The sequence below is a fragment of the Gymnodraco acuticeps genome, unplaced genomic scaffold (assembly GCF_902827175.1).
Source record: "Gymnodraco acuticeps unplaced genomic scaffold, fGymAcu1.1, whole genome shotgun sequence".
NCBI lineage: Eukaryota > Metazoa > Chordata > Actinopteri > Perciformes > Bathydraconidae > Gymnodraco > Gymnodraco acuticeps.
Genome location: NW_022990238.1, coordinates 8,938,743 through 8,999,690, shown reverse-complemented (window position 1 = coordinate 8,999,690; position 60,948 = coordinate 8,938,743). Strand labels below are relative to the sequence as shown.

The 60,948-nt window shown below is 41.4% G+C and overlaps 1 protein-coding gene across 3 annotated transcripts; it reads left to right on the top strand.

Annotated features, from left to right (window-relative positions):
- The first annotated feature begins 740 nt into the window (after nt 1–740).
- On the top strand, nt 741–50,921 carry LOC117548270 (gap junction gamma-1 protein). Of its 3 annotated transcripts, none has more exons than XM_034219426.1 (2): nt 741–1,435; nt 46,074–50,921. In XM_034219426.1, the coding sequence occupies exon 2, from the start codon at nt 46,128–46,130 to the stop codon at nt 47,577–47,579; it is 1,452 nt and encodes a 483-aa protein (XP_034075317.1). In that variant the 5' UTR covers nt 741–1,435; nt 46,074–46,127; the 3' UTR covers nt 47,580–50,921. The 3 variants fall into 3 exon arrangements, with proteins under 3 accessions (XP_034075317.1, XP_034075318.1, XP_034075319.1); XM_034219427.1 differs by lacking the exon at nt 741–1,435 and adding an exon at nt 40,023–40,157; XM_034219428.1 differs by lacking the exon at nt 741–1,435 and adding an exon at nt 44,968–44,980.
- The last annotated feature ends 10,027 nt before the right edge of the window (nt 50,922–60,948 follow it).

Here is a 60,948-nt window from a genome sequence, read left to right as displayed (position 1 = left end):
CCCTAATTTCTCAGCAAGAAGCCCTTTTGACTGTGTGGAAGCGCCGACATCATTCATTGAAGGATCCTTTGTGCGTCAGTCATTTCCTTGGAATATGGTTTGCGGCCATGGTGGTTGGTCATGAAATTGTGTTGCTTTGTTTTCCATATAATGGGAAGACTACTCGAGGCCCAGTGCTGCGGTGCTCTGCGATCCACCGCAAAGAGAAGAGTCTTTTCTGCTTTACATTTCGCCTCTATTTTACTGCACTGTAAGGGTTACTATCTATAAAGATGACTATCTTTATCTATTTTATTGAATTATATTTTTATATTTTTGTTCCATTGTTAGTCAATAACCATGATAACTGAGAAAAATCCTATTAAAAATGAAAGTAATTACAAACAAAACACAAACAAAACATGACATCGGAATGAGAAAAATAATTAGTTAATTAATTATTACAAAAACATAGTAATCCTAAATGTTTTCATTTAGTTTTAAATATGATTATAATATTAAAGGAATCAATATACACTGACTAACACATATGGATTCAACAAACACACTCTAGGAATGTAAATTGTACAATATAAGCTACAAACACAAAGGGAAGGTTTTATTCAAATTGTCCTAATTCCCCTGTTTTATTGGCAGGCAGATGTTTGTGGACCCAATATGTGTGACCTGACGGGAGCGCGCACTGTCAAAGATGTGTACGCGCAACATCCTGCTTTACTGCTCTCCTGCAAAGACGGGTCGCCTCGCCAGGCAAGCTTTCAGTCAGAGGATCCGTCACTCAACGAGACCCCCATCTAGCCCGTGTCAGACTGTGTGTGCCTCACGGCGGAAAGCTCGGTCCCGATAAATACGACATCAAGACCCCGCTGGATGTAGGTGGACCTCCAGCGTTCAACAGATCGGCAATTCGACTGTCCACTACCCCTGCGAAGAAGAAAAGATGAGGCGCCCGAAAGACAATAGCGGAGCCAACTGGCACATGTGAGCGACATTTACCAAATTCCCGAGCCAATAATATGGACAGACTAGCTCTCAAGATCTGGTTGTAATTAGCCGACGCAACTGCTCTTGGCATTGGAGTAGGCTGAGCCCATGCCAACATGACCAGACTATTGTTTAGCATCGTTGTAACGGAATGGGCCCGCAGGAATTTTGGCACCGGTTTTACGCAGCAGACCACATAGTTCAATCGACGTACCTCAACTAGGAGACAGAATACTGAGGCTGGCATGGACAAAGAATGCTAACACATCTCGTAGTATTGCTATGAGATAAAAAGACACCAGTGAAGCACCCTGCTGGTTCCTCCCGACAAGTGGACCAGACTATCATCGTCAGGATTCAAGTTTGGACCTCAGCAAGTCCAAAACGACCTTCCCCTCCTGCAAAAAGAATTATCTTACATCTTAAAGCATATTCACAGACTCGCATAGCGGTAAGAATTGTTCGTTACATTCCCAATATTGCAATGATTTCCTTCTTTGTTCTTGATGTGGCTCATATCTTACCCAATGGCAGCCGTGGTTAGTGTGGGTGTTGGGGGTCATGGACGCACCATTTGGCACCATAACGCACAGACGACGGTGGAATCTTTGTGCTTAATTTCAGTTACAATTTGTGCTGGATCTTTTTCTGGATTTCCTCTGTTTTCTGCAAGTGTTAGGGCCAAGTGGTGAGCAACAAGAGAGCAACTTCTCTGTCCAACGTGCTTCTGTGAAGCGGATTCAACCAGCGCATCTAATTGACTCAATAAGCGTCTCATTTGAAGTCCGTCTACGCCTGCTTATTAGTTTCAAATCAAATACAATTGTATCCTTAAAAAGCGATGCTTACCAATTTTATATCATAGTGTCTCTTAGTATTTGGTTCTCAAATCATTTCAGCAGAAACATGATGTATGGGCGGTGCAGAGATTTTCTTCTATTAAATCCTGAAGGAGCGGTTCAAATAATGGAGGAACATGCAGACTCTATAATTATGTTATTGGCAAAGTCTTGAGATTCATTAAGAATTAACATATTTTACAAATGTGGAGAATTGCAATGCATGTTGACTTTTGTAGGGATTTGTAATTAACAGTGTTGTAATTTGGCATGCAGGCTCACATACAAAACATAGCAGAATTATTTAAAATACATCGAACATTTGCTGAATGTAACAATGGTTCTTATTTTAATAAGACATATTTAAGAAAAATAATAGTTTGATTAACATTTTTTCCTTAACTTGGTAGTTGCCAAAAGAACATAAAACCACATTTCTATAATAACCATTTAAGGTTGATCAATACTTGCACAATCGTAAAATTATTTGGAACTCAGGATATCATTAATCCACGAAGGTGCTGTAACACATGGTGCTTTAGCTCTGAGAGCATTGTACCTCCCTTACAACAGATTGTGCTTACAATTGCTTTGACAGCACCTCGATACTTATATCCCCTGATTTAGTGATTATCTCATCATTTTTGAAGTCAATATATCAAACGAAACACTCCCCAGCACTCGGGAGGTTAACCTGGAGAACAGTCAGCACCGGGCATTATTCACCATGATGAAAAACCGCTCCATTGTGCTGGATGCCTTTGAAATATGCCACATTGGTTTCTGGGTGGAGCATTTGTCAACGCCACAGCAGCGGTGGCTCAAATATGAGCCACAGCCAATGGCTCATATCCTCCCTGTATGTAAAGTCATTGTGATGGAGTTGGGATATTGCCCACAGAAAGAGCTTAGTGCTAGTGAAAAAGGCTTGCTTTCTACGTGACATATGGATGCCATGCATTTATTCAGATTTTCTTTTTGGTAAGCTGCCAGGAGACGCACATCTACCTCTATTTGCTCTCCATACATTCTTCCTTCATTTCCATGTAGCAATACTGATGTTGGCCTTTTACAGCCTTGCATATACATTTAATTAACATTTTCTGAATGTGAAATAACATGACAGTGACATCTCTGTCACACGATACCCCTTCCAACATGTTACCCCTGCATCCTCCCAAAAGAACATTATTGTACTCCCTGTGGATTGGAGGAGGAAGCTGTAGCGATTTGAGAGAAGGGGAAGTCGACCCCTGTGCACTCCAGTACCGAGATAGAGATGAGCAGCAGATTCTGTGTGGCAGCAAGGAAATGCCCCATCACTTCAGTTAGTATCATGACCATGCGCTACTGTCCTCTTTTCATTTAAAATACACAGCATTTCTCTCTCTTATTATACTCTTGGAAAGAAACAAACCTGCTTCCCATAAAAACATGGCTTAGAAATAGGTATAGATTGTGCATGGATGTTTATGAAATGATCAGAAGACGTTTTAGAAAGTCCGACCAATGTGTTGATTTATACCATATCCAGTAGTATATAACAACTGAAAATGTTGCAGCTGTGTTCTTCAGAAAAGAGTTAATCCAAGAAAAGGCTTCCAAAAATGACTTTTTAGTAAGTGGAGAATAGAAACACTGAAAAAGCTGGCTATCCACTATACAGCTAAGGACTGTCTTAAATAACAAATTGCATGATTAACGTATTACATTAGAGCTCATGTTACACAATGTTACATGCATTGAAGTCCAAGAAGCGTGAGGAAATCATCAATACAATTCATTGAAATACTGCACAATAAAACAGTTTTATCAGCAAAATGTTTCTAAAGTATGAAAAGAAAATGTATATTGTTCTCTATAACCTTTTATAATCATGGCATTATTACTACTGATGCATTTATGTGTAAATAGCATTTGGCTGTTGTTCAAATGGAGCTACTTTTATATACCATTAGGTAGCTTAATATTTACGGGCACAATATATGTTTTAATTTATCATATGTTTTGTTTGTAAAATATTTTAAATGTATTTTTGAAAAATGATTGCAGATATTTTCATCACAAGTTTTTATTTTCACCGCTTGATGTATTTAACCTGAAACTTATACGTTTAAAACAATTTAAAAAAAAATTAAATTGTAAAAAATGAACTCAACTATAAAGTGGTGATAATAGAAATAAAGAAAAACATGGGGGAGGGGTTTGGGATTGTAGGTGTTTCCGGAAGTACATTCTTATCTTGTAAAATATTGATCTAAGGAGTAAATGTAGCCAATTATATTCCTTCTGAATTGCAGCATGAAATAAGGACCTTAATGTTTGTTTAGGTACATTTCTTGAGTAAATGCAAGAAGCTACAGCAACAAATCTGAACACTGTTATTTTCATCAGTCTCATGCTTGATGCAGAGCTCAATTAGAGCTTTATTTTACCTTGGCATACTGAACTCAAAATGACTTACGATGAGATTAAAATCAATATTGCCAATTACTGTAGAATGTATTATTCTCTCCCCCTTTAAATTACCCAGTTAAAAGCAACAATAATGCTCCTGGGGGCTGTTATTGATAATGGGAATAAATTAAAAGCACAATGGATTTTATATTTCAGTTTTTTTCTCTTAGCATATAGAGCAAGATGGTTTCATATGATACATTAACTTTACACATTCAAATGGGAATGAAAGGGCTTCTTGTTTTGTATGTGGTTTTTTATTTGCCACACAATATGTTATGCTTAATGTCATATTTAACTGCAGTTGTTTCCTGACCAGTCAAGATACGCTTGACATGAAAGTTTCCCTCATATCAGCCTCATAATAATACAGTAACTTACTGTGTTCACCAGGACAGCTTGAATACTAAAAGGCCTCATTGCTACCATTAAAATCCCTTTAATCTCTAAATACCACTGGCAAAATATGTGTATCAATGTTTTACTTCCATGCTTTTATTATGTTTCTTTGTTTAATGTTAATCACTTGCAATTTAATCAGGCATTAACCATTATCATAACTGTCGAGTGAAATGTCTGCGGGATGTGTTTAAGTCAATTACATGATTTACAGGCAGCTATTTTGAATAATTGGAGAAATCCACTTCCTGTTTTCCCCAATTCTTCCCTTGAGAATATGTGATGTGGAGCCAGTACAGTAAGAGGTACATCTTATGCTTTTAGCCACTACATCAAAAACACTTGAATAGCGAGAGTACTTTTTTTGCAGCACAAACAGTCAACATGTTAAAATACAGGGGAAAAAAAGTATATGTGAGAAAATATGCAGAGATGAGATCCATCACTGCTGCAGCCTTCCCTAACTGGCTTAGTGCAACATGAAATATCAAGGTGTTATGGCTATATCTTGTTTAACAGACGTGAGCACGGTGCCAGCTTTAATCCTCAGAGTGCAGCACACAGAGGGAAAACTCTGTCTTTATGCCTGCCAACTAGTCTGGATTCCCTCAGCTTGACACTTTGTACTGTGCTCTGCATTTTCTGGTTGCCAGTTCCTGTAAATGACATTAAAGGAAAAGCAGAGGGAAGGTGCTTCACTCTGTTTGTAATTACTGGGTGATTAGAATTATTAGAGGTCATCGAATGCACTCAGTTATACTCCTTAAGTGTGGATTTCCCTCTTATATAGAGTTGTAACTTTGCTTCAGCTGTGCTAATGGGGCCATTTAAAAGTACAGTATGGCTGTAATTAATGGATTTGGATGACATGATGGGACTATTTCTGGAATGAGCAAATTATCATTTTCTGGGACAATAGTTTTATTTTTGATTGAGTGAATGTAGTGACATTTGTTCCGTAACATTAGTATGAAAATAATTGGTGAGGCTACCGAGATGTGCCCGAGTGGCTTTAGATAATTGTGAAGATTAAAACTCAAATGATATTGTCAATTAAACTTAGAAATGATGAGCTTCACTGTGTGAGCCGTTAATGATAAAGATTGTTATGTTTCCCCCAAATGTAGTCAGCTGATGTAGATGAAGATGTTAGTCTTAAGTACAGCTGAGCGTGCTTTGTGTTCAAGGTGCTTGATATTTTAGGGGAGAATCCAAGTAGTAGACAACGATGGCCCTGGGAGAGTTGTGTCGTGACTCACGATGACTCCTCCAGAAAATGTCGGCTATGACCCTTTGCTAAACAGTCGTATTTCTGTGTCGATGCACGTGTTGCCATACGCAGATCTCTGAGTCTTTAATCTTCCAAAACTGGAAGAGCCTGATCTGATTTTGAACAAAAGAACTCTGGACCGCCGTGATTCATGTCACCCATGTAGTACTGATACAGCATGTTAATGGTGGTACAACACAGTGTGTTCTCATTACAAAAGCATAGAGCTTCTTACTTCAATGCTCTATTATTTTCAATAGAAATATGAGCACGCACATCAATTACATATTTACCATTGAGCAAACATATTTAATTAGTTGATTTGCTGGTCGACAGGAAATTATTTGGGGCTATGGACTGTTGGTCAAAAAATAAAGGTGATTTTAGGACATCATGCCATTTTTTAGACTAAACAATGAATAGATTAACTGAAGAAACATTTTTATATTTTACATTTTTGTCATATTATGTAAAATATTCCAACAAATGTCATTATTGTCTGATAACTTCTTTACAACCACGAATAACAGAAATGTTCGTTTCGTGTTCCCATGAACCCAAAAGGAAGTTGGAATTTATGTCCGACCAACAGCCCGAAAACTAACACTTATAAATAATGTACTATTACATTTAACAGAGAAAAGCGGTAAATCCTCCCTTGGAGAAGGTGTAAGCAGCAGAGACATGTGTAGTAAGAGAGGAAGATAGAGACGGACAGAGAGAACCCCACTGAGTGTGGATGAAATCAGATGTCACTTTGACCCAGCCTGTCCTCATGAAGAGATATGGGCAGTCTAGCAAATGAAAACAGTCATGAGGCTCCTTCCCACTGGGAATGTCACTATAACATACCGGGATCAGCTCAGACATACATACCGTGTGCCTGGAAACACACACACACACACACACACACACACACACACACACACACACACACACACACACACACACACACCACACACACACACACACACACACACACACACACACACACACACACACACCACACACACACACACACACACACACACACACACACACACACACACACACACACACACACACACACACACACCACACACACACACACACACACACCACACACACACACACACACACACACACACGTACACACGCACACGCACAAATGCACTGAGCCCTGCATGTACAGGGATGTTTACGCTCCAGTCAGTGTTGAACATGCATATTCAAACTGATATGTCATACTCGTGAATCTGCGCATGCTGACACATTTACATATGAGCTCGGCTGTCGCGGGCCGGGCTGTGATTCGGGGTGACAGGTCTTATGCCACTTCCCTCGGGTCACAGGCGGGGCGGAGTCAAAACGTGACAGGAATGAAGGCCAAGAGATGCCTTTCACTCACTGTCAGCCTCCAATGACACAACCTTCCTCTCTGTTGCAGTCACGTTCGTGGGTTCAGTACGGGTTACATTTGGGCTTTTACTGACTGTGTGCTCGTGATCATACCTGTTGTTTCACTTTTATCTTTTGTTGTCAGAGTAGGTTAAGTGTATTCCTAACGTGGATTTACTCAGAATATCAGTTTGCCAGTGACAGTGTTGATCCTGTCATGTGGTTTAAGGCCTTATCTGTACAAATATGTGAGTTACAGGTGTATTTAAAGATACAACTCCTACAGTTAACTAATACATGGAATAAGCACGTTTCTCTTTTGTTTCTCTACTGAACATGATTGATAATTTACACTGCAATGGACCATTTTAATTACCAGATAAAGGCATTTGGAGAGTGCAGCCAATGCATTCACCCTGTAATGGGGATCCGCTCCAAAATGTAATGGGTTCCTCCTTGATCGATGCAGCAAGTTTTCCAACAAGTCTTATGCAAATCTGGCTGGTAGTATAAGTTCAATCAGGAGAGACATGATGTATGAAATACATGTTTATTACCGGGACACATGATATAAGAGAATGGTGATTGACAGATTACAACAAATGAATGAACTGATGTTTGGCGATTAGGCCCCGGTTTGTAGGATGATCATTCGGGAGGGGAAAACCGCTCCGATGAACCCCCCGGGGTCTAGACACTGGTGGTGGTGATAAGTAGTTCGGTCCGGTTCTGAAGGGAGAAGGTTTTAGCTTGGCCCTGTATTAGGAGACGGAGGCGAAGGGGTGGAGGAGGGTTGTGCGTTGACGCCTGAAATGACAACTGACAGAGAGGGAAGAGCAGATTTAAAGGGGTTAGCGGGTGCGATGATTGGCTAGCTGGGGAGTAACGCCCCTGATCACTTATTGGGAGAGGAGAGGGTATTGAAATTACGTGTAACACCAGGGGGTATTGGTCTTCCTAATTGAACTTGCGCTAAGCTTCATTATTAATCATGCTGACGGATGATCAAAACAATTCTTTAAAATGTTGACAACTTATCATCAGAATATCGTATAGGCAAAGACATCAGATATCTTGTCTATTTGACAGTCTAAAACCCAAAGTCTTCTGACTATAAGGCATGACTTATTGGGCAGAACTTCCAAAAACTGTTTTGGGGTTTTTAGTTAAATATTTCCTAACATCATCCAGGAATCAATCACAACATTGATAAAACTAAAAACAAATCGATATTTGAACATTAAAAAGTCATCATAGAAAGGTAATCTTTCGTATAATGGAAGTGTATTACATATGAGTTTAAAAAGGAAGCAAGACCACAGAGCAAAGAAAACCTAAATTAGTTAAAGACAAAAAGAAGGATTTCATGAATTCCTACATTTTATTTTGGAAAGAAGACATTTTTTCTAGTTTGATTCACCGTTGACAATAACCACATTCTCACATTACTCAAATGTAGTTAGTGGTGTGTCAGCTGTTGCAGGCCCTCCACACTATTTCTCCATTCCTGCCACTACTTGCCAAACAAAAGGTCACAACCTTCATTGGGTCACATAGCACATTATTAGGATGATTAATTATACATGCATATGAGTGTGAGTTTTTTTCCTAGAACAAAAAGTAATGTGTTTGTTTTTATTTATAAATACATATTGAGTCATGTTAGCATGTGAACCCCTGCAGCTCAGTCTCTGTTTTGAATGTACTGTGTTTCCATTTTTGTTTTCATGTAAACCAACAGAGTGGTGGCTCTTTAAATGTTGTGAGAATGATTTCCCTCAATTGTACAAACCCAAGTGGGGACACTAATAAAAGCTAAAAAGAGACATGCTAGCACAGGGTTATTTTTAGCCTCTGTTCCATATACAACATGTTCCTCCAGACACTAAGATGCTCTGGGGTCATGTTCAATGTTTATACAGTCTCTTATGGAAACGTCATACCTTAGACTAGATGTAACTGGAGCTTTACTGGAGCCTTGGGAATGAAAGAGTTTTTGAGGTTGTGTTGCAGGCAATCTGGATTAGGTTTGGATACAGGTTTTAAAGAATCCACAAATACCTATAAATATATTCATGGACTCAAACTATCAAAATTATCTCTGTGACAGGGGTTATCGCTCTAATAAGAGATTATTGTATGACATATTACTGAAAAAATTGTTTAAGAGACTGTGTGGCTCAGATAGCAGACGGTCTCTCTGTCTTTGAATATCCAGTCATTTTGGTTTTTAAAAAGTAAAAAAAAGCTTTTATTATAGTAACTTAATAAATCCCTTATTCCTAATATGCTTTTTTTTACCGGTTTTCCCTTACCTGTAGTATGTAATATGGGTTTTTGTGCATGTAAATGGTTTGCAAGGGCTACAATTTCAAAGTTCACACCAGAAGGAGTTTTTGTGAGCATGAGCATAATAGGGCTCCTTCAAACTGAAATAATGAATGAACCGTCAATCGGTTAATTTTCACAAATGAATGAATTATTTTCAAGCAAAATACACTGACTTCAAGAATGTGAAGATATCTTGTTTCACTTCGAACATTGAACAAGACATTTAATGAAAAAATCAACAACTACTAGATCAGTAGTATTCATACTGTTTCAATCACATTAGTATGCATGAAAAGTGACAGGTGGTGTGACAGGTCACACCTCTCCCTACTTATGCAAATGAGCTAAGTCCCGCCTCCCATTGTTCGAGATCCTTTGATGTGAGGGGGGTACAATTAAGTTAATGAGCTAAGTCCCGCCTCCCTTTGTTCGAGATCCTTTGATGTGTGTTATAACAGGTAGGTGTGAAAAGCCCCCTGGGTAGCGCCTTTGTTGTCTAATTCTTTGATGTGTTGATTAAGGTAGTCTCTTTGAAGTTGTGTTGTCTGGCCCCGGTCCCCTCACACCCCTTTGTAGTCTAGTCCTTTGATGTGAGGTGTTATAGCAGGTAGGTGTGATATAAGCCTTTGATGTTAATCTAGGTGTTGATTAAGGCAGACTCTTTGAAGTTATGCTGTCTGGCCCCTGCCCCTCAGAGCCCTTTGTTGTCTAATCTAATTAGCCTTTGGTGTTTGCCCTTTGATGTGAGGTGTTATAGCAGGTAGGTGTGATATAAGCCTTTGATGTTAATCTAGGTGTTGATTAAGGCAGACTCTTTGAAGTTATGCTGTCTGGCCCCTGCCCCTCAGAGCCCTTTGTTGTCTAATCTAATTAGCCTTTGGTGTTTGCCCTTTGATGTGAGGTGTTATAACAGGCAGGTGTGATTTTCACACTGGTGTGCTATAAGCCTTGGATGTTAATCTAGGTGTCTCTTTGAAGTTATGCGTGAGACTGTCTACCTGCCCCCTCCCAGCCCAGGCCTCTCCCCCTTTTCTCCACCCCTTCCTTTTGGCTATGATGCCAGCAGATAGTGGGGGTGGAATTAGATGAAGATAGAAATATGCTCAAACTAAATCAAAAGACAGTCATTTCCACTTACCAAGTCACCTTTTAAAAAAGAAAAATGGCAAGAGACGCCTCGAATTGGGTTTAATCAGCCTGTGACAACTTACCGCCATCCGTCCGGAGCGCCAGTCAATAAACGAATGCAGCAGCAGTGCGGGATTCAGACGCATACAGCCGAAGATCTGTGCACAAACTTATCTCGTGCCCTCTTTTGGTCATGTGCGCGTTCATGTGTGTTGGAGGAGGGGCTCTGTGAGGAAGTGGCAGATTTCCCCCCCGGTTGTGTACTTTTCAAATACGTAAAGAGGGAAATAATAAAACAATTGAAAAAAAAACATGATCTTTGTTTTTTTTTTAATAATTACTTTACACCACTATAAGGAAACCCAATATGAAGCTGTGTGAGGTTGTGTGGGTGTAATATTAGATTTTGTTGTAGGCAACAAAGAGAAGTATCTTTTAAAAATGTGTTTCTGCTCCATTCACTCCAAGGCGGCTCCAGTGGGGCTGATCAGAACAAAGAAAAGCTGTAAACACTTAAAATACTTAATCAGCAGTCTGAGGGGAAATTAAAATAGTCATTTACAAAAACATACAAGGCTTTTTTCTGTCTACTGGAGATCAATGCAGGCTCAGAGTCTCACTCTGTGGGGGGGCAAAAGACGCATAGCTAATCACCTGGATAAAGGACTCATCGTGTCCGAAGGAATCGAACTCGTCCTTATTGGGACTTTGGGAGGGTCTTTTTTTTAATTTTTTTTAAGGGGTGATCTGTCAAAGGGTATGCTGTCAATCATTCTTAAATCTCTTGAACTAAGAATCTTAGAAATGCGTCTTAATCCTCCCAATCCTAGCTCTTCCTCCTCCTCCTCCTCCTCCTCCTCCTCCTCCTCCTCCTCCTCCTCCTCCTCCTCCTCCTCCTCCTCCTCCTCCTCCTCCTCCTCCTCCTCCTCCTCCTCCTCCTCCTCCTCCTCCTCCTCCTCCTCCTCCTCCTCCTCCTCCTCCTCATCGTCATCATCCCACTCAGTATGACTCCGCCTCCCACTCAACATAACAAGTCCCCGCCTTCCTCACCAGATCATTTAAAAGTAAGGACCCCTCAAGGACATTTGTTGAACACTAACCATGGATCTGAGAAAAAACAAGTCTTTCCCCGCGAGTTGCAGCCTGGAGAAAACGCCTGGAGGACCCCCATCCTCTCCAACAATATGGACACCCGATCTCGACAGCGCTATGGCTGACATTGATATGGCTGACATTGATATGTATCAACCTCCATCTACTCCATCCGAGTCTCCAGGGGAATCAACAACTTGGCGTTCATTCGGTTCAATACGGCCATTCGGGACGCTCTACAACCGGGCCACATACGTCACATACGGTGACACAAGATATTTGGTGGGGGAGGACCCCTCTGATGATTTTGTTTTGGAGTATTTCAACTCTACATGCAGGGTTTTTTCAGACATCCTTGCGGGTGCCTCTGACTGCTTGGCTGAAATGATTGATGGAAAAGCTACAAAGCTTAAAGAACTTTTTTAAACAGAGTCAGACATCGATCGACATTATACTGGTGAAAAAGACTCTCACTTTTGCAGAGGACTCCGCCTCCCAATCAACATAACAAGTCACAGCCTCCTCACCAGATCATTTAAAACTAAGGGCCCCTCAAAGAAAAGCAATGTGTTTTCTACCTATGTAAAAAGAGCGTCAGGGTTGTCTTACGAAAATGTGTTATCTCTGTATCAAGATGATGTGTTTAAAAATGAATTTTGTGAAAAATACCAACTGTGTGAGAGACGTCATAAAGACACTCATTTTAACCACAGTGTTTGTTCTCTACAAATGTTTTAAGATTGTTACAAAATGTAAAAATAAAAATAAAAGGTCTGGAGACAAAATTAATTCAGGTGACTCTGTCTTTATTAGGAAAACTAAAATATAATACAAATGGTTTAGGGGGTAAATGTAACCATCTTGGACTTAATAGTCTAACAAAATACTTTATCTGAATACATTTTTTCTTTTTAAGCGCACTTTTTGAAATTATGTATTTGTTATTTCAGTGGAACAATCCAGTTTTTGTTAACATCAATGCTTTTTTCTCTTTTCTTGTGTTACTAAGATACTTTTAGACACACTTTGGCGTATGCAACACTTGTTCAGTTAAACAAGGTTTTTTCTTTTCTGATAACCTTACATATTTTAGTTATTTTCTGCTACCAAGATACTTTAAGATACACCTTGATGTACGCAACACTTAACAAAAGGGTATAATATGAAGTACTTGGTAAGGAATGGGTTTTACTTTAAGGGGTGCAAAACTTTAGAACAGGGTAAAATATTCATTAATTTGTAATGAATTGAGTTTTCTTTCTTTTTGATTTTCAACATACTATTTGTACACAATGACTTTTCCATATTTCTGACAAACTATACTTTTTTGACTTTTTCCGTAAAATCTTGACAAACTATTACTTATTCTTAAATGTTGACCTATTGCTGCTTGGTTGGAGATGATAGATAAAAAGCCACAACGCTTAAAGAACTTCTTTTTTTTAAAACTCCTCTCAATTCTATAAATGACTCCCCCCATTCAACGCAATAAGCCCCACCCTCCACTCAGCAAATCATCTAAAACGAAGGACCCCACTAAGACGACCGTTGTAAACTAGCCATGGAGCTGAGAAAAACCAAGACTCCCCCCGCGAGTTGCAGCCAGAAACAGACTCCTGGACTACCACCATCATCACCACCATTTTGGACACCCGAATCTTGCAATACTACTGCTGCTGATTTTGCTCCTTGGGCCAAAACGTCTCTGTTTATGGACACAGTGAAATCGGTGTTGGTTGATATTGTGGAGAGGGTGATACATCGGTACAGAGAAGAAATATGCAACGGGTGCCGAGTCAGTCACCCCGGCCAGAGGCAACACGATTTTGTGAATGACATGTCCGATTTTTACTTCAGAAACAATTACAACGCGTTAATGAAAAGACTCTGGCTCACCGACTTCATTACTGAGATCGACCAGACTCTTATTGATAAAGACATTTTCACGGATGATTGGAGGATCCAAGGCGCTTCGGAGGCTTTTCTTCACAATCTCAAAAATTGCAGACGCCTCAAGGAGAGACTTGAAAAGATCCATGCCGAGTTGGATGGAGAAGAAGAAGCCTAATAACCAGCAGTTGACTGAAGCCAGGGACTTGTTCGATACATTGACTTTTTTTTCTTTAAAGTAAAATAAAAATGGGAAACTACTATGCAAAACGCTCTGTATATATTGATCAGAATGTAGTCAATACCCTTTTAATAAGTGTGGTGATGAGGACGATTGAAAACATAACGAGTAGTGACCCCTGTGTAAACAGAATGGCTGAAGTTTGTAAACTGGAAGACATTTTGTATATCGTTCGTTCTGGCAGTACTATTCCGGGTCATTGGGAAACGATTGTAAACGAAACATTTAAAGTGGTCCTCGAATCTTAATTTTCCGAAACATTCTGTAACATTATCTCAGAAATGAAACAAACATCAAAAGTGTATCATGTGCTCTCATTGTATGCTCTGTTTGTAGATGTAATGCATCTTTGTGTAGAAAGCAGCATAGGCCTACACATGAATATTCTGACTGAAGTGAAAAAACTCCATCACGATATCTCCAGTAATATGGGGAATTCTAAGCTGGAGACGGTCCTGCGGATGTTACAATCAGTATAACTATTTGATTTTTGTGTGTGAACAAATAAAAAAGTGTTTTTTTACATTTAAAAACTGTTGTCTTCATTCTAGCAAGGGGAGCGTGTCTGATACATGTGTATTACAGTCCTTCTTTTTGTGTTTTTCAGTGTTTTTCTGTGTGTCTGTACACACAAAGCACAAATCATTTAAAACAAACCCTGAATCAAATTTAGAGAGGACCATTAAGAGTCAGAATCTTAACGAAATCTACTAATACAAAGTACTTCATTATCTACTTTTCAGCTTTTATACACAAAAGTGTATCTTTCAATAACTTTCTCAGAGAATTTAAGCATAAATCTGTCAAATGTTCAAAACAGCCTTGCTTCACTGAAATAGCACTACACTTTGTGTATAAAAAAGTTGACCACTACCATGAAGTACTCTGTTTGAGTAGATTTCGTTAGGATTCTGACTCTTAATGGCAGTTTGTGATTTTGAGGCTATTTCAGTGAAACAAGGCTGTTTTGAACATTTGACAGATTTATGCTTAAATTCTCTGAGAAAGTTACTGAAAGATACACTTTTGTGTTTAAAAGCTGAAAAGTAGATAATTAAGTACTTTGTATTGGTAGATTTCGTCAAGCCTCATCGCGGAGCAAACAGAAGCATCAATCTCATTACGCCAATCCTGATTGGCTGGTGATCTTGACGTCAGCGTCAGGGAATTCACCCCCTATAAGTAGCTTGCGCCACGACGCATGCGTCATTCAAAAATAAGCACCTCTTCTCGCTTCACCATAGCAAGGAGGGCCGTCTGGTGAGACATCTCACTTCATGTTACTCTGAGGACTGGGGTTACGTAAGTAACCTATAGTTCTCATTCATAACACTCCGTTCGATGTCTCACTATGGGAAATTGTAGCTCCCGTATTGTCAGACGAGCTTATCTCGAAAATCACCAAACCAACCAGAACTTAACAGGTAGAGCTCTGACTCAACCAGGTGCCCAGCACTGCTTGAGTCACACTGGGAGCAGAACGTCCAGCCTGTTAAGAGGCGGACAAAAGTGAGCGGCGAGGACCAGCTCGCCGCTGCACCAATGTCTTGGATGGGAGACATCCTGGACAGAGCCCAGGATGCAGCCAGACCCTGAGTCGAAAGAGCTCGCGGACCCGAGGGTGCCTGCGAACTCTGACTCGTATGAGCCCCAAAGCAATTGCTTCCACAAACCAGTGGGAGAGCCGTTGCTTAGTAACAGGCTTGCCCTTATAAGGGTTAGCCCAGGACACAAGGGGTTGGTCATTATGACGAAGCACCCTTGATCTGTCCCTGTACGTGCGTAAAGCACGAGCTGGACACGGCAAATCCGGCCGCTGTTCCCCGGAGGAATACAGTGGCGGGAAGGATGCCTCAATGTCAAATGTGGTACCTGAACCAACCGCCTTAAGATAAAGGCAGGGTTGGGCTTCAACCACACTCTGTTTGCCCTGGGGCGAACTGAGTGCATGAAGACTGTACAGATAGTGCATGAGTGCCACTGGCTCGCTTGGCAGCTGCCAGGGTCAGCTTCATGTCACACTGTATTCAGATTGTACCACTCACGGGCCAGGCCCATCGTGCCAAGCGCTCTGGGTGTGGGTGAAAGATTGCCCCCCCCGCTTGGGACAGTATGTCCCTGCGTAGTGGGAGCTGCCATGGCTGCCCGCACAGCAGCTGATATATCTCCGCTAGCCAGTACATAGCTGGCCCGTGCGGAGCTATCAGGATAAGTGTGTGGCGTTGCTCTCTCACTCTGGCCAGAGTTGGGGGTATCAGAGCCAGGGGTGGGAACGCGTACAGAAGGCCCGGGGGCCAATCGTGCGCGAGTGCATCCACGCCTAACGGTGCATTTAGATCGCGCATCGAAAAGAACAGCTGACACTGAGCATTGTCTTTCGATGCGAACAGATCCACCGCGGCTCTGCCGTAACGCACCCACAGCTGGCTCACAATCCTTGGATGTAGAGTCCAGTCTGCATAAAGTGGTATACCTCTGGACAGATCTGCCCCGAGGTTCATCACTCCCGGTACGTGCGTCACTCTCAGAGAGAGTCTACCGCTCCATAGGATCAGTTTGCGCGCCAGTGTGTGTAACTGGAGAGAACGCAAACCCCCTTGGCGGTTAATATACGATATTGTGGTCGTATTGTCTGTCCTCACGAGGACGTGATGTCCCCTGAGGAAAGGCAGGAAAGCGTTTTAGGGTGAGAAAACACCGCTAAAAGCTCCAGGTAATTTATGTGCGCCCGCTGGAGGTCTCTGCTCCAGAGACCCCTCACCGGGCGACCTTCATAAATACCTCCCCAACCTGTCAGACATGCGTCCGTGGTGACCACTTTCCGTGAAAGGACAGCACCCATAGGCACACCTCGTACTAGAAAAGTCGGGTGCAGCCAGTGGCGCAGTGCCATTACGCATTTCACAGTAACCATCACTCATGTGCGGGTAATATACTGGGATGTGAAAATACGCATCTTTCAGGTCGACTGATGTAAACCAGTCGTCTTGTCACACGAGCCGCAGCAGAGATGTGTGAGTGAGCATTCTGAATTTATATCTTCTTAGATATTTGTTCAGAGCCCTCAAATCAAGTATTGGCCGAATTCCGTTCCCTCCCCGTTTGGGAACGAGGAAGTACTTGGAATAGAAGCCGCCCTGACTCTGCTCGGCGGGTACAATAGATATTGCCCTCTTTTCTAGGAGTGAGAGAATCTCTCTCTCCAGAATATGGGCTGACTCTCCTCGGGCCTGCGAATGCAGAATGCCTGAGAAGCGAGGGGGGGTGACGGTGACTTGGAGTCTGTAGCTCCGTGTAACTGTCTTGAGAAACCCAAGCAGATGTCGTGAGCATCTCCCGCTGTATGCTCCTAAGAGCCAGCTGAGATGTCACGTCTCTTCCCCTCTGAGTCTCTATTTGTTGTGTTATGGGGCCCTCCAGTGTCTGAGCACTGTGGTGCCCCATTTCGACAATCCCCACCGACACAGCGCATGCGTGTGGCGGTGGTGCCCTTACGGCTCCAGCCGGCACTGCGCATGCGCGTGACGGTGGTGCCTTCACGACCCCAGCCGGCACTGCGCATGCGCGTGACGGTGGTGCCTTTACAGCTCCAGCCGGCACTGCGCATGTGCGTGACGGTGGTGCCTTCACGACCCCAGCCGGCACTGCGCATGCGCGTGACGGTGGTGCCTTCACAGACCCGTCAATTGTCCACCCTTTGAGAGAGGCCGTAGCTGCTCTCAGAAGGGGAACAGTTGACGGACTGTTTATTGTTTTTATTGTTTTTCTTTTCATTTTTTCGAGCTGCGCCCTTGGCTCGAAGCCTGGATGCGTCAGCGGAAAATGTTTTATGACAGAAAAATCAATAAGTGTGTGACATGTGTTTATGCGGACTTGAGGATGGTGTTGAGGCATCTCTCGAGGCGGCGGGAACACATTTAGAGCTGGGGAACCGTAGACTTCCAGCTCTGTCACAGAGGGGAGAAGGAGGGGCTGTCACGCCGCTCGCTTCTTCTTCCTCAACTGCTGGCCGAAATTCTGGGTTGGCTGCGCCTGGGCTGCAGCTGGAACCGGAGAATTTCTAGGCCAGCTCGCCCTCGTCCCCTGCCTGGGCTGGGGACTCGGGGCGGACTGCGACCTCTGCGTTTTCGGTATTTTGAACCGAACAGGGTTCGGGGCAGCTTAGACGAAGGGCCTTCGCAGCGGCAGGGCCCTTCGAGGGAGGCAGAGGTGGAGGGCCTCGTCCTCCTTCTTTTTCGACTCGCATCTCCTCTGCATGGAGGCAAGAGCGGAGCCGAAAATCCCCTCGGGAACGATGGGCATGTCAAGCACATCCTCCTTTTCCCAGTCTGGGAGGTTGGTGAGGTTGAGCCATCTAGCTCTTTCCTGCACCACCATGATCCCCATTGTTTTGCCCGTGGCCTGGACGGCGCAGCGTTGGACACGGAGACAAATGTCTGTGACCGCGGCCAACTCAACCAGAACGGCCGGTCCAGGATTACTCAACATATCCTCACAGAGCTCCGCTTGGTATGCGGTTAGCAGTGAGGAAACGTTCAGAGCCCTGGCGGACAACGCTGCGGCTCTGTAGGACCGTTCAGTCATGGTCGACTGGAAACGGTCCACCTTCGCTGGCAGCATGGGGTTCCTGCTTGGTGACGGGCCCATCCTCGGTAGGAGGTGGGCTGCCACCAGCAGTTCCATCTGCGGTATGCGGAGCAGGCCGAGCCTCTGCGGGCGAGACCATGGTGAGGTCTTGCCGGGAGCTCCCGCCTGGGGAGGCGTGGGGCTCCGTTCCCGCGTCTCTTGCCGCCACCGGGTCCCGGCCTGACACAGCGTGGGATCCCGGTTCCGCAGCTGCCGCTGTTAGTGAGCCCCAGACCGACACAGTGAGGGGCTCAGTCTCTGCGGCGGACGCCCCCGTGTCTTGATTGCCAAACGGCGAATCAGTGGACATGAGGGAGTCCTATTCCAACAAGCTAGCTTGGTGTGCTAGCCGTCGGTGGAGGCTCTTTCGGGTGAAACGGGCACAAAGCCCGCACGAGCCGGGGTTGTCGATAGCCTCCTGGGCGTGTTCCAGCCCGAGGCAGGACAAGCAGACCTGGTGTGAGTCTGTGCCTGCTATCTTCAACCCGCAGCCGCATGACCGAGCCTCCGAGTCCCTGACTCCTCTGGTGTGAGGGGGAGAGGCGTCCATCTTGTTCGCCTCGTGGCGTGGAGAGGACCCTCTCGTAACAGGTACGTCGTTGAGAGAAAAAGTGTTACCAACCCGTCCTTAATCCGGAGAAAAAGGGACGGTGTGGGTCCTTTGTTCTCAAAGAATATTGACTGGTGTGTCAATATACTTCTAATCCTTTTCTCCTCCGTGAGAGAGAAAAAGAAAAGCGTCCTCGCTACCGTGGTGTCGGTAGTAAGGGGAAGCTAGCTAGCAACAGGTGCGTAGCTAGCTTGAGAAAAAATCAAAACCTTACCTTACTTTCCGGGGAAAGAAACGGCGAGGTCGATTTTAATACTAACTGGCGTTAGTATTACCGTCTTCCTGCGAAGCAGAAGGAGTAGCCGGCGAGCGCCCGTCGACCGAAATGGTTATATTTGGGTTCAGTCTGTGGACCGTTAAGCTTGTCCGGCTACTATAGAGATGTGCTCTGAAGCGAGAAGAGTTGTTTGAATGACGCATGCGTCGTGGCGCAAGCTACTTATAGGGGGTGAATTCCCTGACGCTGACGTCAAGATCACCAGCCAATCAGGATTGGCGTAATGAGATTGATGCTTCTGTTTGCTCCGCGATGAGGCGCATCCCATAGTGAGACATCGAACGGAGTGTTATGAATGAGAACTGGATTGTTCCACTGAAATAACAAATAAATAATTTCAAAAAGTGCGCTTAAAAAGAAAAAATGTATTCAGATAAAGTATTTTGTTAGACTATTAAGTCCAAGATGGTTACATTTTTACCCCCTAAACCATTTGTATTATATTTTTGTTTTCCTAATAAAGACAGAGTCACCTGAATTAATTTTGTCTCCAGACCTTTTATTTTTTACATTTTGTAACAATCTTAAAACATTTGTAGAGAACAAACACTGTGGTTAAAATGAGTGTCTTTATGACGTCTCTCACACTGTTGGTATTTTTCACAAAATTCATTTTTAAACACATCATCTTGATACAGAGATAACACATTTTCGTAAGACAACCCTGACGCTCTTTTTACATAGGTAGAAAACACATTGCTTTTCTTTGAGGGGCCCTTAGTTTTAAATGATCTGGTGAGGAGGGTGTGACTTGTTATGTTGATTGGGAGGCGGAGTCCTCTGCAAAAGTGAGAGTCTTTTTCACCATTATAATGTCGATCGATGTCTGACTCTGTTTAAAAAAGTTCTTTAAGCTTTGTAGCTTTTCCATCAATCATTTCAGCCAAGCAGTCAGAGGCACCCGCAAGGATGTCTGAAAAAACCCTGCATGTAGAGTTGAAATACTCCAAAACAAAATCATCAGAGGGGTCCTCCCCCAGCGTCACCAACCGGCTTGCGCGGTAATACCATCGCCCCGATGGTCCGCTTTTAGTTTCCCAGACGGTGCTTGTCAGGACTCTTCTTACTTCTGTCGGCGGGGAAATATCTCCTTCTTCTTCCTCCACCTTGAGGGGCAGCGGTGAAAACTCTTCTTTGATCTCGCATGCTGTCTGCGTTTTCTTTGCTTTTTACTGCAAATATCTTGTGTCACCGTATGTGACGTATGTGGCCCGGTTGTAGAGCGTCCCGAATGGCCGTATTGAACCGAATGAACGCCAAGTTGTTGATTCCCCTGGAGACTCGGATGGAGTAGATGGAGGTTGATACATATCAATGTCAGCCATATCAATGTCAGCCATAGCGCTGTCAAGATCGGGTGTCCATATTGTTGGAGAGGATGGGGGTCCTCCAGGCGTTTTCTCCAGGCTGCAACTCGCGGGGAGAGACTTGTTTTTTCTCAGATCCATGGTTAGTGTTCAACAAATGTCCCTTGAGGGGTCCTTACTTTTAAATTATCTGGTGAGGAACGCGGGGGCTTGTTATGTTGAGTGGGAGGCGGAGTCATGCTGAGTGGGATGATGACGATGAGGAGGAGGAGGAGGAGGAGGAGGAGGAGGAGGAGGAGGAGGAGGAGGAGGAGGAGGAGGAGGAGGAGGAGGAGGAGGAGGAGGAGGAGGAGGAGGAGGAGGAGGAAGAGCTAGGATTGGGAGGATTAAGACGCATTTCTAAGATTCTTAGTTCAAGAGATTTAAGAATGATTGACAGCATACCCTTTGACAGATCACCCCTTAAAAGACAAAAAAAAAAAGACCCTCCCAAAGTCCCAATAAGGACGAGTTTGATTCCTTCGGACACGATGAGTCCTTTATCCAGGTGATTAGCTATGCATCTTTTGCCCCCCCCCCCCACAGAGTGAGACTCTGAGCCTGCATTGATCTCCAGTAGACAGAAAAAAGCCTTGTATGTTTTTGTAAACGACTATTTTAATTTCCCCTCAGACTGCTGATTAAGTATTTTAAGTGTTTACAGCTTTTCTTTGTTCTGATCAGCCCCACTGGAGCCGCCTTGGAGTGAATGGAGCAGAAACACATTTTTAAAAGATACTTCTCTTTGTTGCCTACAACAAAATCTAATATTACACCCACACAACCTCACACAGCTTCATATTGGGTTTCCTTATAGTGGTGTAAAGTAATTATTTTAAAAAAAAACAAAGATCATGTTTTTTTTTCAATTGTTTTATTATTTCCCTCTTTACGTATTTGAAAAGTACACAACCGGGGGGGAAATCTGCCACTTCCTCACAGAGCCCCTCCTCCAACACACATGAACGCGCACATGACCAAAAGAGGGCACGAGATAAGTTTGTGCACAGATCTTCGGCTGTATGCGTCTGAATCCCGCACTGCTGCTGCATTCGTTTCTTGACTGGCGCTCCGGACGGATGGCGGTAAGTTGTCACAGGCTGATTAAACCCAATTCGAGGCGTCTCTTGCCATTTTTCTTTTTTAAAAGGTGACTTGGTAAGTGGAAATGACTGTCTTTTGATTTAGTTTGAGCATATTTCTATCTTCATCTAATTCCACCCCCACTATCTGCTGGCATCATAGCCAAAAGGAAGGGGTGGAGAAAAGGGGGAGAGGCCTGGGCTGGGAGGGGGCGGGTAGACAGTCTCACGCACAACTTCAAAGAGACACCTAGATTAACATCAAAGGCTTATAGCACACCAGTGTGAAAATCACACCTGCCTGTTATAACACCTCACATCAAAGGGCAAACACCAAAGGCTAATTAGATTAGACAACAAAGGGCTCTGAGGGGCAGGGGCCAGACAGCATAACGTCAAAGAGTCTGCCTTAATCAACACCTAGATTAACATCAAAGGCTTATATCACACCTACCTGCTATAACACCTCACATCAAAGGACTAGACTACAAAGGGGTGTGAGGGGACAGGGGCCAGACAACACAACTTCAAAGAGACTACCTTAATCAACACATCAAATAATTAGACAACAAAGGCGCTACCCAGGGGGCTTTTCACACCTACCTGTTATAACACACATCAAAGGATCTCGAACAAAGGGAGGCGGGACTTAGCTCATTAACATAATTGTACCCCCCTCACATCAAAGGATCTCGAACAATGGGAGGCGGGGACTTAGCTCATTTGCATAAGTAGGGAGAGGTGTGACCTGTCACACCACCTGTCACTTTTCATGCCTACTAATGTGATTGAAACAGTATGAATACTACTACTTAGATCAATAGAGATTGTAGAGAAAGTCATGGATAAGGAAAACAATATTTGCAGCAACAATTATTTTAACATAAAAAAAGTTTATCCTGATAAATGTATTACTTACAATGTCAACTCTTCTGCCTTATCATTTGAATGATCATCACGTTTTCCCAGAGACAAAATTGGTGTCTGCAAATTTTCTTTTTTATCTGCAATGTGTGAATAGTTTACAACGGTATGAAACGCACCGAATCCTCTGCTTTTTAGAAGGTGCAAAAAGGTGAGAAAAAGATAATGACGGACAGAATGCTGAAAATTGTAATTAACATAATTGTATTACATTAGGATACAGAAGTTGAGGGAAGTCCTCTCAACACCCGGTCAGGTACCTGTTTGTTTCGGGCACCAAAGCAGCGGCTCCTATTGCTTTCTCTTTCCTGTTACATCACCAACACGTGATGTGTCTCCCAGGACAATCCTGTCCTGTCAAGTCCTTTCTTCCGTCTCTTCTCCTGGAGTCATATTTAAACAAAGATACATTCATACATGAGTGGGTTTCCATGGACACAAGGCCTAAGGATTATGGCCCACCATGGTGTGATGGGTAGGAAAACGCCCAAAGGCGTGCACAGATGCTCTTGTGCTACTATTGTAGCCTTGATGATAGCCTTACATGCTACCACTTCTAGACTCTTTATCTAAAACAAAAATAAATAAAAGGGAACAAATATTAACTTGACAGAAATACATAAGGCCTAACTTTAAATAGCTCTGTGCTGTTTCAGTTTTTTTTCTTTTTGATATTGGTTTGGGCCTCTACTGCACAAGACAGTGTTGAATTCGTTTTAGGAATCAAAGGAAGAGTCTCCCTCCTAAAGGAGCCCTAGGATAGTCTGTTTACATAAAGCCTACATAAAGAACATGTTTGTTCTGAGAATGATAATGATTTAGTGATTATATGCGCAGGCCATAAAGCAGAGCAGCAGCAGCTTCCTCGGCTGGCACAGTGCGTTTGTCTCTGGATCGCATCACTGCTGCTGTCTCTGTTTTGGCATGGGAGCAGTAGTGACCCCTCAGCTTCAGCCCACCTCTCGGTCCAACCTTCAGAGCAGACACACACAAACCTGTCTCATGCATTAACCCAGATGATTTATGTGTGTCTTAATATCTCAGAGTTCGTGCTGTGGTTATCTTAATAGAAGCAATTGGGGTTAATCATCAGAATGGGGATCATTTATCAGAAGAACAACAGGTATATCAGTTTACAGTGCACACAAACACATGTAGGTTGTTATAATGCAGGAGTCAGTCAAAAAATACAACCACAATAAACAGTGCACCTTACATTGTACACTTACATGTATTTCCTCTCTTATCAAAAACAGAAGCCATACATAGCCCTAAACAAGAGGAGACTGTGTATATCTTGACGTTGGCAAATGTAAGCACAGCACTGTGTGGTCTTTAATGTGATGTAGGAGATTTCATTAGGTTGTTGCATACACTGGGTTCCTCTGCTGGGAGGCAGCCTGAAGGATTCGACTCAGGGAACCAGTGATTTATGGAGTCCGTACCCTCAGCTTAGAGAAAACTGTGGTTTATTTCTTTAGACAATTCTTGATCAGGCAAGTCTCTTTGTAGCTTGTGCTATGCTTGTTTTCCAATGAGATTCAAACAAATAAAAGTTGAAATAAGATTTTATAAACATTACTGTTATGCTTAAAAAAGTTATTGTGCAAATCCTGTTACTATTTAGATCTGTTTAATCTCAGTCTGCAGTCTTTCATGTATTTAGATCCAATATCAGTGCGAGCAAAACCCATATTTTGCACAAGCAGACCTGTCAGTTGACATGGCAAGCATGATTGGATGATTAAAGTTGCATGGGAACAAGTGTAACCGTAGGCGAGAACATATTGCAGCAAAAGGGCTCTTTTTATTCTCTAGTCAGTTCCTTCTTGGCTCCTCCAGCATTTTCAATCTTTTATTTCTTCCCCTTCTCTGCATCCTTTAAGTGTTTTGTAGGAAATGTGATTGCTCAGTTCCGTTTGCATTCACTCACCATCTGCTGAATTTGGCTGCAAGTGTGAATCAATTCTTAATGTTGGCCTGAAATCACTTGCCTCCCCTTTTTCTCTATGCCTTCATTTCATATTTGTTGTGATCCCTAGCTGGTTTTTATATCTAAACAATAAACCATACGCTTTTTAAGAGGCAGTTCGACTTGCAAAAAGCCAAATTCCTTCTCATCAGTCTGATGTGAGTGAAGATGTCTTGTTTCTTTGACAATATTTTTAAATTGCTCTTTCAGCCACAATTAAAAGTGATTTTGTTGTAATTTGAGGACAAAGGTAAAATAAAGAGTACTAAAATGTTATTGCTTACAATAACAATGCTAACATACTTACTATGTTACTCATCTAAGTAAGCCGTCGGTAGGTATTTGCTCATAAACCAAAGTACAATGCTAGATGAAAAGTTAAGTAATCACCAACATTTGTTAAAATTCTCAGGTAGACATGAAGGTCTGTAGCAAATGTAATGTCAATCCAACAATACTCTTTTTGAGATATTTCACAACATACTAATTTATACTCATTATACTCATTTATACTGACATGTTGCTATATGGTTGCTCTCTGTTAATTACTTTGAATAGTTTAGTCTGAACTATGTATCAACTCTGTCTCTGAGTTTTGTTGTTTGATAAACCTTGGCTCTTCCTGCAGCCAGGCTCTTCTGTCAGCCTGCTTCCCTCCTTAAGGCGAGCACAGTGCCAGTGGAGTGATAGTGTCCATGGAGCAGTCAGATGAAAGTGAATGATGGCTGATGGATGCTCCTCACTGACACAAGTTATTACCTAGAAGTATAATAGCTAGGAAAATCCTTGCCCCTTGTCATCCAAGGTCTAATGATGTCCTGTGGATCTGTCAAAAGAAACAGGGTCAGGGTCAGTGCCTGCCAACACATTTGAATGTTGTTGTTTTTTGTATTGGGTGTCCAACCAACAGAAGGATCTTCTTAAACTTCCTTGCTTGAGATGCTTAACCCTAACCCGCACACTGTGAGTTATCATCTCAAGGCAACAAAAAACAGCTGTTATAAAAAGAAAATATATTGCACATAAGTAAATTCCTCCAAGTTTGACATATGGGGCGAAGCCTGCGAGCTAGTTCAGGCAGTCAACTCGAGCACTTATGCTGCATTCATACATAACGCCCCCTTGCCACTCTACAACCAACCAAACAGAGTCTCCTTAATATGCCGCTCTATTGAACCTGCCAGATCTCTCTCCATGCATTGCTTGCTGCTGCTATTGCTGCAGCTACCTCTACGTCGCTGCTGCTTGCCTGCCCCACCACCCCAGCTTCCACCCCAGCTTCCACCTGTAGGCTCGGGGGTTAGTTATTTAATCATCACTCATCGTGCTATGTATATCTATGGAGTGATGATGCCCGAGCCTAGTCGCCAAACTCAACTATATGCTTCTAATAAACATGTTAAAGGAATACGTGAGTTGTCTGACTGAACTGTAATATAACATCCTTGACACTCTCTAGGAAATGTATAACTACACAACCTGATGTTGACTAAGTTAAAGTTGAAACTCATATTGGAAAGTTGAAATGCCTGTTCCTCTTGACCAACTGCACAGAGTCAGGATTATATGATTACATAATAATACATAATTATTATCTCCCACTAAAGACCTGCAAGTCTGTAAAATGTGTTCCTTTTATTAATTGCAATAAACTAAATATATGTGTTGTTTGGCTCATCTAGTCTTTATGATGAAGATTCAGTTTGGTTTTAAAATGTTGAACTTAATTCTGGGGAGGAATATACAAGAGACCATAATTATTCCTTAGAAATGAATCCTTCATAAGGTGTTGGATGGACATCCTGAAATTAGAGTTTAGTTGTGACCAGGGTCACCACGATTACAAAAATGTCTCGCACGTACCTTTTTGAGAATAGAACTCAAGTGAATCACCTTCCCCCGTCCCCACTTTGGACAATTATACCATGATTCCCTGCTTCTGCTGCTTTCTCAATTCCAGCTGAATAAAACAGTGAGACCATCTGCAAAAAACAGTTAAAGTGTGAACAGATGAATCTACAGCTGCTCTACACCACTGTTTTGAGTGCACAGTCTGGCATATGATCAGGGATGCTGCCACCAAACAACATAAATCTGGAGGAATACACATCATCAGTGACATTACATATCAGCACATGTGTTGATGATAAAACACATTTAAAAAGGCAATAAAGCATACTCTCCCCTAGGTAGCCTGTATGAATGGAGAGGTGATGGCCCTGCCTAGAGCCAAACAAAGCTGCCTTTTGGTCAGATCACAAGGAAGCATACAGCACCGGACTAAGATCATTTATTAATGCAAACATGAAAACACAAGAAAGAAATGGTTCTACTCCAAAAGTTGTAATATATTATATATAAAGGACAGAGAAAGGGGCCAGCTGCTCAATCTGGAGATCATTTGCCACAGATGGACAGGAACATGAGTGTAGTAGTTAATTAGCACGGGTTCATGTCGGCAGATTAACCCAAATATAACCTAAATGATAATATGGAGCTGCTCTGTGCATCGTATGTGTGTTATTTCACACACATTTAGGCCAATATGAGCCCTGAGCGTACATCCCCGGCTCCTCATCCACACAAGCTCAACCACAATACTCATCTCAGTGTTCAGCCACTGTGATGGCAAAGATTTATCTATCTGTCTGGAGTAAACAAGTTCAACTGTGGCTGGCAGTGGCATTTGGTAGTTATGGCAGTGTGAGACTGAAGCTTCGATACGTGCTTCAAACCCTGGTTTTCCTATTCCATAAAAGCACTGCTTCGAAGGTTGCTTGAAATCACGTGACATATGACGTCCGAAGCAGCAACTGCTTCATTTCCTGAATGAATCACTTGACTGGTTCGCGGTCAAATCACGCGATTCAATGCACTGCCTCGTCTCGATTCTGACAGGTGAAAGGTTGAAACTGTTTCGAATTTGAGCGCTTCAACACTTTATAACCACTCTAACCAATGTGCAATGTGTGGGTTGTTGTCGTAGTTTGCGTTGTTGCTGTTGAGTTGTTGTTGGTATTGCATTTGTATTGGATCATAGAGCAAGCTAGGAAGAAAGATAGGTCGTTCTGGCTCTGGAAACACTTCGAAATTTGGAGAAGTTGTGAACAAAAAGACAACTATCAATATTAAAAAAAAAGTTTAACAGTTGAAGAATAGATAGCCCAGTGGATAGAGCCGGCGGCCCGCATGCGGCGACGACCTCCCCGCATGAGCTTGGATCATGAAGTCATTGGGTGCTCCTCCTATATGTCTGATTTAAACAGCGCAGCCATATTTCATTACACAATGCTAATTAATTTCAGCAGGAAGTCATGCATGATTTTAACTGATTGACTCATTGTAACACCCTAAAAAGATGCCCACGACTCATGATGCTCTAAGTGCCAATTTAACGCTAGCTTCAGGGGTTGAAGTTAAGCTATTAAGTTGTTTAAAATGAAAATTCAGGTGCTAAGAAAGGGCTGGCTTTAATCAGTCACTCATTAGTGTTGTTGCATTGTACTATGTCCTCAGGGACCTGTTTGTGATTTACATTCTATTAATACCTCACTTTGAGTCGGCATGTCATCTCTGTAGAGAGCATTCACATCGTCAGCCCTAACAGAGAGGGAGCTGAGTGCAGTTGGCAGGTCTCAGGTCTGCTTTGGCCCGAGACAAAGGCCTCACAGTAGAGCCAGGCTAATGCTCTTATGTCCCCCTTCATCTCTTTCCCTCTGTTCCTCTTTACCTCGCTTAACCTATTTGTCTTTTCTCTATGCATTGGCAGTGTCTCGCCTCTCAGGTCAATTCTTACTGAACCAAGAGAGCCTTTTTTCATGGTCAATCGTAAATCACCTACCCAATCCGCTGACAGGGAAGCACCTCCGAACACAAGAAATCCATCTCATCAATAAGTGAAGAAAATATGGTGTGTGTGTGTGTGTGTGTGTGTGTTTGTGTATAATGTGTGTGTGTGTGTGTGTGTGTGTGTGTGTGTGTGTGTGTGTGTGTGTGTGTGTGTGTGTGTGTGTGTGTGTGTGTGTGTGTGTGTGTGTGTGTGTGTGTGTGGTGTGTGTGTGTGTGTGTGTGTGTGGTAATTGGACCCCTGTATTGAAGTCTGAACATATTTTGCTCTGTGGGGGGTTACTGCTGCTTTCCACTGTAATATTGATATTGTATCACATTACTGCTGCCACTTGTGAAGGCATACAGAGTATATTTTTAACAGACAAGAGGAAGGGTGTCCGTGTGCACTGGGCACACATTTTCTTTATTTGTCATGAGTAAATTGTAATGAAAAATCTTCATTTCATCTTCATTAGATAAAACATGATTTGTTTAAAAAAAAGCTTAAAACTAGATTGTCTGCAGCATAAATCATGTGACACGTATAGACATTCACTTCTTAACTACGTCCTTTTTTAATGCTGAGCTTATGAGGCAAAGTTGGGTTGAAAGCCGTTTTAGAGGTGCCCTCAAAAAAATTAGATGATACTTGAAACTCTCATTAAAATGGAAGCCATTTTGAGGTCCAAGTGTTATTAAAAAAGATGCCACCTCTGAAAAATGTAGGTTTAAATCTCGGAAACTACCCTTCCCATATTCAAAACAATGTAAGAGAAAATATGTACACCTTAGGTTTTAAAATATAGATTGATCAAACAACCGTACAGTAAATCTGTGTCTTTGTTTGGAAATTGTTTTCTCTTCTCTGTTTGCTTCTCAGTGGCTGCCATGGACTCAAAACAGAGCTGCTACAGTATGTACATAAACTCCCTTCCCCGTGCAAAGCTCCACCTTTTGGCTTGTATGACAGGACAAGGTAAAAGTGGTACTTGAGTTATATGTACACAGTTTCAAGGGGCATCTGGAGGTAAACTCGCAAATGTTTGAGCTGCTGTTAACGCACTTCCCTACACCACATTCCAAACTCAGGCACAGCTGTTCAACAAAAGAATTGACAATATGACATTTACATGGGATTTAAACATAATTTGTTCCTATATTTTGTTCTTTAATTGTTAACTTTACATTGGAATTACTAAAACGTGATATAACAGCGCAAACATGCCCATATAGTTTTGCCTTTTTTTCTCAAGAACCAGTAGCCAGAATGTGTGAGAAAGAAAACAAATAAAATAACAACAATACTAATATTCTTAATACTATTTTTAATTATAATGAATAGGGGAACAAATCTAAACATAAACAATATAAAGGACAATTGCAAAAGTACATTTTATAGAACATTAATTTAGAAATGTAATTCAATAATGAAAATAAACATTGCAGTCCTACATTATTTGCAATAATCAGACCCAAATCTGTTACCCAAGATCCTTTCAAAAACGTTTTTTTTCAGTTTTATGGTTGGGTGGTATTAACAGCCCACAGTTGTCGTACTGTATACGTGACCTCCAGCTTGGAATGAACCATTATTCTCATCCAGTGGCACACAGTGTTTGTGATGTGTAAAGAGCGTCTGTCCTTAGGTTCTCCGTGGATGACGATCAGGAGGAGGAAGTGGAGGTTTTGGAGAGGGGGATGGGGATGGAGAGAGAGAGAGAGAGCAGAATGAGGGAGGTTAACGGAAGGGTGAGGGTATGCTGGGATTTGTGGGGGCGGGTAGCGAGGGCCCACAGTCAGGGAGGTGGGGGATGGTGAAGAAGAATACTAGTGTGCAGAGTGAGTCCCCCGCTTTCTGATATTATAAGACCTCCATACTGTGAGCTGGATTGCCAGTGAGCTCTATTTTCTACCCTTAGTGCCAGACTACGAATGGGGGTGTTGCATGAGAGCTTTGTTTCTGCACAGCCCTCGGTGCCATGGGCTGAAACAGGGCACTCCACTCATGCACTCTCTCAGATTTTGTCTCATTAGACTGTGGGCGCCATGCGTGTTTAGCCCCCTTTGTGTGTTTAGGTGCATGCCAGTTTGTTTCTATAGAGTGTGAGAATTGATTGTTTCGCTTGCAGGGTTTTCCTCTGTAACATATGTGTGCATCGGGCGTAGGTCAGCATCTGTATCCGTGGCTTTTTCTCTTCTTTTTGGTCCCTGTGTGCTTTCATAGAGGACGACAAAGGACTAAGGACCGTATATCAGGGGAAGGACGAAGGGAACTAACTCTCTCTAAATTCAGTCAAGATTCTTAAATCCACACTCGTGTCGGCCTCATCCAAAAACAGCTCGGTGCGGACCCTTTTTCAGAGCCTGAGCAGAATATTTGACCCGGAAGCGTGGTTTTTGTTTTCCCTTCATAGAAATGTTAAATTGCAACATGCAGAGGGGGAATGAGTGAGTTTGAGATCACCATCAGAGCTGTCCTCAGAGTCATCTCTCATCACTATTCTGCTCTTTGTATCTATCAGTCTTTCAGGCAGCAGAATGGCCCTACAGTGCAGACTTGAGGGCTGAAAGCTGCAGCTGCTGCACACACTGAGCAGAGACAAGGGACAGCACTCCCCCTGCTCCCACACACACACACACCACACACACACACACCACACACACACACACACACACACACACACACACACACACACACACACACACACACCACACACACACCCAACCACACACAACACACACACACACACACACACACCACACACACACACACACACACCACACACACACCCCACACACACACACACAGAGCTTGCTCCTCCTCCATGTTTGTCTGATGTTTTGCTTTGCTTTAATAGCAAGACTGATGCCATTTAAATCTTTTTTGCTTCAATTCACTCAATGCAAATCCAGCTGTATAAGTGGGTTTTTACAAAGTTACAAAAATAAACGTGCAGCCATTTTAACTTCCGGAATTTCAATTAACAGATTTACATGAAACGTCTCATGCGACCTTGATACATTTGTATCTACTTGGCTCTGTGTTACTAATGATAATCATGTTATCAGGTTACATGTTTGTCTGTAGCAGCATCTGCTGATTTTCAGCGGAAACTATTGTGCTTTTTATTCCACTGCATTTATTTGACAGCAAAATATCTGAAAATGTTATTCAACGGTTGTATTTCTATCATGTAACATCATTTTTGTATTATATAGCAGCAGCACTGCAACCACAGATTAATGCTTTTTGCTCTTTAAATCATCAGATTTCTGCCATAATAGCCAATAAATGCCTCATGCACAAGCTACCACTGCAAAACAGATAGGGTGGATGGTGGAACCAGTTGTGGTATTTATTCATATTTGGGATGTTATTTAGAGAAACCATTCATCTCCTTTATTCGTCTTCCCTCTGCCCAGCTTTTCAGCTCCTGCGGTTTTAAGGATACACGGCTGCAAATTAAGTCATCCCTAATCCCAAATGTGCTGTTTGGGCTCACTGACAAAGACTAATAAAGGTGAAAGTGCTGTGTGATTTTTTGGGTATTATTAGCATGGTAACAGGGTCTTCGAAGACACAGTAAGAGAGGGAGCGGCACTCTCTGTGCAATCAGGTGTGTGATATTTAGCAGCAGCAGCAGCCGCCTCAGGAACAGATCTGTCAGACAAGTGAACACATACTGTAACAAAGGACTGGCCACTTCCATGGAAAATGTGAATAATATGAATAAAAATAACACATGAACAGTATTTTGCGAGCACATATTAAAACAGACATAAATACACACACACACATGCACACGCACACGCACACACACATTCCCTCTGCCCTCTAAACCTGTCATCAAAGGCAAAGGTGTTCTGCACATGCACCCACACAAGTAGACACAAACATACTTACACAAACACACAGTCATTTTTTTCCTTCGTGATCACTTTGCTTTACCAATGTTTTTTTAACTTGGTTACTAGGACAAATATTACCTCTAATTTATCATACAGTATATCATACACACTCACTAAGGCCCTCCTCCTCTTCCTCCCTTCTTCTCTAATGAGCTTGAGTGTGCAGGTGAGCCCGAGCCTGAGGAGGTGCTAGCTGTGTTCTTCCGTGTGTGTGTGTGTGTGTGTGTGTGTGTGTGTGTGTGTGTGTGTGTGTGTGTGTGTGTGTGTGTGTGTGTGTGTGTGTGTGTGTGTGTGTGTGTGTGTGTGTGTGTGTGTGTGTGTGTGTGTGTGTGTGTGTGTGTGTGTGTGTGTGTGTGTGTGTGTGTGTGTGTGTGTGTGTGACTTGGCATGCATGATTATGGATGATAATATACACAGGCTCACGGAGAAGCCTCAGAATCCGTTCACCTCAGGTTCTCTTGTCGCTAATTAGAAATGAGAATCTTAAATACTTTTTATGGCAGTCATGAAATAAAGTGTGGCTCAGTCCTGCTGCTGTACATGTGATTCGAGATTCATAAATACCAAAGAAAACAATCTGTTTTTTACTGCAAATAATTATGGGGTTCTGAAGAAACAGTAAGGAAAATAAATAAATAAATGTATTACAATTCTGTAAATGCTAAAGTAAAATAACAATGCCATTTTAATGTCATGTAATTTGTCTATACAAACAAAAAGGAATTTATAAGAGTTTGTTTTATATTCCAGCACTGCGGCTATAATTACATGAGTGTGACAGCAACTATATAGGATAATACATTTGTATAGTAAGCATGTTTGATTCAGGGCTCTTATAATCTTATTTTTAAGACTTTGGGCAACAAACCTCATATAAATTGTCATGTGAAAAGATGAAGAAGATGTTAAAGGCAAAATAACCAGCAGGATCTATTCTATATAATAAAGCCAGCTCGTATTACATTACATTTCATTTGGCTGAGCTTTTAACCAAAGCGACTTACAATAAGTGCAAAAACCATAAAGATTCAAACTCCGAACCTCAAGGAAAGTGCAGATATATTCACTTTGAGGTTTAAACTCTAAGTTGTGGGGCCTTTTTTACAGAGCTGCAAGCTCTTCTATTGTTCGCCTGTTGTCTTTAACATGCTGCAGAGCTGGTTCAAACATACACAGAACACTGTTTGTATTGGCAATAAACAGAGGAGGCACTGGGAGTTAAACTGGGGGCCTGTTGATCTGCAGTCAAACACTGCAGATTACTGAGCTATATCCAGATATCAACTGTTTTATTTGCAATCTAAGCTCTATTTAATGCTGCATTTCACCAAAAAGCAGAAGAGAAATCCCATTCCCTTTCAATACAGTATTTACTTTGTCGGTTCACTCTGAATGTTTGTGTTTGATAATGAGCATGTGTGCGTAGAGGCTGTACTTCTTCCACTCACCCCAATTTCAACTTGCTCATTGCTAGTCACTAAAGAATTACAATGGATACATTTTCCCAAGGACTTTCCTGCAGTTAAGGCTGAACTACAGTAACATATTAAAACCCTGTTATACATGACAAGGAGATACATGATCCTTATTGTGAACACATGATAAACGGTACTCTTTTATTATTGTTTTACCAAGGGATAAAACAATAAAGTGTTCTTAAAATAACATGAACAAAAATAAAAAAATACTTACTTGAATAGATAAGATCAAATAGTTATTTCTCCATGGTGTTATGTCCATCCGTCCTACCACCCAACCATCCATCTAACAACTTCATGCCGTCTCCGCAAAAAACTAAGCGGAGCGGGGGTATAGCTCAGCGCATTTGACTGCAGATCAAGGGTCCCAAGTTCAATTCTGGGTGCCCCCTGTGGAGACAATACACACAAATCCTCAGTGTTGTGTTATGCAGCCTAAAAGCACCGCAGCCCTTGTGTGGGGGTATGTGCAGTGTCTCAAATGAAACCAGTAGTAATCCTGACATTGAGATTGCCAACAACTGGCACATTGAACAGACATGTATGTAACATTGCAGCCACATCAGTCCAACTGTGTACTGAAAGTCTACTGGTGTTGTACAAGCCAGACACTACACACAGACAAACACACACACCACACTACAGATAATTGTTATGATATTTAGCCCATGGCTGCAGCACTAATCAGCAGCTGTAATTATACAATACTAAATAAAACAATCAAAAACATGCTGTTTAACCTGCAGTGAGCACTTTGCATAAATATTGATTCACTGAAGTGTTTTTGTTCTACAGATACTCTTACAATTTAACAGAATATTATATAAAAAAGGTTAAGCCATTTCACACAGAGCTAATAATGCCTTGCACATGGCACAGTTGAGTTGGCATTTCCTCTTGTGCTGATGCATTCATTCTGCCGCATATAAATTGATTAGTTTGGCCAGAATAGACATGTATCTCAGTGCTTCCACACAATGTTTACATGAGTTCATATACGGGATCACATGGGGCAAGCAGTGATCAACTAGGGACCATTGAACTGCCTCATTCAGGTCTTGGTTTGCCTTAATTAATCTTCCTCCTAATATATTTAATCCTGTCATTTTATCCTGTTTTATCTATTTATCAATATTTTTTTGTTTATGAGAGTGTATCTTCACTGTTTGTAGTTTTACAATATTTGTCATCTCTGACAAATTGATATATGCATGATTTCCTTTCCTTGCTTTTATAACCAAAGATATACAATAATTACTTTTTCAGCTAAACAGGAGATGATTTGTGACTGGTCAGCGTATTTCCACTAAATAAATAAATCTTTAAGTACCATTACCATAGCATGACTTATTTCCATTACTTCCTTGTGTCATATTATACTATAATTTTCATTTTCATTTTAGGAATTTTAAACTGCTAAACAACTGATGTACTTCATGACTGTAAATCTTGTGAACAGCTTTTGTTGCAGTTACGCCGTAGAACAATGATCAACATAAATAAAACATAATTACAAGAACAGTTTGTGCCAAGGAGAGCATTTACGATTTGAACATCCTTATCTTTACTACATTAATGTTGGGACCTCTTCTGATCCTTCAACTTTCAACAAATAATTTGTTTTGTATCATTCAATGAATTCACATTTTTACCTACAGAGCTTTCTCACTGAGTCTGCTCACATTTTGTATATGGATGCACCGAGACAAAAAACGACTGTTTACTATCAGTGTTTAAATAAGGGAGACAGTCAGAGTTGAACAAGAGACCTCCTGACTTGCTGTCAAATGTTTGGCCCATGACTTATACCAGTGGATGTAATGAGGCTTAATTAAGGTGCTTTCATACCGGAGTACTTTTCCCAGGAATAGTTCAGATAGTTCCTGGGATATTGCATTCACACCTGGATCTGGAACTAGAACTTTTTTTCGGGAACCTTTTCAGTCCCTGCTAGAGAGGTGGTACTTTCCTGGGGAGGAAAATATTCCAATTTCTGATTGGCTGGGCGAATTGCAAACCACGCCCCGTAAAACTCCGAAAAGTTTTGTGAAGCCATTTGTGGATGGTGTTTTGCATTTACAAATCACATATTTACACACAAATTATTTTTATGTTCACACAAATAATTATGAGACATATCTATGCCCATAATAAAGCGTTTCGTGAATATCGTAAAAACTGTATGCGAGTAGTTTGGAGTAGTTTGTGACATGTAAATCGTAAAAAATGGTACATTCTCCGTTAGCTTACGAGCTCCCCGTTTGAGCGATCGACTATTCACAATTCAGCATCACATTGGATATGGGCTGAACTTGTCCTGGATTCTAAATTTCCGATCATTTCCCAACTTTCTGGGGGGCGGGGCTAATGGAAGCAAATTAAAAATATGTCCACAATTCCATGAGGAATGTCTGTGTCAAGATTCGTGAAGTTCGGAGAAACTATATGTGACTACCACACAATAGGGGGCGCTACTGAGCTGTTTTAACAAAAAATTGCGATTTTTGGGACACACGACACACGTCACAGCCCACGGCTTTATCGAAAAATGATTTTGAGTTATAAATTAGTGGTATTTTTGGCACCCTCTATAGTTCAAAATGAAAATGCTTTAGTGTGCCTATTCCCCAAGACAGACTGAACCTATCCACCAAAATCTGTGATATTTTGATACATTGTTGATGAGTTATGAGCATTTCTTTCTAAGCCCCGCCGTTTTGCAAATACGTTTTGATTAATGGCAGCCATATTTATTGACTGAACATGCTCATTTCCTAGGGTAATGTGTGTGACCCTCCAAAGATGGTATATACTAAGTTTGGTGTCGAAAAACAAAAATTTGAAATGTAAGTGAATATTTCACTGTTTTGAACATTATGCTAATTCCAACACACACAAAAGTAGGCGGAGCTTAGATGTTCAAGAGGATAATTTGTAGAGCACGTCGAGACGGATAAATGTGCACAATTTCAGGTAATTCAGATTTACGGTGCAACTCCGAAATGGGATTTTCATAGGTGCTGCTAGCGAGTAGGTTGGACAATTTGAACCCATTGACTCCAGAATGTCACATTTTTCACCGGTCCTGGCGTCTGTGCACAATTATACAACTTTTGAAGCGTCATAAGGCCCTCAAAAATGGGTTCTAAGAACGGGAAGAATAGTGAAGAATAATTCCTACAATAACAATAGGTTCCTCACACTTCGTGCTCGGGCCCTAATTAGCTTGGTTTATGCCGACAGTTTGAAGGATTATGGGACTAAAGAAACCCCAATCTCCTTATTCCATCTAAGAGCAGTCTGTTTAATGACATACTGATGTTTGTATTTTTTTTTAAGGCTGCTTATATGGCAGGAGATTGAGTGTTGATAAGATGGTTCAAATGTTAAGAAGTGAAGATCCTGCTTTTGTGCCGAGCAGTAGGAGAAAATCAAAAAATGTTCTGCTTCATAATCTGACATGATCCTCATGTTTTTAAACTACATGTATAATGTATGCATTGATATCCTGTAAGTATCAAATGACACGCGCCTCTATGCATTCTCAATTATTTTGTATATAGTCCCTTAAAGAATGGATGGGACCCACGGAAGGTGTTTTATATTCCCACAAAGAATAAAATACCGCAGTTAGCTCTGAAATATCACCTGTTGACATTTGAAAGACGATGATTGTATATTGCACTCCACTTTACCCAAATAATAATCATTTTAAAATGTTCTTTTATTTAATGTATTTATTCATATACAGTTGCAATTTTTTAAATAATTGTACAAAGTGCAAACCATCAATGGTAAAAACAATAGAGAATAAGTTATACAACATTAATTGACTAAAATACAACAATATAATATCTTTAAAATCATCAATAAAATAAAAAAGAAGGTAAAGGCCACAAACCCAATGAAAGCACAAAAAGTACAGATATGATTTTCAGAAGGATATGGATAAGGAGTTGCCAGTCTGATCTCCGCAGGCAGGTTTTCTCATGTTTATACCTGTAAAGTGAATAACTTTCAGTGGCCACCAGGCTACACAAAGTAATCTCTACATCTTATCATAGCTCCGTTTGAAGAAGGATAAAGAGTGTATGTTACAGCGCCAGTAAAGAGTCCAGCGATTTGCACCGCGTCATTAACTAGGTTCTCTGTCAAATACATTGTTGTGATATGAGGAAGTCAGCAGTTTGTCGTTAATAGAGACTGCTATGGCAACAGAAGAAACTACAGCATTATTGGTTATGAAGAGTTGTCTTAAGAGCTGATCATATCTTTTAGGATTCAAACTATTAGCAATAATACTCGGTTTTGCCATATTATATTAACACTGGTGCAGTTGTGTCCCAAATCCATACTAATTATTACATAAAGTATGTATACCTGTCATAGTAGGCCAATACTGATTTACTGTAGCATACAAGAGAGTACACAACAACCTAAACTATTTTATATTTACAGTAAGTCACACAATATGTGGGATATCAAATGCCCATCGAACTGGGATTGGACAATTTTATGTCAAAAACACAAAACTGATTTGGAGAGGATAGTATTTATCAACAGCTCAATCAAAATCCCACCTTATTAAGTTTCAATGTTTATTTTATCAGCTCACAATGTGAACTATACTAAAAACCGTCTTTTTTATTGTAGAAACACTCATAGCCACAAAGGAAAGGCCTTAATTCTGATTGACAACTAAATCATTATCAGATCTATCACCCTTTTTTATAAAAATCCTTATGACTGGAGAAAGTGCTCAATAAAATATTAACATCAAAGGGGTGTCACATTATTCAAGGTTATTACCAATATTACCCATTTATCAACTTCACATTCATCAAAACAAAATGTGATAGCCGTACATTAAAGCAACATGTATTAAACAGAAGCCGTGGACTTTGATAGACGTGATGAATTTAAAGAGGATTTATTCCCTCCGATTTCTCAGCATGATCTGTGAAATTTGGTGATAGCATTGGTCCGCTTAGAGGAGAGGGATAAGGAAAGAGGCTGAGATAGCGTGCAGAACTAATTTGAGCATCCACTGCTGGTGAGTGGATTATCAAACGAACAACTTTTATTGTTCACAGCGTTACATGATTAAAACTCAATGAAAGGGCATTGGAGAGGAGGCAGAGTGATGGAGAGCTGAGGGCATGCTGAGGCTGAACATGATGGTTAGGATTATGACCGATGGCCTATATCTGCAGGCAGAAACTGCAGTATGTCTGGTGTACATCAAACAAAGGATTATTAGGATGAATCCCAACTTTTATCTCAAAGACTTAAAAATGTCCTCTATGACTTTCAGTGTGTTCACACAGTGTTGTTAGTTTATTTTAAACTCACTGGCCTTCTTTTAGAAGCCCAAATCCTCCTGGCATTGATAACATGCAGCATGTTGGGCATCAATTATTTGTTTTGCTTTGACACGTTGGACTTGGTATAAAACGGCCGTTGTTCTGAATAGTTCTGTGCATTTTGACCAACTGATGCTGGATCTTTGAGGTCAAAATAGAAAATGGAGTTTTTTAAATTGCAATTTCTTGTTAATTATTATCCAACATGTATCCATTCAAATATACCTGCATATCTAAGTTAATTTGCCTCTCTAAAGCCTGAAAGCCAGGCCAAAGGTCTCACAACGTCAATTAGTTAGTGTTACCCTTAAAACCACATACTTCCTCTTCCAGCGTATCACTGTCATTCAGTCAGACCCTCCCTTCACCCTTCAAAGGGGGTATTAAAACCCCACCACCCACACACTCCCACCCCCAACAATGACCCAGTTTGTATTTGTAAGGGGATGAGGGTGTAAGTGAGGACCATTTTGAGTACCAGGGGGAGAGAGGCAAGATGCTCTGCCTCCCTCATCCCTCTCTCTTTCAGGAAGAGCTCACACTTGGTTAAGCACACACACTGAGGTTCTTCATGAGAGAACAAGTCTGCAGAGCTGTGTGTTTTGTTTAGAGTTTTTGCTGTCTCGATGTTGTTGTTGATTTAAAGTCAGGGCTGTTTTTAAAGCATGCTAAGTGAGAAGAAAGGGAAAGAGACAAAGGACAAAGTACCTGGTATCTGGGAGAGAAGGAGTAGAGTAAGTATGCTGCTTTATAATTGTACTGCTTTTTGTTGTTGTATTTAAACTCTTGAAAGCGGTTTTAAGTGAAGACAAACTAAAATAGAAAGGGAGCCAGGCTTCTTGAGAAAGGGATAAGTATAGACAAGGTCTGGTCACAGTGCTTTATCTCCCTAAACGTTTTGTAATATTTTCTGGAACTAAACATCGCTACAAAGGCAATTTACATGTTTTCCGCATGAAGCTAAATAAAAAGCACAGATGCACACAGCGACGCTGCTCCTGCCTCAGATTCATCCTGTAACATATGGAACCAGTTTACCGTTGTGTTTCTCCCCTTCGGACAACGTTAATGAGGAATACTGAGAGATGAATGCTCGTTCTGAACCCCCCTCCCTCCTGCAAAAATGAGGATGAAGAGTGTTCAACCATTTCAGCAAAGACTTCCTCCTCTCAAGATTTTCTCAGAGGCCGAGGTTCCGTGACTACAATGCTCAGGTTTCTGTTTCTATCTCTCACCAGTGAGGTTTTCTGATTTGAATTCCTTTATGTCTTCCGCTACTCGTTTTATGAGCCAGAGGCCCACATTTGGGTGTGCTGTCTTCTAGGACTTTTGGAATTTCTAATTTATTTATATGTCATGACCGCGTGCATTGATCATCAAGTTTCATGTCTGTGTTTGTGTGTAAAAACAGGCACCATACCATTTTGTAGATATACAATGAATGTGATTTACAGCTCTGATAACTTTCTGTGTGGGTAAACTCAACTTAATGCAAAGTCACTCATGGCATTCATGTTTATGATCACTACCACTTTTTTAAACCAAGTTGCTGTTCATTTAAGGAAACAAAAACAGTCAACCATCAAAAGTCAATAAGAAATCAATTTTTAGCTCTTAATGATTTGAATATATGAGTGCCTAACAAAGAAGCGTATCCAGCCGTCAGAGAAGGAGGAGAATATGAGAAAGTCCCTGTGCTTTTAAGCCAAGCATTTGCTGAAGTTCAGTTTTCCACACGCAGTGTCATAGTGGTTATCACCGCTCATATCGTTATTTTACAAGCAAATGCTGCTGACCTTTTTGTGACATTAATTTGTTGGTTTTGTACGGTGTCTCTTGTCTTCATAACGGCCACAATTTAACCCAGAATTGGCATTCAAGGGTGTTATCATGGACAGATGTCTGGCCAGCGACTGCATGAGCAGATTAGTCTGATACGTGCGGTGTGTGCAGGACAAGGTGGAGGCTGTGAGGGGCATCAGGGAAACCGGAGCATTCTGCTGGCAGAACAGAGGAAGAGGGCACTGTGGTAAAGACCCTCAAATGATGACAGTCAGAGGAACATCAGCCCTAACAGAACACGCTCAGGGGTCCCAGTTAGTTCTCTATTAGCTCTTTTATGTTGTTGTTGAATTTTTGTTCAGGGGAAGCGTTTGTGTTTGTGACTGGCTCTAATGTGAAATACTAGAATTAATGAGATGTTCTTATAGACACTTAAATCATCCACATCCAGATCTTTATTCATTCATAAAGGTGAAATAGAAAATGTTAACACCAAGCCTATACTGACAAACATATTCTGCAAAATGGCAAAAAGTTAATGTTTGCTGTGAGCTGATCGATGGATAATGGCTGCCACATCAGTACGGATGTTTATCTTATCTATTGCCTGAGATGAACAGATAACCGAAACAAAATAATATGAATAAGATAACTATCTATTCACACCACAAAATAATAAGAAATGATATACAATAATATTTTAGGCAGTTTTAAACGATTCCTTTGTACATAACTGTATTTGTTAGAGTGATTCACTTGATTAAAGTTCATCCAGAGGAAAATACATCTAATGCATTACAAACACTCATTAAAGCTTCTTTACTGTGCGGTCGTTATCTCCAGGGCCCGTTTATTTAATTGTGTGTGTGTGTGTGTGTGTGTGTGTGTGTGTATGTGTGTGTGTGTGTGTGTGTGTGTGTGTGTGTGTGTGTGTTTCTCTGTGTGTCAACGCCAAGAAGTAATATGTACACAAACAATGTAGAGGCAGAAAAGCGGAGAAAGGAAAGGATACAGAGAGAAATGGTTCAAGTCTAATATTTTCAAGATTCAAATTTCACCATGATCAAAAATGCATTTTATTAACATTTCAACAGAGATACTCTGCAAGTATTTTTTCTTGACATCTAACATCTGCATAATTATTCTTTGCCTTCTCTCGCAAAGATCATCATAATCTCCATTCAACTTTCACTTTGCAAATTTGGATATTTGCCCTGTTGCATGTGTTAATTGTATAGTTAAAATGACTACTGATTTTTTCTAGCACAGACAACCTGCATTACCATGCATAGTGAACCTTTACATGAGTATGCAGTCGAAACATTAATGAAACATGTAACATTCAACTATTTCACAAAGGAAATGTCAAAATGTTGCTTTCAAAAGACCATATTACTACTTATACTTATAATGTTTTATGATACAAATTTGAAGCATGTTACGCTTTACAGAATGTCCTGAAATCCTCATCTCAAAGGCTTTATTCATGTAACTGGCTGTTTTAAAGTTTATATTAATGTTATAATGCACCAATTGCTTCTAAAGATTGGTATTTTACCAGGTTAAAGGACAGTTATTGTTGCAGGATCGTGATATACAGACACCATGAATTGGCAGACCTGTCATGTACCTTCACCTCTTACTGCTCAGGACTCCCCTTGATGATGTGTGTTCAGTAACAGAAAATCTTCCCGTTTAACAGTTAAGAACCCTATTCACCTGCAGTTGTCCCCCGCAGAGGTTGCTGTTTGTTCCATAGTTGGCTCATTCTACTGGTGTCCCTCCTCCCTCCCTCCCTCCCTCCCTCCCTCCCTCCCTCCCTCCCTCCCTCCCTCCCTCCCGACCCTGGGCGCTCCAGCTGGAGTGCTGTGGCTTCTTTATGAGTCAGTAATGTGGAAGAGAAGCACCTCAGTTAGTCCCAGTATTCTTTTGTTTATTTGCGTACATGGACATTGTGTCTCTATTCCACATTATTTTTGACTGTGTGTGTGTGTGTGTGTGTGTGTGTGTGTGTGTGTGTGTGTGGTGTGTGTGTGTGTGTGTGTGTGTGTGTGTGTGTGTGTGTGTGTGTGTCAGCTTGTCTGTGAGTCTGTCTGGATGTGAGTCTTTTTGGATCCCGAGGGATAAAATCGCATGACTGAGGGAATCCCTCCAGTGACGCTAACCGTATTTGTAACCGTCTGATTGAATCGGTGCATGAGATCTTGATGTAGAGAGTCCACCCCTTAGGAAGTGAACTTGTTGACCTTTGACCTAGTACTGTTCTGGAAGGGCTATGAGCTATATCATGTGCTCAGATGTATTTGAGAGACTGATAGTTCAATGACCCATTATTACACATTCATGACTTTTGTTGAGTGTTCCTTGTTTTCTATTCTGACTTTGGAATTTACATCTGATGTGCTTTAGATGTGATCACGTTTGGCATGATTTCCACCACTTTGATGCAAATTGTTTATATCAGAGTAACAGACAGAAAGCCTGCTTGCTGTGTTTTTGGGGGGTATTCGGGAGATTTACTCACACAAGTAACTTAATGCAGAAAGTGAGCTTCTTACCCCTAACTGGCCCAATAGCTCCCGCAGACATTAATTGGATGAGAAAGCAAAATGGCAGGTTATATGAAGCACAGGTAGCAGAAGTATTAACCCGAGGCACACGACAGGCTGGACTGGAGTGCCTCTTCTGGTTAGGAGGGAGTACCACAGTTCCTGGTGCACAAAATCACTGAGAACACTACAAAGAAAAATAAAGCTTTATCAAAGGACTCTTTTGAATGTGCATGGATTGTTTTTAGCTGGGTCTCAAAATGAAAAATTGCATTAAATAAAGTCCCTGTTACATCACACCCAAGAATTACATTTTGGAAAACTATTGGGAATGTTTTTCTCAATCATGAAGATCCCAAATCAGACTAAATTGTCCCCTGGTGTAAACTAAAGAGCTAAATAAAGAGCTGGAACATATAACTTGCACGGCAAATGAGAGAGCATGCACTTGCAAAACTACTCAGCCTGAAGGCACTATCAGAACAATAGATAAGTAGTAAGTAAGTAAGTCATAACTAATTCAATCCACTAACTCGCAAAAGTCCAATAAAATTAATAATAACAGAAATGACAGCCATGATATATAGGAAAAACAAACAGAGATGCACTCAAAATCAAGCAACTTCCCTCAAACATTGAACAGCACAATAACTTTAATTATATTAAATCAAAGGAGTTTAACGTTTTTGCAGTGTAATGTATTTCTGCGACCGAATCTGGTTATTATTATTGGAAGAACAACTGGGCTGCACAGTAGAGGAATGTAAAAAAAAATGAAACTATGTAATACTCGAAAAGTCAGACAGAGATCGACCATGGAAGGACTCTGTTATGACTCTGTGTCCTTGTGAATGCCTCACGCACCATTCCGGGCATTTGTTGCTTACTCATACATGTCGGGCACAGACGCTAACAGATGCTCACAGTGAGCTCGTTCATAAGGACTCCAGCCTGAAGCGTGATTTTTGGCCTCTTACTGTATGTGGGTAATATGCAGGATAGGAATTCCTGATATTTTCCTTCTGTGTCCTAGTCATATCCTTATATGGTCACAGCGATCAAAATGACACATGTTTCATCGCAAGCCTTTTCAAAACATTCCCACCCTCTCTGCTCCTATTGTAGAGACAAAGCAGAGGTCTGGGAGCCCATGGTCATCTCTCCAAGCTATATTTTCCATCCTGCTGCAACTGTAGCTCACTCCGGCTAAGCTCTCCAACTGATTGGTAAGGATATCGTCCCTGGAAACCCTTTAGACCCCAAACCAAGCTAGTGTTCATGCTGCGATTTTCCTCTCAGTCTAGCTGACAATAAGCCATGCGCTATTGTGGGTTCATAAGAGGGAAAGTACTGTGGAGGTGTCATATTCATACCCAACAGCCGGCCCAAAGGGACAGCAGTGTTTGGGTTCTGCCTCACTGTCTCAGCTAATGTGGGTCTGCTGTCTGTCTCCCTGCTCCAACAGTTTGTGCCTGCATGGCCACCTGCTGATTCTGCTGGTTTGGATGGACTGCCTGGAGCCTAGACATAACCTACATAGGCAACATGTCCCTCTCTTCCTAAACTGTGCTCAAGCTCACTCACACACACACACACACACACACACACACACACACCACACACACACACACACACACACACACACACACACACACACACACACACACACACACACACACACACACACACACACACACACACACACACACACACACACACACACACACACACACACACACACACACAACAAGCACAACAAGCACAATAAAATGCTATTTAGTTCCCAACCAGAACAAACCAGTCAAGTTAATACAATCCTGAAAACTGCACCTCACACAGAAGAAGGCTCACTAAGAGGATTTATTCTTCAAAAAGAGATAGGCTGTTAAATGTGTGTGTGTGTGTGTGTGTGTGTGTGTGTGTGTGTGTGTGTGTATTTTACGATAGCAAATTCCCTATTTGGATTATTTTTGCCTTCTACGGATATCCTCCTTCCACCCTGCTTCGTCTTCTAGTTCCCCATAAATTCCCAAACTTCACAGCAACTTCATTGTGGCACTGAGCTCGAACTTCCTTGTGTGTATACCATGTGCAAAATAAAACGGATCAAATTACGGATTTATGAATTGCCCGAGCTAGAGAAGAACACTGATTTTAATTAAAGCAATTATTAAATCATCCCTATTCCCACCTTGCTTATTTATTTTGTACTTGCTTTAATAAAATGTTTTGGACATTTGCATTTATTAACTGTTAACTCATAATGTCTTCCTTTTTCTCCCTCTTGTTTCCCCCTTCCTCCTCCTTTACTTTCTCCAGAGTCTGTGAACAGGTGAGGGAGGGACACTGTCTGCCCCACTGTCCAGCGACACCATGAGCTGGAGCTTCCTCACGCGGCTGCTGGAGGAGATCCACAACCACTCCACCTTCGTGGGGAAGCTGTGGCTCACCGTGCTCATCGTCTTCCGCATTGTCCTCACTGCCGTTGGGGGAGAGTCCATCTACTATGACGAACAGAGCAAATTTGTCTGCAACTCTGGCCAGCCGGGCTGCGAGAATGTCTGTTACGACGCCTTTGCCCCTCTATCTCATGTTCGCTTTTGGGTCTTCCAGATTATATTGGTTGCTATGCCTTCTCTCATGTACATGGGCTATGCTGTCAACAAAATTGCACGATTGGATGAGGCCAAAGGAGGAAGTGGCTCTGCTGCAGTTAGAACAGGAGGAGGGGGATACACGCACAGGAAGCCCAGGAAAATTTTCTTTGGAGCACAGCAGCACCGGGGCATCGAGGAGGCGGAGGATGACCAAGAGGACGATCCCATGATTTATGAGGTGCCAGAGATCGAGCCGCCAAAAAGGCTGCGGGATCCATTGCAGCCAACACCCAGGCCCAAAATCCGCCATGATGGGCGGAAACGTATAAGAGATGAAGGGCTGATGAGGGTTTACGTTTTGCAACTGGTGATTCGTACACTGCTAGAAACAGGCTTCCTTGCAGGGCAGTATTTGCTGTATGGGTTCCGTGTGAAGCCTGTATTTGTGTGCTCGGGGAAACCTTGTCCCCACAGCGTTGACTGCTTTGTCTCGCGGCCTACAGAGAAGACCATCTTTCTGCGCATTATGTATGGTGTCACTGTCCTATGTCTCACGCTCAATATCTGGGAGATGCTGCATTTGGGGATTGGTACCATCTGTGATATTCTCCGCCGTCGGCGCTGCCCACCTCAGGAGGATGAGTACCAGTTGGGATTGCTGGGCACTAATGGAGGTGTGGAGGGTCCAGTAGGGGGGACAGGGCCTGAGGCAGGCTCTGAGGGAGGGTTGGGTGGAGATGGGCCTGCAGATTATGTTGGTTACCCCTTTTCTTGGAATACCCCATCAGCTCCACCTGGCTACAACATTGTGGTCAAACCAGAACAGATGCCATACACAGACCTTAGCAACGCTAAAATGGCATGCAAGCAAAACCGGGCAAACATTGCCCAGGAAGAGCAGCAGCAATTTGGTAGCAATGAGGATAACTTTCCTACTGGAGGGGAGGCCCGCGTTGCGTTGAACAAAGACATGATCCAGCAAGCTCATGAGCAACTGGAGGCGGCTATCCAGGCATACAGTCAGCAGCACCGGGCAGAGGAGCAGCATGGGGACAACCAGGATGACAAGCCCCAAAGTAATATCATACAGGCACAGCCTCAGCCACAGCCACATAAAGAGAGAAAGCATAGATTCAAGCATGGGAAAGGAGGCAGCAGTGGAGGATGCAGTAGCAGCAACAGCAGCAGCAGCAAATCGGGAGAAGGCAAGCCCTCTGTATGGATTTAATCCCTGAAACATGACATGTATGGAGATCCTGCATATTTAAATTACTGGATTACAGGTTGTTGACATTTATTGGGATAATTAAACACACCATAGTGCCTTTAAGAATCCTGCAAGCTGGAGAAGAAGTCTGTTTATGTACTAAGGTGCGTGGAAGAAGATGTGATTTTGCAGCTGACAATTAGATTTGTCTGGGATATCACTGTTTAACTTGAAACATCACACCAACACAAACTATATACACAATGTGTCGTTAACATGTTTTATTCTCGTCAAGACATCTTATTGTCCGTTGTCATCCTTTCTTAGGGATTTTAAATTACTGAATGATAACGAGTTGTCTTGCAAATCAGATTGATCCCAGATTTGGCTGAGCACCATTCCTTGCTACTCCTCTGCAAAGACAGTCTCAATATTTACATTGGCATCCTTATTCTTCTGGAAATTGAAATAAATGATCATAATAATACGATGCAATGTCATCACTACATTCTGGCAAGTTTTAGCAAAGACAGGGTACTGTTTAACAAGAACAACAACAACGTAAACGCAATCAAATTATGTTCAGTAACAGCGCCTAAGGCAGTGACTTTATAACGCAGTGAGAAATTCACCTTCCTGAAGGTGTCATATGTGTCTGATGTGTTTATATTATGTACCCTGTTATTTGTTTGTTCATTTGAAAACTGCTACACAAGCTGCTGCTTTTAAACCGATGAGTACAGCAGGTTTTTCATGCAGTCTACATCTGAAACGTCCTGTGATTTATTTTAGAAGGCTCATAATCAATCCTTTTTCCATACCTTACTTTTCAACTCCTCAGTTTCTCTCTAAGGCTCTTCATGGCTATTGAACAAGGCTGCTCAGCACTCCACTGTTGTCTCATCTGCCTTGTAGTTGTGTGCCCCCTGGTGGTATCTTCTTCTGGCAACATTTATGGGGAGTAGATACTAGATGCCATTGTTACCTGCATCCAGCAACATCTTAACCAGCTGTAGTGTTCCTTTTCTATTCACAAGCATTGTGTCTGATAAGTGTTCTCAGCGCTACAGTGTTCTATACACAAGGCTGCAATATCACAACATTGAAATGGAAAAGGTTTAAAGCCATTACTATGATATAGTGAGACCAAACACTGTTAGTGTGATGCAAGTGTCAGTGCCAAGATATTATGCTATGCTGTCAAGAGCATGGATATTTGTAGCTTTGGAATACGGTGGCCAACACTTTTGTAAACGTCACTTGTTTTTTGTATAGGTGTGTTTATTCATTTTCCGGAATGGGATTTAAAACGAAAAAACAAACCCCAAAATAGGATTTGATTTTTATGCTTGATCAAGTATTTGTTTATGAAAACACTCTTTTTTTCAATAATTTTTGTAAAATAAAGAAAAAGGTAAGCCAGTTATTTTACCAAGTTGTATAGGTATTTATGGGTATGTGTATTAAATTGCCTTCAAATTGTAAAAAAAATTGAAATATGACATAGTATATTTTTATAATATGTCGGATACAGTGACTTATTATCGTAAAGAAAAAAAGCCAGACTTTTCCCTGTATGTTACAGTATCAGTATTTAATGTATTTTAATAAACAGTGTTGCTTTTTTTCCAATGTTGTTCTGAAATCTGCTCCACAGCTGTTTGTGGAGACAAACTGGCTGATGTCGCCAGTTGGGAAGAAGACATGAAGTGCCAAATTATTCAAACCATTCCAAGATGCGGCTGCATATGAACAAGCCACAGTTCATTTTATGAAGAAATTGGGAAGGGGATGAATCTGAAAATCTAGCACATTATGATCTTTATTTAATAAATCTTAAGTGAAGGATCTGAGACTTTCCCAGCAACTATTGACTAGTAACTAACTGAACAAACCATCGACATGCAAAGTTGTGAGGACAGACATGTGATGTGGCTTCCTTTAGATAAATACAAAGCACAATACAACAGGATGCTCAAGTAGAATGAGTGTTTCTGATTGGTTGGTTTTCCTATTGGCGCCACATATCCGTTCAACAAAACGGCACAGACAAGATTTTTGACTAAACTTTTTACCCTGTTTTGTTGAAGTGAAAACACTCAACACTCAACAGTAGGATCCCCTGCCTTCCTTTCAAAGAAGGGAGCCCTTTGGAAAGTATAGGAAGGGCATTTTAAGGGAGGTGCCTTGAAGTAAAAGCCCCATCTGCTCAGAGTCTGCATTTTTGGCAGCTTTTTAAGGTTATTTGGTTAGGACTTGCCTGTTTTGAAGTGAAAAGAATGGAATTCAAGCAGCCATCTTGGTCAAATGGATTACCCTGTGCTAGAGTTAAGTGTGTAATAGTGTTGTCCTGTTGTCTTTATGCATTGAGTGACTGAGACAGAAAGTGAATAAGATACAAAGTAAAAAGTTTGCTCGCTGGACAGAAATGGCTTTTCATTTATTTGTATAACGGTTTTTAATCTCCTCTGAATATTGTCACTGTCCTGTGAAAACCTGGTGTCTTCGAAATGTCACTTCGGTTTATTTAAAAAATCCCTTCAAGCAAACACATCAAACCAAGGATAAAGGTGCTCTTTTTAATTTAGTGCTGATGATAGTCTATCATAAGTGTCTCTTCTGTGTTTTGTGCATTTGGGAGATAGTATTATAAGAGTGTGGGCCTATTAGCAAGGATTTTTTTTCCCAACCCATAATGAGCATCTAATTTCCATTTTCGCAGTACAACATGCCCATGTTGGTTCATTTCAGGACATTTTCATCCTTGATTCTTCAAGGATTTTCAGCTAAAATGTAAAAAAAGTACTGACAGTGTGCAGGAATTTAACTTTTTATTTGACATGTTAACAAGATAATACTTATCTCCCCCAATTTCCTTTGTTTTACATGGTCACAATATGCAATTGAGAACCTTGTAAGACACACGTTGGAGCTGAAATTGAAATGATCCCTCATGCCTGGTAGCTGAAGGAGTTATAAGGGAAAGAATGTCACAATGTTATTGTATCAGAAGTAATTTGTGGTTCTATTTATCAGGGATACCATAATGTCCAACCTCAGCATCTGACTGTCTATGTAAAATAATGTCTGTGTTCAGAAAAAAAGGACTTTAGTGTTTCCCTACATGTTTCTTATAGTCACCCATGTGGGCTGTTGCAATAAATCTAGTTGTATTACCAGTACAAACTAATTCTTACATGCATTTGTGTGTTTTTGTTTTTCTATGCCTTTTGTAAACTGTGTATTTCTTTATGTACTATTCTGGTATCCACTGGGAAATCTTTTTTTTCAGAATCTTTGATGAACACATTTGCATGTGAAAATACCTATTTTCTTACAAAATAAATCCGAAATGTATACCAAATAAAGTCCCAGCATCCTTTGTTTGAGCTCCCCAGTGGAGAACAAAGATGTCAGCCTTCCGACTCCTGAACGGTATTGTCCTGTAAGGCTGACGTTGTGTCACTGGCAGGAACAACACAGGAGACTGAAGAGATGCCACTTCAGCTCATGTCAGCTGTGTCTTTATATTTGTTACTTGCGCACATTATTCAGTGACAGTTGAAATTCACCTAATCCCTAAACCATTAGATCATCTACGGTTTATTTATTATTTTTCTGAGTGACAACAATTATTACTGAGAGTTTATTTAAGTATCAATTGCAATTCTCCCAGTAACACTAGACACTATCCACAAGCGCTAACTCATTATTCACTGTAGTAGGTCCATCTTGCTTTGGCAAACTTGATTCATGCCATTAGATAGTTGTGGACTCAACTAGGGTTCAAACTAAATTAAAAGTGGACCAGCTTTGTACAGAGGGGCATTAGCCTTTGCGAAAATAGATCCATCAATTCATTGAAAAAACATAATAAACATTTTCTTGATTCGACTGGACTTCAAACAAGCAATGTAGGGAGAGGTGTGATCCACATTTAGTTCAACTACATTCAGATTAGCATTTTGATTCAAGAAGTTACATTCCTAACAGCAAACAGGTTTGGCCCATAAAACAAAGGAATTATTTGATTTTAAACAAATGTAATGTTGATTCTCTACCTTACCAACCCACTCTCTTCAGTCTGCGTACAAATGACACGACTTTACACATTGGAAATGCGTGCAATAGATACGCAGAAGTCCGATTTTGCGTGCATATGATAGCTAACCATTCCCATTGAGATCTGAGGCTGAGTTTTACGTGCATATGATACGCCACGTTTCGTGCCTGCACCACTTATTTTTGTCCGGTCGGGTCTTGGTAGACCGGAACCTGTGTGGTTAATAAAAACATGTTCTTGCTCAATACCAAGCCACGTGTTATGTTTTGCATGGGGCTTTTGTTGTTTTTGTGTTTTACTTGTTGTGTGCTCCTTTTACCCCTCACTACTCTGTCTTTCCGTCTCTGCAGGGCTGGTGTGTGACAGGGGGGCGTGGCTGGTTTACTCCTGGTTGCAGATGAGGCACACCTGTTCCCACTCTCATGATTAACCTGCTCTTTAAGAGCCTGGCCCTCACCTCACTTCTCTGCCAGAGTGTTACATGCTGTTCCGCGGTCCGGAGTGCCTTTCTGCAGCCTGGAGTCTGTTTTGTTTTTCTTCGCAGTTTGTTAAGGAGTTTTCTTTTGAGTTTTTGTCGGGAACGTTTTTTCCCGCAGCTTTGTTTTTGAATTTACTACGGCCAGCCAGCTCCCTGTCGTCAGTACCTGCCTTGGATTACCTTTGTTCATTAAACACCTTGAAACTTTATTTTTTGTCAGTCTCTGCTTTGGGGTCCAAGTAATATCCAAACGTCACACCACGATTATTGTTTTTATTTTAATTCGTATAATGTCGGACTTTTTTTGCCGTCTGTGAGGAAAATAAATGGGGCTCAGAGCCTCAGAATAATGAAATCTGTATTTTTTAAAATCTTTTTTTTGCATCTAATTTGTTATTCTTTTCTAAATAACACACTGTTATTTTCTCAACAATAATACACAATTATCCTTGTTTTTATTTATTCGTTTAATTCTATAATCTTGAGCTTTTTAGCATGCTTTTTAGCCGTAAATAAAGTCAGCGGAAACAGACGTAGGACATTTCGAGCATCATTGCGATACACACCACAACCCCACTGAACTGATTACCCGCTTGAAGCTCGGTGATTGGATGTTTTAGCCGCAATGCACGTTGGGATATGGTGTTAATGCGGTATGATATCCGAAAAACATTTCAGAGTTTAGGATGGCCGAAGACACTACACTACCCATAATCCTCAACTATCGTTTGGGACTACAGTCCCGTTGCTTGACAAACCCCATGATTAATCTTCAAGTTCTGGGATTGGATGTTGGAGTGGCAGTGTGCCAAGGTTACGCCAAGCGTCAAACAGCTCTTTGAAATCGAACGAAACCACGGCAGACTATTCAAAACAGGATTGGAACGCACATTTTTTTCTAAATTGCTCAGTTTCTCAGAACACTAAACACAATTCACAAAACCACACACCCAAAGTGCAAAACACCTCATTTCTCCTGATAAGTGAAGAACTGCACTCAAAACTACATAAACACTTACCAAATGCAAACTTTTGCACCAAATATAACACACTTCATTCATAATACTAGATTGTTTGACCACCCAACTACACACTGCTGAGCATAATCTAAAGCAATTTCATCTGTTCTGGGCTATGCTCTGTACATAGAGGGTTCTGCAGAGAAAGATTGCTTGAGTATACAGAAATACAGTAAATGAAGAAATACAAATGAGTTGTTGAAAAAAATCACATTTTATTCAAAAATAACATTGTGCAACATGCATCTCAGCACATAGTTACTCCAACACACTCTCACTCCCTAAGCGTCCAGGAGTGACGTTTGGTCAGTGTCCGTGGCGTCCAGTTGTGACGCTCCTAGGCTCCTTCAGCGTCATAAAGGGACGCAAATAGCTTTCAACTGATTGCAATGTATTCCCATCTGCGGCGGGATTTGACGCTCATGGATGCACGGCATTCGTTTGTGTCGGCTGCCCTTAAAGGCAATGTGAGCGTCCATTCCCATTGGATAACGGATAATTGTACACCCGGAAGTAAGTATTCCTCTTACTGTCGATTGATTTTACAGTGATATCTGCACTACTCATCGACTAAAAAACACCAGATTATCCTTGTTAATTACACAACATTGATTGGTTTAAATTGTGTGCAATGCTTTTGTATTTTTCCCCTTCGATTCGGAGAAACAAATGTTTTTTCTGAGTAAAGGATGGCAGAAGACACTACACTACCCAGAATCCCCAGCTATCGTTTGGAGTACACCATGTGCTCTGTTTGACAAACCCCGTGATAGTCCTCAAGCTCTGTGATTGGAGAGTGTGCTCCGAGGGTTACGCCGATTCTCGAACAGCACTTGAAATGGGATGGAACTATGCACGGCAGACTGTCCAAAACTGGATTTGAACGGGTCCACCGCGTCCCCCCCTCCCCCACCCCATCCCCAGAACTACACATGCTGGCTATTCTGTTTCGCAACATGTTCTCTATCTATGGCACGTCTCTACTGGGAGTTGTAGTTTTAAAAGACGTTTTCGTATTTCCCATAATAAGAAGTTGCCAGTATTAAACTGTGTACATCCCTGGAGGTTTAGGGGATAGGAAACACTCAAATTTAAAACATATAATTAATAAATGGGTGAAAATTGCTTGTGCCCATAATGGGCAGCATTAATATATATACACACATGCCAGCTAAGGTCAGAAGAGCTTTATTTAACAGCTGGTCTTATGTTTGTGACCCCTGTTGTTAATTGATAACATTACATTACATTAATTGATAAGCCTGAAACATGCACTTGTCAAGGTTCAGAGGCAAATTTTGCAAATATGGCAGGAGCCATCGATCAGCTTAAAATAAGATATACTTTATTGATCCCAAGTTGGAACATTTGCGTTACATCAGCATGTGTAACAGTTGTAAATATGCAGTGGTGTTTATTTGTAAATCATTTAGTATAATCACACAAATTCTGTGTTTTATATTTAACAATTCTGTGTTCTTTATTTATTGATTGTTCAATACCTGACAAGGCCGGAGATGAAATATCTACATACATCTTATAAGAGTATAATACATTATGTATAATATCAGTTAAAATAAGTGCTTCAACATAGTTAACATTGCTGGAGGTATGCACAAATATTGATATATGTCTTGTAATGCACTATTGAGGAACCTGCAACCCAAGTTTTTCATTCAATGCAGAACTACACCATAGTTGTGTAGGCCTATATGGTCAATAAACCTTAGAAAATCTTGAAAGGGATGTGCAAAATAGTCATTATATACAGTCTTTAATTAACTATTAGTAGAGAATAACGAGTAATGAATATACTTTATAGGGATCCTATTAATATCTAATAATAAAAATAATGAAATTCAATAACATGCTTTAACCACTAGGTGTCCCTTTATATCAGCTGTGCACCTTTATGGTGTAAATACAGCCTATCTACCAATTGGATCAAATATAAAAGTCAGCCGAATTAGTGTTGATACTGCAAGGAGATGTATTGTGTGAAAATAAATGTAAGATGTTGTTTAATGGCTGATATATTTATGATCCACGTCAAGTTTTCAGTTCCTCATGTTTGTCTATAAGTCTTCTCATCAGGGCTCTATAAATACAGAACTACGGCAGATATGTAATATTTAATGCAGCCGAACCGTGTATTACAATGCCGTTATGTGATGACTTTCAAAGAGAAAAGCAAGCACACTCGGAATAAAGTATTATTTTATTTAAAAAAAAGTTTTCGGTCTGTTTCCGGTATTTGTTAATGACGATGTGCTGTGAGATGTGAGACTGAAATTGCACAGGGGAAAATAACGTAGGCTATCTTTAGATGCGGATTTTGTTAAACTAATATGTTTGCGCTGTGGACCAACACTATACATTGACGGGGAAGGGGGTAGCAATAAAGATAACACCATTAAACTGTTACACAACATAACAGAAATAATATCGATAGCAGCGTCCCTAGCAACCACCTTGGTAACAATGAAAACGTCGCGATTTCCTGAAGTAAACTTCGTAATAACTAGCAAACTAAAGATCATGGACATCCACTGCACACATAATCTGAAATAACAACTCATATTTCTCGCATCAAATGACATCAAAACGCCTTTTAATGGCCAAACTAACTTTAAAATTGGCATTTTCCACCGAGAATAAAACGAAGTTCGGCCATGTTTTCTTTTTCTGCAGGGAGAAATTTGAAGATCACGAGACATAGACGCCAGCCATTGGAATGAATAGTGAAAAAAACGGGGTTTGTCAAACAGAGCACATGGTGTAGTCCAAACGAAAGCTGGGGATTCTGGGTAGTGTAGTGTCTTCTGCCATCCTTTACTCCGAAAAAATATTTGTTTCTCCGAATCGAAGGGGAAAAATACAAAAGCATTGCACACAATTTAAACCAATCAATGTTGTGTAATTATCAAGGATAATCTGGTGTTTTTTAGTCAATGAGTAGTGCAGATATCACTGTAAAATCAATCGACAGTAAGAGGAATACTTACTTCCGGGTGTACAATTCTCCGTTATCCAATGGGAATGGACGCTCACATTGCCTTTAAGGGCAGCCGACACAAACGAATGCCGTGCTTCCATGAGCGTCAAATCCCGCCGCAGATGGGAATACATTGCAATCAGTTGAAAGCTATTTGCGTCCCTTTATGACGCTGAAGGAGCCTAGGAGCGTCACAACTGGACGCCACGGACACTGACCAAACGTCGCTCCTGGACGCTTAGGGAGTGAGAGTGTGTTGAGTTACTCTGCTTCAGATCTCTCTAAGTGTGATGGCATTGTTTGCCAAAACCCAGTTTGTAGCTGCTGCTGCTTCCTGTGGCTCATTGAAAAATCCTTAGCCTTCCACCTCTTTGTTTCTCAGTCCTTCAGATAAACAACAAAGATATAAGAGGCTTCTCAATACTCAAATTTCCCCTCCTCGACTCCCCTCCTCGGTTCCCCTCCTCGAGACTTAGACCCGCCCACAGGAGATGCGAGCGGAGGACCGAGGAGGGGAACCGAGGAGAGAGGAGGGGAAGCAGCAGACGTTTAAATAAATGAGAACTCCTCTCCTCTGAGCGGTCATTTTAAAGAGACGTCCGTTCATTATTACGTGGCAACAGCTGCATCAGCTGTCGAGTGTTTTGTCATAGCGCTGTATCTCTGTTAGATCAGCTGAACATTGTTCCCCCACATATTTACTTTGAATTCATTGAGAGTGCGGTATAATGAGACAATAACAGGCTACAGATGCGGACACACACACACAAATATATTTATATAAATATATACAATTTAAAGTATGAGAGCACTCTCATAATAACGTAACACAATCAGAGACTGGATATACCCCCCCCCCCCCCCCCCCCCCCCCCCCCCCCCCCCCCCCCCCCCCCCCCTCTCTGGTCGGTGAAATGGGGAATTGAAATTACGGGCCAAAAGTTGTATTTACAAGTAGGCCTATTAAAAGTAAGCAGAGGACACCAAACCAACTGAGACCCGTCTGTCCACCGCATTTACGCACTGTACAACACACACCTACACACTGTACCACACACACCTACAGCTCCTAAAGCATAAGCCGTTGTGTATTTTATTATGTGAAGCAATGGTCTTAGAAAAATATCGACTCTTTGTTTGTAGATATCTACTAAACTAAAGCAAATAAAGAGAGTAGGCCTGTTATACTGAGTGATATATATTATACACACTGCTCTCTTTCTGCATGGACCTTACAGCTGTTCTCTCTGGAAACATCACGACGCGATGAAAGCAGTTTCTAAAATAATATCCAGGGGATGCATGCATAGCTGTCATTGGCTGAGATAAGTCCGGCCGTGCGTCACGCCTCCACCGTTCCCGGAAATGCATCCGTGGAGGAGCCGTGGAGGAACCATCAGTGTATCCTCGGTTAGAGCTCCTCCAGAGAGCCTCCTCGACGCTCGATCCTCGGTCCTCTGTGTGCATTTAGAGAAATGAGATGTCCTTCAAAATGGCGCGCTGAAATTCATTTCCGGGTCACTACCGGAGGACCGAGGAGTCGAGGAGTCGAGGAGGGGCAATTTGAGTATTGAGAAGCCTCTTAAGTCTCGAGGAGGGGAGTCGAGGAGGGGAAATTTAAGAATTGAGAAGCCTCTTAAGTGTCTGGATTACAGAGGCAACAGTACATCGGTTTAGATTAGGCTGAACCCTCTGTCCAGCCTCTCTCATCGTCAAACCGGTTGATAACATTTCATTAGAGAGTACTCTTCCTCCTCCTCTCACTCTCAGCCCAGCTCTTCCTCCTCCTCTCCTCTTCCTCTTCCTCTTGCTCTTGCTTCCATGTTGGCTTCCATTGTTGCTGTAAGAAAGTACTCACCTGTGGTCTTTTTATGGTGCTAACATCCTGATTGATGAGCCAACAATTATGCTATCAGGTGTTTGGTCAGGTGGAACGTGTTTCTTGATCATTGGTCCATGTGTGAGGCATTTTGAATATCAGTGTTTTAAACCTGCTTCCTGTGTTTTACGTGGAGAAACGTGTGCAGTGGTTTGCAAAAAGTGCCATGTTGATTTGCAAATTGTGTGAAAAGCTGAAAACGTGTTTAGAGTTTTGGAGATTTGAGCCGATGTTTTGCTCTTTGAGTGTCAGTTAAAATAATTGTGCTTTATGTATAATTTTAGTGTGTTAGCAATCGAGAAAAACTGTAAGAAGGGCAGCAAGAGGTCAGATATCCCGGAGCAACGTTGATGAAAGCAGCCTTTCTAAAGATGTCAGTTTTTTTAAATGTAGTTTTTATGTCCATAACTATTTAAAACTGCATGTGACCTCACTCGTATATATTCAGTTTTCCTTTGTATCCAGTGTTGTCACTGTCTTTAGGTTTTGGAGTGATTGTTTTTGCTATTTTTCTTTTAAAAAACATGCTTCTAGGTTTGATTTTTTTCAAATGTAAAATGACAATGGCAAGAACACAGCATATTAACACACGATACACCATTTGGTTATTTCCTAATAAAGAAGTGACATTTTCTAAACTAACCCCTTTTTTCTAAAAGTATCCCTATATAACTTAGATCTGTAAGATTAAACATGATATAGAAGCACAGATACACACTATACCTTGTGAGAAGAATTTAGTGTTACCTTGGCACTATCCACGCCTTTCACAGTGTTTGTAGAATTCAATTTTCTCTTTTATTTCTCTCCTTTTAATTAAATGCTATATCCGCATTGTCTACCACTCTTGTCTTTTATTCATGTCAGAAGTCTTTATCTTTCACCTCTACTACACAGTTACATTCAAATTGTACCCGCTAATATCTTGTTATCATATTGTTGTGGGATGAATCATGCTATTGAAGCAGATATACACATGGTGTCATGTGAGAAATGTGGGGGAAACTTCTGAAGCAATTGGAGTCAGGACTCAGAGAGACACAAGGAGAGCTGGAGCTTTGATGGCAAACACTGACGGTTTATTTGGAGCTTCGGCTGGAGAATTCACAAGACATGTCACAGGCCACGAGTTGACCACACGGTTGCGATGCCACAATCAATTCTGAAGAACTCTACCCCAGACCCATGTATTTAGCTAGTTCTGAGAGAATAATCCACATTGTGCATAACAAGATAGAATTATAACACCTCTATCAGCTGACACCAACAGGCAGGAACAGGGACACAAAACACTGAGAGCACAGCAGCCAAGGTTGCAGGTACCTGTGCTCAGTCAGGACAGTATGAACTGATAAACTGGGTCAAAGTTATGGGCCTTGGAAATTATTTCCCCATCAAGAAACATATCATATATCATACTTGGGGAAAAACAAACAAAAATGTGTTAAAACAGGTTGTTGGAACAATGCTGACACGCTTACTTGTTGTCCACAATGATCCAAAAGGCAGTGGTCAGCAGGCTCCCCAAACAGAGGAGAGTGATCATCAAAAAGATGGATAACTTCTCATGGTGTTGCTTCATCCCGATCTCTTTCTGCAAACACACTCGTCCCCTCACCTTCTGCCCACACACACCTTGTATCTAGATGTCAAACTTTGGATTCTCTGCTCTCCCCTCAGTTTGTAGCCTATCTCTTGCCTCTTTTCTCAGGCAAGTCCTCTGTCTTCTCTGCACTTTGTCTGTGTCTTTCCCCTTCTGTTTGTGAGTATAAGAACTGATATCCTATAGTTTGTTGAACTACTTTAGTCTTCGTCATGTGTCTTTGGTCCACCCATCTTCTATATGTCCGCCCCCTCCATTTTTTTGGATACTGGATACTCATGCAATACAATGCATCGTGAGGTGATAGTAGCAATACAGATAGAGGGTTATTAAGGAAAGTTAACCATCTGTGGCATCAGGATAACTGTAAATGATTCATGTCAAAATATTATATTCAGGGAATACTTTCTTCTTGTGGAAATTAGACCATAGATAACATCTGCCTTATTGTTGGGAGAAGGAATGGAAAGGAAGTGGTTCCAGACTTCATTTCAGCTCTCTGTTATTGCTTTTCTCTTTCCCTCTGGAGAATTGGTTCCCTGGCTCCATGATGCTGCTTCCACCCTAATAAGCCACTGGTGATTTACTGAGAGTTTCCCAGTCAGTCCATGGCGGCCAATCAGCGGCCCTCCTTTAATTCTTCCCAAGTGCAAAAAAATCGTAACTATTTGTCATTGTCTTTTGTTGAAGGGAAGCAAACGAAGCAAGTGGTGACAGGCTCAGAGTGATGCTTTACAGTTGGAGCCACTAGAGGGCAACCCCCTGTCAAATGAGGGAGCCCACAGAGAAGTGAGGAAGGGATGTTTTGTGGAGGGGAATGGGGGTTGATCAATTGTCCAGGTAAAACAATTGCACTGTAGGGACTGAAATGAGAAATGTAAGTGAGGTAAGCCAATAACCAACTAATACATTATGAATCCATGCATTTAAATACATTTCCCAGTTTAATAGTTAACATTTGGTTTTCAAAAATGATCTATGTGACGTAAAATAAATTAAATCAAGAACATAATGCATATAATAACTTTACAAAATTATGTTAATAAATCATAGGATTATGTGGTTTTTCAGGCGAATGTGTGGTTTGTATGCAGAAATTACAATGCATTCCAATGTGAAATCTTGGCAGGCACTTCATTGTGCAAGCTGAGATGTCTGGGGGGAAAAAATGGTTGCCTGGTTAGTTGAATTAATTGAATAAATTCCACTCCAGCAACAACGACAACTTTTTTGTAATAAATATTTATTCATTGCTTCACTTTGACTTCATTTTTCCCTTGCATCACGTGCATTAAAAAAAAAATCACACAATTCTAAAACTGGCTTTCCGATAGTTTTCAAGTTTGGTCATCG

Excerpts from the sequence above, each read along its gene's own strand:
- LOC117548270 (XM_034219426.1), top strand. The coding sequence starts at position 46,128 with ATGAGCTGGAGCTTCCTCACGCGGCTGCTGGAGGAGATCCACAACCAC.